Source organism: Zingiber officinale, chromosome 2B, assembly GCF_018446385.1.
Source record: "Zingiber officinale cultivar Zhangliang chromosome 2B, Zo_v1.1, whole genome shotgun sequence".
NCBI classification, from domain to species: domain Eukaryota; kingdom Viridiplantae; phylum Streptophyta; class Magnoliopsida; order Zingiberales; family Zingiberaceae; genus Zingiber; species Zingiber officinale.
Genome location: NC_055989.1, coordinates 11,944,728 through 12,016,527, shown reverse-complemented (window position 1 = coordinate 12,016,527; position 71,800 = coordinate 11,944,728). Strand labels below are relative to the sequence as shown.

At 37.3% G+C, this 71,800-nt stretch overlaps 5 protein-coding genes and 1 pseudogene across 7 annotated transcripts; 2 read left to right on the top strand and 4 right to left on the bottom strand.

The window, feature by feature from the left end:
* Positions 1-26,348: 26,348 nt before the first annotated feature.
* Positions 26,349-29,604, top strand: LOC122045306 (lipase-like PAD4). The gene is made up of 4 exons (XM_042605468.1): positions 26,349-26,507; positions 26,605-26,947; positions 27,779-28,522; positions 28,682-29,604. Exons 1-4 carry the CDS (start codon positions 26,476-26,478, stop codon positions 29,471-29,473), a joined length of 1,911 nt encoding a protein of 636 aa, XP_042461402.1. The 5' UTR covers positions 26,349-26,475; the 3' UTR covers positions 29,474-29,604.
* Positions 29,605-35,594: 5,990 nt separating this feature from the next.
* Positions 35,595-39,984, bottom strand: LOC122045305 (chaperone protein dnaJ 10-like). Of its 3 annotated transcripts, XM_042605466.1 has the most exons (11): positions 39,842-39,984; positions 39,641-39,748; positions 39,481-39,540; positions 39,280-39,362; positions 37,960-38,113; positions 37,334-37,463; positions 36,879-37,037; positions 36,615-36,793; positions 36,238-36,315; positions 35,962-36,114; positions 35,595-35,834 (listed from the first exon to the last, which is right to left on the bottom strand). In XM_042605466.1, exons 2-11 carry the CDS (start codon positions 39,725-39,727, stop codon positions 35,670-35,672), a joined length of 1,248 nt encoding a protein of 415 aa, XP_042461400.1. In that variant the 5' UTR covers positions 39,728-39,748; positions 39,842-39,984; the 3' UTR covers positions 35,595-35,669. The 3 variants fall into 3 exon arrangements, 2 of the variants coding, with proteins under 2 accessions (XP_042461400.1, XP_042461399.1); XM_042605465.1 differs by lacking the exon at positions 39,842-39,984 and having other exon boundaries at positions 39,641-39,781; XR_006129968.1 differs by lacking the exon at positions 39,842-39,984 and having other exon boundaries at positions 35,695-35,834; positions 35,962-36,148; positions 39,641-39,781.
* Positions 39,985-40,816: 832 nt separating this feature from the next.
* Positions 40,817-48,427, bottom strand: LOC122045304 (auxin response factor 7-like). The gene is made up of 16 exons (XM_042605464.1): positions 47,865-48,427; positions 47,464-47,751; positions 47,141-47,372; positions 46,431-46,546; positions 46,196-46,291; positions 46,026-46,082; positions 45,531-45,683; positions 45,303-45,387; positions 44,085-44,175; positions 43,817-43,981; positions 43,393-43,512; positions 43,245-43,320; positions 42,927-43,092; positions 41,641-42,128; positions 41,362-41,552; positions 40,817-41,271 (listed from the first exon to the last, which is right to left on the bottom strand). The coding sequence occupies exons 3-16, from the start codon at positions 47,175-47,177 to the stop codon at positions 41,076-41,078; spliced, it is 2,037 nt and encodes a 678-aa protein (XP_042461398.1). The 5' UTR covers positions 47,178-47,372; positions 47,464-47,751; positions 47,865-48,427; the 3' UTR covers positions 40,817-41,075.
* Positions 48,428-49,139: 712 nt separating this feature from the next.
* Positions 49,140-54,362, bottom strand: LOC122048990 (putative recombination initiation defects 3). The gene is made up of 11 exons (XM_042610494.1): positions 54,135-54,362; positions 53,904-54,054; positions 52,636-52,789; positions 52,265-52,399; positions 52,052-52,104; positions 51,779-51,970; positions 51,525-51,587; positions 51,382-51,440; positions 50,467-50,608; positions 50,155-50,236; positions 49,140-49,580 (listed from the first exon to the last, which is right to left on the bottom strand). Exons 1-11 carry the CDS (start codon positions 54,191-54,193, stop codon positions 49,477-49,479), a joined length of 1,194 nt encoding a protein of 397 aa, XP_042466428.1. The 5' UTR covers positions 54,194-54,362; the 3' UTR covers positions 49,140-49,476.
* A 12,412-nt stretch (positions 54,363-66,774) lies between these two features.
* On the bottom strand, positions 66,775-67,215 carry LOC122048149. The gene has a single exon (XM_042609749.1). It carries the CDS (start codon positions 67,213-67,215, stop codon positions 66,775-66,777), a length of 441 nt encoding a protein of 146 aa, XP_042465683.1.
* Positions 67,216-68,396: 1,181 nt separating this feature from the next.
* LOC122049967 lies at positions 68,397-68,468 on the top strand (annotated as a pseudogene).
* The last annotated feature ends 3,332 nt before the right edge of the window (positions 68,469-71,800 follow it).

The window sequence follows — 71,800 nt, the reverse complement described above, 5'->3', positions numbered from 1 at the left end:
ACTTCCACTACCTAGCTTCACTCACTAGGGCCCGACTTTACTCACTAGGACTTCCACCACCTAGCTTTACACACTAGGGTCCGACTTCACTTACCAGGACTTCCACTACCTAGCTTCACTCATTAGGGTCTGACTTTACTCATTAGGACTTCCCCTTGCCTAACCTTCAGTTAGGACTAATCACTCAGTAGACTTCTCACCCACCTATCCTTCTGTTAGGACTTATCCTTGCTGGTCATCTAGTCCTGACTAGACTTCTCTTTTCCAAACATCAAGTCCGTGCTTCACTCACTAGGGCCCGACTTTACTCACCAGGACTTCCCCATGCTTAACCTTCAGTTAGGACTAGTCACTCAGTATACTTCTCACCTATCTATCCTTCAGTTAGGACTTATCCTTATTAGTGATCTAGTCTTGACTAAACTTTTCTCTTCTAAACATCAAGTCTGTTTGGATCAACCCTTAGTTAAACTGACCAGACTTAGCTACATTGTCAAATATCGAAATCCTAGAGGTCGATTATACCAACAACTAAGACTTCCTTTGCTTGACATCTGTTTAACTTTAACTTGCCGAGACTTTTCGTTGCCTTGCATCTGGTCAACATTGACCTACCAGGATTTCCTCGTTTCCTAGCAGCCGATTAATCTTAATATGTCAGGACTTTATCATTGTTAAACATCTGATCAATTTTGACTTATCGTGACTTCACGTCTCATGTCAACTCCTTGTTGGACTTTTGACCGCCAAGTGTCTAGTTAACCGTGATCAACTTAGACTTTTCTCTTGCCAACTACCTGTTGGACTTCCGATTACCAAGTGTCCGTCAATCGTAACTAACTTGGACTTTTCATCTCATGTCAACTCCATATTGGATTTCTGACCACCAAATGTCTGAACCATAATCCACTTGAACTTTCATATCTTAATTTTGATCTACTTGGCTTTTTACTCAACCAACTTAATATATTGATCGACTGCCAAATAATCCATCAACATAAACCTACTTGATGTCATACTTAACCAACTAACATATTAATCAAATATCAAAATCTCAATTCAAATCAACTCAAACTTAATTTACCTGATCAATCTTAGGTTAATTGCACCAACATAAAAGTCTTTCAAATAAATGGAAACCCATTTTCATTTTTATGATTTATTTAAAATACTTCTTCTTCGCGGATAACTTATTTAATTATTGTATTATTTTAAGACCATTGATTCAATTAAACCATGAAAATTTAAAATAATCAACCCTTCAAGTTCAAATGGATTAGTAATTTACCACTTCCTATAAATTTAATTTTGACAATTTCATTGACAAAGAGGATTAAAATAAAAGGGTGAAGAACTAAGGCTTAGATTGATTACCTATAAACCATGCACTCATATATTTAAATTTAATATACGTAAAATGTCAAATAACCTTCTTCACTTTTATTTCTCATAGTCAATTTTTCATAGTCGAGGGAATGCTATTTGTATTTTCCTTTATTTCTTTAGAAAATATCTTAGTAACAGTTTGTTCAATTGTGTTTGAGAGTGAATGTCATAATCTTCATGCATTACAATATTACAAGGGTTATCTCGCTTGATTACATTCTATTCTACCCACAATTCTCAGCTAATCAATCTTAACAATAAGCTCAAATACACAACCTCTTCTACATCCAATTCTACGAGGTGTTTAGGCGATGTTGATGCTCAAGTAGGACGACAAAAAGATCATGTTGTCGCATACGATATGACCGTCGGAGGATGACATCCACAAGACTAGACGAAACACTAGACTCTAGGAGACGGTCGAGAGGAAGAGTACGTACTTAGGAAACATTTGATTAGTAGGACCCCGTCTAGCTAGCAAGCACACAAATGCTCCGAGAAGCATTAGACAAACAAAGTGATAGTGATTGGTTTGAGACTCACACAGTGATTAGATTGTTTTCTTTCTCTCTTGGCGCCACACAATCTTGCCTTTTAGTTCACTCATTTTATGTTCCAATTGAGTTCATTAAATCTTAATAGTTGATATTGACAATTAAGAAGAATGTCTGAGTGAATGATCCTTTAATAATGCAAGGTTGATGGGCCATCTATTTCTCGATTTATTCTGATGATGATTGATAATTTTTTTTTATTAGATTGAACTCATCGTAAGCTCTCAATTAACTTGGCTGAGTTGGTCACCATGCTCAGTTTTTTAGATTTAATCTCTCGATAAATAATGATTGAGGCGGCCGTGTGGATGCTCGGGGTCATGACCTTTTCTCAAATATTATGGTTTTATTTACTTATTACATGATTAAAAGATGGGTAATTTTGCATGCAGTCCCTATTGGCAAACAAATCTTTGCATGCAGTTCTCATTCATGAAAATCTTTGTTTTCACTCCCCAGTCAAACATCTTTACCTAATTGTCCATGATATTTTTAGGTACAAAAAGTCTAAAAATCAGTATAAATCCTCTTAAATTGAGTATATTAACTTAGAATCTAGTATATTTTCTATCAAATTGAGTACAATTCTTTTTTCACATCAAAATATACTCAATTTTAGTTTAATGTGCTGAATTTAATAGGAATTATACTAATTTTTAGACTATTTGTACCGAAAAATATGAGAATTAATTTCGATAGAAAATATACTCGATCCTAGTATAGAGTACTAGATTATAGTGTAAAGTGCTGAATTTAACATGAATTATACTTATTTTTAGATTTTTTATACCTAAAAAATAAGAGGGACAATTTTGATAGAAAATATACTCGATTTTTAATTTAAAGTACTGACTTTAAGAAGAATTATATTCTTTTTTGAACCTTTTGTACTCAATTTTAGAATTTTTGTACCTAAAAAATTTGAGGGGCAATTTAAGTATTAATATTTGCATGAGGAAGTTGAAACAAGTAATACTTTAAATGCAGGGAGTGAAAATAAAATTTTTTGGACATGAAGATTACATGCAAAGTTAACATTATGATTAAGAATTTCTCTCTAATTTACTGTTAAAAGATTGCTATATTATTCTGTTCCCACGGAGAAAGATTGATGAAAGGGGCAAGACGATCACATACAATTTGGAGTGGCTTGATAAATGAGTGCACAAGTTTTGTTCGTCTGCCGAAAAACAACAAGAATAAAAAAAATGCTAATATATTCAAAAGTATCAATTAATAATCAAATAAATTATACAAAGTTTTACTATGATAAAAGTGGATCCCCTGAGAATGGATTAAAATAGGAAAGACAGATTGATCAGGTGACGGTCAAAATAAAGAAGAAATTAAATATATCAATAATATTAGGGGTGCGTTTAAGTTGGCTATATGACCGATCTGTCGTGAGTGTTTGCCCAGGCCTCCTACTTGGACAGACCTCCTATCTCAACTCAGGTATTGAGTAACATGACGTACCGTCTCGGCCGAGCAAGGAAGGTGGCTGATCAACCACCTTTTCCAATGAGTAGATAAGGTTTCACTCGGCCTGCAGCCTATTCGATCGGATCTAAGGGCCGATCAGACATAAATATGGCTTCTCGATAGAATGAAGGGTCGAGTGAAGAACGAATAATTACCGCATTCTGTAAGGTCGAGCTAGCAATCCACTGGCCGATAGTCAGCCGGCTTAATGTTGACCGATGGGTCCACGGTGCCGTACTCTTTTGGAAGTTTGTGCTGCTAACAATAAAAAATATCCAGCAGGTAAATCGTACTTTAGAAGTTTCTAGTCTATCATATCACATAGATTTACGTGCTCGTTTAAGAAAAAGTATTAAAGATATTTTTCAACTTATCTTTTCTTAGGAAATTTTTGAAAAATGTGTATATACCTTGGGATGTGTGTATAAGTGCTACAGTTACACTAAAAAAAAGAGTCTCCATATACAAATAGAAAATATGTGATACTTCATTATTCTACGTGCTTTATGCTACAGTTCACTTCTATTATTCTCTCCTCCTAAATCGAGTATTGACTTGATTTCAGTTTGTAGAAGACATTTTGAATGCTGGTTTATTATGTTTAGTATTGTGTAGCAATTTTAAAGATTTAGAGGGATTTACATTTCCGTACTATTTAGCATCCTTAATTTAACGCGTTGAGCATGTTACTATATTAGCCATGCATTATGTATAATGGTTGAACATGCTTAGTTTTATACATTAAATTAAATATATTGATTTAAATATAAGCATGTGTAGTTTGGAATGATTAATCACGTTGAAAATTTTATTTTCATTAGGATATATATAATTTATATGAATAAGACTTGAATATACAATAGTTTAGATAATAGATTTATCAGTCAAGAATATTTTATTGAGGTTGAAGAGTTTATGAACTTCACTAAGTTTCATCTAAAATGATTGAATGGTACCGAATTAAAATGTCCATGTAATTAACATAGATATAGAAATATAGCTTTCCATGATGAGGATATAATGAAAACATATATATGTAGGTATGGATTTGTTCTAAATTATTACAACTGGTATTGTCATCAATAGCTGTATGCATTTGACCAAATTGGACCTTTCATTGCTTCGTCATCCTGCCCGATTACTCCAGAGAAATCATCAAGGTCTGTGAATGCAATGTAATTAATGGTTTATGACGTAATGAATGCATATGATCAATCGAATATAGAGGAAACACTTACGCCCGAAGTTCAAAAAATGTATGACATCTTAAAGGCTAGTGAAAGAGAATTGTGGAAATATATTCTTTCTAGTTATTTTCAACTATCAGCTACTGTAAGATTAATGAACATGAAGGCAGAACATCATTTCTCTGAACGATGTTATGATGACATATGTCAATTGATGTCAAAGTTACTCCCATATCTACATGACTGATAGCTTTTACAATACAAAGAAATTGATTAGAGATTTGAGTTTGTCAGTAGAGAAGATTCATTGTTGTATCAATAACTGCATGATCTTTTGGAATGAAGAAAACAAATTGATGGAATGCAGAATGAGTAATTACTCTTGTTATAAGCAGAGTAGTCGTGTGCTTAGGAAGAAGAAGAAAAATATTCCCTTAAAAGTTATATATTACTTCCTGTTAAGTATTGCTAGGCTCCAACGCTTGTATGCATCTGTCGCAACAGCAAGCCACATAAGGTGACATCAAAATTATGTACATGAAAGAGATATAATGTGTCATCCTTGTGACTCTCATGCATGGAAACATTTTGATACAACATTTTTCTTCTTTGAAATGAAACCACGTAACATGAGACTTCGACTTTCCATACATGAATTTCAGCCATTTGGAAGCTATGGACAACAATACTCATCTTGGCTAGTTATATTAACATCATATAACTTACCTCCATAGATATGTATAAATGACAAATTCATGTTTCTTACTGTGCTTATTTCAGGTCCTTAGAATCCAAAATGACAAATAGATATTTTTTTTACAACCTTTGATTATAGAGTTGAATCATTTATGCAATGCAAGGTTAGAGACTTATCACATTGCAAGTAAATTAAACTTTACAATGCATGCTGCTTTGTTATGAAAGATTAGTGATTTTTTAGCATACTCAATGTGTTGATGCAATTTGTACTAATGATCTAACTTAGGTTTTGATGAATGACAAGTGGATTAAATTTAGAGTATTTGTGATCTAATTGCTTTACCAAGTGTGCAGGAGTTGACGGGTCTAGAGGACTTGACACCAGACTGAAATCCAACTAGGTTCATGAGACCCGATAGCTAGTGCAAAGTCCAGATAGGTCCGCAAAACTTGATATATGGCAAGAAGTCCAGTTGGGTCCGCAATGTTGGGTCCCTTGGCGGCCGATTTGAGGGAGTGAATTGCCTATCAAAAATAAAAAGTAATATCTTCTCGATCTTTCAACTCAGATGAGTAGCACACTTATAAAAAAGAAATTGGACAAATAATTAAATAAGAGACACAAAGGAATTACTTGATTACAGCCTAGGTGGTTGTTAATCCAAAGCAAATGAAAGCGCTGAAATGATCTCCTTCGTGTAGGCGAAGAAGCCTATTACACTTGTTAAAAGCTCAAAAATATACTAGGAAATAAATACCATAGTTGATGTCTATTTTCTAGGTCCAGGAGTCTTTTTATAGCTCCTAGAAAATCTTATCCGTGGCTGGAAGATGCCTCCAACAGGCTAAAAGGCGCCTCCAGCGAGGCGCAAAAGGATAAAGCTTTATCCTTTGGCAATGACTAAACTCAGCCTAGTCGAAGGCGCCTTCCATAGGGCTAGAAAATCGCCCTATGGAAGGACGTAGAAGCTTGTATAGAAGTTGTGTTGAAGCTTGGTTGAGATGCCTATTTAAAGGGCGTGGAAGGCACCTTTTATAGCCTTAAAGGTGTCTCCAACGTATAAAATTTGATCCCAAACTCGTTGCTTCTTATCTGCGACAAAGTTTGAATTTTATCCTTTGGAAGACACCTTCCATAAATAGTAAAAAGGCGCCTTCCAATGCTTGAATACACCTCGGGTACTGTTCACCCTAGGCATTTTTGCTCATTTTGCCCTGCAAGTTATGTTCGTCTAATATGACAATGTCTAATCTACAAAATAAAGTTAGCACAACAATAATATAATTAATTTATGACTTACACTCTATCGTCCGGATCAGGATCTAGTCAGAGTTTTAATTTAGATTTCCGAAACGGACCTAAATTGGACCGACACCTACTGTCCCCACAACCGGGACGTGTTCTCACTTAGTCATTCTCCTCTAGTGACTTACCGTCACTTACCTACCAAACATCTGGTCCTCCAGAACTGTTTGAACTTTCTCTGGTGTTGCTTAGTATCAGACCAAGCTGATCTACTAAAACTTTTCTGCAACACTGAATTATCACAATAGATAAAATAGTAAAGTAAAATAGTGTTAACAAATTTCAGAATTCGCTGATTTGATCGACCACGCGCGATCGATCGAAAATCAGCCAGTCACATATAACTTAGAGTTACCTCCCCCTAGGGTTGCCTAGCTTCACTTGCCTAACTTTCAGTTAAGACTAATCATTCAGTAGACTTCTCACCTACCTATTCTTAGGTTAGGACTTCTCACCTACCTATTGCACCAACAGGCTAGTGAAAGAGAATTGTGGGAAGATATTCTTTCTAGTCATTTTCAACTATCAGCTACAGTAAGATTAATGAACATGAAGACAGAACATCATTTCTCTGAATGATGTTATGATGACATATGTTAATTGATGTCAGAGTTACTCCAATATCTTCATGACTGATATCTTTTACAATACAAAGAAATTGATTAGAGATTTGAGTTTGTCAGTAGAGAAGATTCATTATTGTATCAATAATTGCATGATCTTTTGGAATGAAGATAACGAAATGATGGAATACAGAATGAGTAATTACTCTTGTTATAACCAGAGTAGTCATGCGTTTAGGAAGAAGAAGAAAAATATTCTCTTAAAAGTCATATATTACTTCCTGTTAAGTACTACTAGGCCCCAACGCTTGTATGCATCTGCCGGAACAACAAGCGACATAATGTGGCATCAAAATTATGTACATGAAGGAGATATAATGTGTCATCCTTGTGACTCTCCTGCATGGAAACATCTTGATACAACATTTTCCTTCTTTGCAATGAAACCACGTAATGTGAGACTTCGACTTTCCACACATGGATTTCAGTCATTTGGAAGATATGGAAAACAATACTCATCTTGGCCAGTTATATTAACACTATATAACTTACCTCCATAGATATGTATAAATGACAAATTCATGTTTCTTACTGTGCTTATTTCAGGTCCTCAGAATCCAAAACAACAAATAGATTTTTTTTTTTTACAACCTTTGATTACAGAGTTGAATCATTTATGCAATGCAAGGTTAGAGACTTATCACATTGCAAGTAAATTAAACTTTACAATGCGTGCTACTTTGTTATGAAAGATTAGTAATTTTTCAGTATACTCAATGTATTGGTACAATTTGTACTAATGATCTAACACAGGTTTTGATAAATGACAAGTGTATTAAAGTTACAATATCTGTGATCTAATTACTTTACCAAGTGTGCAGGAGTTTACGAGTCTAAAGGACCTAACACTAGGCTGAAATCCAGCTAGGTTTGTGAGACTCGATAGCTAGTGTAAAGTCCACATAGGTCTGCAGGACTTGATATATGGCGGAAAGTCTAGTTGGGTCGGCAGTGTTGGGGCCCTTGGTGGCCGGTTGGAGGGAGTGAATTGCCTATCAAAAATAAAAAGTAATACTTTCTCGATCTTTCAACTCAGATTAGTAGCACACTTATAAAAAGAAATTGGATAAATAATTAAATAAGAGACACAAAGGAATTACTTGGTTACAGCCTAGGTGGTTGTTAATCCAGGCAAAAGAAAGTGCTGAAAAGATCTCCTTCGTGTAGGCGGAGAATCATATTACACTCATTAAAAGATCAGAAATGTGCTAGGAAATGAATATTAGAGTTGATATCTATTTCCTAGGTTCAAGAGTCTTTTTATAACCTTTAGAAAATCTTATCCATGGTTGGAAGGTGCCTCCAGTGAGGCGCCAAAGGATAAAGCTTTATCCTTTGGCAACGGCTAAACTCAGCTTAGTCGAAGGAGCCTTCCATAGGGCTGGAAGGTGCCTTCATACTATTCATCGAAGGCACCTTTCATCCATGGAAGGCACCTTCTACAGTGAAGCTGCGAAGGCACCTTCAACTCCCTTTGAAGGCACCTCCAGCAGTATTTTCAGCTTTCTTTTTGCTCTTCTGCTGCTCTGATCGCCTGGGTGATCGCGGCCATCCAGGATAAGGTTCACCCAAACCCATTTTTCGGCCTTCTCCTTGAGCAGACTTCTGCTCTGGCTTATCGTCCCTTGGAACATCGCGCACGTCCTTCTCGTCCACCAGTGTACTCTTCCGTAGTATCTCATCTCTCGGATGCACCGAGCCCTTCAGCTCCCTTCCCGTGCTATCATTCTCACTAGCTACGTCTTCTGCTCGACTTCTTATGTTCCTAAACTTCTGCACACTTAGACACAAGGATCAAACACAACAGGACCTAACTTAACCTGGTTGACCACATTAAAACTACCACGGGGTTCCATTATTCACTCCCTTTTTGATATGCATCAACCCAAGTTCAAGTTAGGGTAAAAACAGTGCAATAAATATTGAAGAAAAAAATTGCACAAATAACATTATAGAAACATTAAGTATAATGTTGCAAAATTCAAAAATTTTAAAATCTCCCCCTAAATTTGTACCTATACCTATTCCTCCCTCTTTGATCACATCAAAATAATAGGAAAATAACATAAAAAGTTAGAAAGTGTGAAATAAAAAAAGATTTTCATAAAGTCATACTTTGTATTTGACAAGAAAGTGTTTTAAAGAAAATATTTGTCAATTCTAAAAAATCAACTAATCCTTAAAGAATTTTAAAACTCGTTTAAATGATTATAACAGTAAATCATTTAACAGTTAGTCAATTAAATATTAAATTCAATAATTAGCTTCCAGGATGTGGTGAGTCACTAGACCTTCTTGGATATTCGAACAACAACCACTTTCTTAAACAAAACCTTTTAAAGAAATTAATATTTAACTTCCTTAGCTTTATAACATTTTAACCCTATTTTAAAACAAATTTTTAGTCTAAACATGACTTTGGAACCTAATATATGTTCCTATCTACTGGATTAATCAGAAATTTTGAAGGTATATAACTTCTGGGGATCTTTCTAATTTGACCCTTGTGAAATCGTAAATACCAGTTTAGCCTACCATAATTTCTAATTTTTGATTTTTGAACATTACTTAATTTAAAACATGCATGTTCTTTTTCCAAAGTTTCAATTTACATTTTCAATTTATTATTTTCTAGTTTTAAACTATCTAATTGTCTTTTTAAATCAATGTTTTCTTTTTCTAATTTTACCAAATCCTTGGAAAGAATCTTAATGAAATTAAATGATTGCTTGGGAGATAGTGCACGTACCTCACTTACCTCATATTCTGATGCTCCCCCTTCATCGCAGCTTTTCTGATGATTCTCTCCATTCATCGATGCTCATTTCTGAGCTACTTTCATCTTCTTCTTGGTGGTCGATCAGTAGGGCTAGTTCGGAGAAGGCCTCGATCTCGGACTCAGAGGATGATGATTCATCCCATGTGGCCTTCAAGTTCTTGTGCTTTGGTCTGTTGCTCTTGTCTTTCTCCTTCTTTTTTAGTTTAGGGCATTCATCTTTGATGTGTCTTTCCCCTTGGCAGTTATAACATCATACCTTTCTTTTACTCTGAAAATGTTTCTTTGCCTGTGACTTATTAAATTTATTGGATTTAATGTATTTGCTAAATTTTCTTATCATTAGAGCCGCTTTGTCTTCATCAATTGACTCTTTGGAGTCTGGATCGTCCGTTCTTGCCTTTAGGGCAATGTTCTGACTTGGTCTTTTTCTTTGTCCTACACACCAAGATTCGTGTAATTCGAAAGTGGAGAAAATATTTTCTAAAGTACTCACCTCGAGATCTTTGGAGATATAGTAGGAGTCTACTATAGATGTCCATTTCGGTGTTCTCGAGAATGCATTTAAAACATACCTTAGCGTGTCCCGATTGGTTACCATTTTTCCGAGGTTTGTTAGGCGGGTGATTAGCTCCTTGATTCTTCCGTATAGTTGAGCAACCGATTCACCTTCCTCCATTCGGAGATTGCTGATTTGATTCTGGAGTAGATCCTAATGTGAGTTTGGCTTCGGATGTACCTTCGTGTAGTTCCAGGAACTTCTCCCAAAGTTCCTTTGTTGATTCATAGACGCCAATTCTGTTGACTTCTTGTGGAGGTAGCATGCTCAGTAGATGAAATTTGGTTCATCCATTTGCCACGAAATCTGCTTGCTCATTTTTGGTCCATTGATACTCCTCTTTGTCTTTCGGTGCTATAAATCCATTTTTTAATATTAACAATAAATCAAAATCCGTTTTAAAAAATACCGTCATGCATTTTTTCCAAGACACAAATTCTCCCTCAAATTTTGGCGGATAGATTATTGATCCGACCATGGTTTTGGTGCTTTAGTCGGCGGTTAGTCCTTCTGAGGTAACTTGGCTCTGATACCACTTGTTAAAGCCCTTGCAGGACTTGGTGAAACACATGAGGAACTTGGTGTGGCCAAGCTTGGGTAGCTCATCCTAGGGCTCGGATCCTTGAGTCCGTGAAGGATGGTGGAAGATATCTGAGGGACCATCGGATGAGGAGCAACAGAGTAAAGATGAGGGAAACGAACTTTAAGGCAATGCGAAGGGTGCATGGAAAGGAGTCGCGGGCTCAGGTGCATCTGAGGGACGAAGACCGAGGAAGAGGGCTTCAAGGCTGAGTCCGGAAAGGATGAGTGTGAGTGAATGTAAGGTACCAGTCGACTGGTCCAAATTCACGAAGAGCACAGAAAGGTTCTGTTCTTGTCGGCTGGGAAGATCAGTTGACTGATGTTGACACCAGTCGACTGGTATATGACCGTTGGCAGAAAATGAGTTCTACAGAGAGCTGTTGGCTGTATCTAACGGCTACATCAGCCGACTAGTACATGGACCAGTCGACAAATGTCGAGTTGAGTTGATTTGTTGATCAACTCTCTCCACTTATAAAAGGAGAGCTTTGGGACATGAAGGAGGTTACTCATGCTTGTTGAATAACTCCTAAGTCTTTGCCCAAAGCTTCCAAGTCTTCTTTTCCTCTCCAAACCTAAGTTTCATCTTGTAAAGAGGAAGACACCATTGTGAGAGGTTTGCTCCACCGAGAAGGAGAAAGCTCTAGCCGGAGATTGTCGGGGACTAATCCATCGAAGTATTTGTTGGAACCCCAAGGTGTTTTGATGTGATTAGACAAGTTAAGTTAGGTCATGTTTGGTTTAACCCTTGTATCTAAGTGTGCAGGAGCATATGAGCACAGGAAGTCGAGCAGAAGACGCGACTAGCGAGAAGGAAGGCACGGGGAGAGAGCAGACGGGCTCGGTGCGTCTGAGGGATGAGGTGCCGCGGAAGAGTACACTGGTGGACGAGAAGAACGTATGTGACGTTCGAGGGACGAGAAACTAGGGAGGAAGACTGTTTGAGGAGAAGATCATAACTTGGGTTCGGGTGAGCCCTATTCCGGATGGCCGAGATCATCCAAGCTAGTGGAGCCGGAGCGGAAGACCCGGACCGAGACGAGCTAAACCAGAGCAGAGGGCCCAGACCAAAACAAAGTCAACTCTGTTGACTTTCTTGGTCCGGGCACCCGAAACCATTCCGGGCGCCCGGACCTAGATTCTATCCAGATCATGGTCAAACGCGATCTATGCAAAAAGGGATGAAGTTTTATCCCCTCCCAGGCGCCTGGAACCTTCCAGGCGCCCCGACCAAGGCTATAAATATAGCCTTGGTTCAAGAAGTGCAACAACAACTTGTAATCCATTTCTGTTTGCTCTATTTATCTTTGTGTATTGTTAACGCTGTAAGAGGCTACTCCGCCCGAAGGAGATCTTCAGATAGTGCGCTTTATTCTCCTTGGATTCACAATCTTCTGATTGCAAACCAAGTAACTCCTTTGTGTTTATTTCCTGCTTAAATTAGTCTCGTTATTTTTTAATTACAAGTATTCTTAATTTAGCTATAAGTCGGGAAAAGGTTAATTTATTTTTCAGGGCAATTCACCCCTCCCCTCTTGCCAACCTCCAAAGGGACTAACAAGTGGTATTAGAGCGAGAACGCTTCAGAAGGACTAACCACCGACCGAAGCAAAGCAACCAATGGTCAGACCAAGCATTGTTCCACCAAAATTCGAGGAAGACTTCGCACACTAAAAACGTTGTATGGAGGTATTTCTGAAAATAGATTTTGAAATTCGTTTAATAATAAAATATGGTTTTGTAGCTCCTACGAATCAAAATGGAGAGGAAAAAGAAGAAAGTCTTTGGATGAAGAAAGAACAAAACGATTCCGTAGCAAATAATCGGGCGGAATTAATATCACTTGCTGAGCGTGCTGCCGCCTCAAGAAGTCAACTGCATCGGAAGCTACTCGTTGGCCAAAGAACTCAGGGAAAAATTCCTAGAACTCCATGAAGGCACATCCGAAGCCAAACTTGCAAGGAGAGATATACTTCGGAACAAACTGATAAACATCCGTTTGGAAAAAGGTGAGAAGGTAGCCGATCTACACGCAAAGGTAAAAGAACTAATCACCGGACTTGAAAACCTCGGAGAAGCGGTAACCAACCAGGACACGATACAATACACACTCAATGTCTTTCCTAGGACTCCAGATTGGACCTCAATAATCGACGCCTACTATATTTCAAAGGACCTGGAGGTAAGTACCTTAGAGAAACTTTTTTCCACTCTTGAATTACATGAAACTAGATGTGCATGGACTACAAAAGAATCAAGTCAGATTATGGTGCTAACTGCAACCAAGAAGGATGAACTCGAGTCAGACTTTGAATAAGATCAAGAAGCTTATATGGCAAGAAATTTTAAAAAATTATTTAGATCTAACAAATTTAAAGAAATGCAGAATAAGAAAAATCCAAGAAATAGAAGAAGGGTTCGTTGTTACTAGTGTCAAAAGGAAGGATACTTAAAAGAGGATTACCCAGAACTCAAGAAGGATAAAGTCAAGATATCCAAGAAGCACAAGAATCTGAAAGCTACTTGGGACGACAGTTCATCATTTGAGTTCGAAATACAAGAATATGTCGGACTAGCACTGATGGTGAGCTATGAAGGACAAAGTACATCAGAAGCCAGCATCGATGAAGGGGGAGCGACTTCAGATGAATGCAGCGAAGCAGGGGGAGAGTTAGGTTTCAAATATGATATGGTAAGTGAGGTATGCCTCTTACCTCCTGATCAGCTTTATTATGGTATTAAATTTATGACAAAATCTATGTATAAATTAAAAATAAAAATAATAAATTAACGAATGAAAACATAGAAATAATTTTTTTTTAGCAAAATCATGTCTGATAGAAGATTTTGATAAAGTAAGAGTTGAAAATAATAAATTAAAAGAAGAAATAGAAAACTCAAGAAATTCTACTTATTCAAATATTTCTGTTTATAGAAACTATAGAGGATTAAATTGGTACTATAGGTTTCACAAAAGTTAGATCAAAAAAATATCAAAAGCTTATGTACCTACAAAATACCTGATTAACCTTGTAGGAAGGAATCTCTATTGGATTCCAAAATCATGTTTAAATTAAAAGAATAATTAAGACTAAGGGCTTTCAAGTAGAAAATTGAATATTTGAATTTATTAAAAGACTTTGTCTAGAAGTGGTTGATGATCCAATAACCAAGAAGGCCTAGTACCTCGTCACATGCAGAAAGCCGATTTTCTGAATTAAAATATTTAATTGACAAACTGATAAGCATAAAATAATTAATTACTTTCAATATTTGTCAATGGTTTAACACTTATTGAAATTTCTTCAAAAAATTTCACTAAGAAAAATTCAATATTTAATTTAATTCTGTTAAAAATATTTTTTAAGTTATTTATTCCGTTGCACAAAAATTTTATTTTTAACTTAGAAAATTAAATTGTTGTTACTTAGAAATTTTCTTAATTAGAAATTTTTTCCGCTTGAAAATTTTCTCACTTAAATTTTTTCTAACACTTAAAGTTTTTTTAACACAAAAATTTTATTTTTAGTTTAGAAAATTAAATTGTTCTTACTTAAAAATTTTCTTAATTAGAAATTTTTTCTGCTTGGAAATTTTCTCACTTAAATTTTTTCTAACACTTAAATTTTTTTTTAACACAAAAATTTTATTTTTAACTTAGAAAATTAAATTGTTCTTACTTAGAAATTTTCTTAGTTAAGAAATTTTTTATGCTTGAAATTTTCTTACTTAAATTTTTGTTAACACTTAAACTTTTTTACAATTTTTTTTAAGTGTTAAAGTGAACTTTAGACTTGTTAAGAAATCTCATTTTTTTATATGATCAAAGGGGGGGGGGGGGTAGATATATATTAAGTGTAGGGGGAGATATAATAATCTAATTTTTAAATTGAAAAATCTTTTTGTATTTATTTGCAAAATTAATTGTTTTTACGTTGCATTAGTTTACCCTAGCTTAACTTGGGTTGCTTACATCAAAAAGGGGGAGATTGTTGGAACCCCAAGGTGTTTTGATGTGATTAGACAAGTTAAGTTAGGTCCTGTTTGGTTTAACCCTTGTGTCTAAGTGTACAGGAGCTTAGGAACACAGGAAGTCGAGCGAAAGAGGCAGCTAGCGAGAAGGACTACACGGGAAGAGAGCCGACGGGTTCGGTGCGTCTGAGGGACGAGGTGCCGTGGAAGAGTACACCGGTGGGCGAGAAGAACGTACGCGACGTTCGAGAGACGAGAAACTGGGGAGGAAGGCTACTCGAGGAGAAGGCCGGAACTTGGGTTCGGGTGAGCCCTATTCCGGATGGCCGAGATCACCCAAGCTAGCGGAGCCGGAGCGAAAGATTCAGACCGAGGCGAGTTGAACCGGAGTAGAGGACCCGGACCAAAAAAAGTCAACTCTGTTGACTTTCTTGGTCCGGGCTCCTGGAATCATTCCGGGCGCCCGGATTAGGATTCTATCCAAATCATGGTCAAACACGATCTATGCGAAAAGGGATAAAGTTTTATCCCTCCCAGGCATTTAGAACCCTTCTAGGTGCCCCGACCAAGGCTATATCCCTCCCAGGCACTTAGAACCCTTCTAGGCGCCCCGACCAAGGCTATAAATATAGCCTTGGTCCAAGAAGCTGAACAATAACTTGTAATCCATTTCTGTTTGCTCTATTTCTCTTTGTGTGTTGTTAACGCTGTAAGAGGCTACTCCGCTCGAAGGAGATCTTCAGATAGTGTGCTTTATTCTCCTTGGATTAGCAATCTTTTGATTGCAAACCAAATAACTCCTTTGTGTCTATTTCCTATTTAAATTAGTCTCGTTATTTTTTAATTACACATATTCTTAATTTAGCTATAAGTCGAGAAAGGGTTAATTTATTTTTCAGGGCAATTCACCCCTCCTCTCTTGCCGACCTCCAAAGGGATCAATAGGATTAAGGGTTTGTCCATCTCAAGGACAAGCCGCGGAGTAGGAGCAAGCAATCTCTGAACCATGTAAAGGAATCGTGTTAGCGTTTGTGTTCTTTACTTATTGCTTTCATTGTTTTAGTTTCATTTCCACTTGCGCAAACTAACCTTGTAGAGAATAAATCAAATTGGGGGTGACCTAGCTATTCAACCCCCCTTTTAGTCGACCACTGATCCCCTACACAACCTAGGTGGTTGTTAATCCAAAGCAAAAGAAAGCGTTGGAAAGATCTCCTTCATGTAGGTGGAGAAGCCTATTACACTCGTTAAAAGCTCAGAAATGTGCTAGGAAATGAATACTAGAGTTGATATCTATTTCCTAGGTCCAGGGGTCTTTTTATAACTCCTGAAAAATCTTATCCGTGGCTGGAAGGCGCCAAAAGATAAAGCTTCATCATTTGACAACGGCTAAACTCAGCCTAGTTGAAGGCACCTTCCATAGGGCTGGAAGGCGCCTTCGTACTATTCATCGAAGGCGCCTTTCAGTCATGGAAGGCGCCTTCCACAGTGAAGGTGTAGAGGTGCGCGGAGGCGCCTTCAACTCCCTTTGAAGGTGCCTCCAGCAGTATTTCCAGCCTTCTTTTTGCTCTTCTGCTGCTCCGATCACCTGGGTGATCACGACCATCCAAGATAGGGCTCACTCGAATCCATTTTTCGGCCCTCTCCTCGATCAAGCTTCCGCTCTGGCTTCTCGTCCCTCGGAACGTCGCGTACGTCCATCTCGTCCACCGGTGTACTCTTCCACTGCACCTCGTCCTTCAGATGTACCGAGTCCGTCAGCTCCCTTCCCGTGCCATCCTTCTTGCTATTTGCATCTTTTGCTAAACTTCTTGCGTTCCTAAGCTCTTGCACACTTAGATACAAGAATCAAACACAACAAGATCTAACTTAACCTGGTTGATCTCATCAAAACTATCACGGGGTTCCAATATGCAAGACCTAACAACCGGCCGAAGTTCAGTTGGGTCTCCGGACCTGACAACTGGCGAGAAGACTTGCTGGGTCAAACACAAGTTAAGCGACTGTAGTTGGTAAGTAAAAGGTAAGCGACTAAAGGAAAGATCTAGTGAGGATGCGTTTCTAGTTAAGGGAATTATAGGCGTCGGTCCAGCTTAGATTCATTTAGGAAACCTAAGCTGAGACCATAACTAGATTCTAGTCTTGAGGAGACAGGATCTAATTACTACTACTATCTTAATGTGTTGTGCTAACTTTATTTTATAGGATAAACATATTTTTTATTACCTAGATTATTATTATTATTATTATTATTATTTTTGCAGGGAAGAGGTTGTTGAAAAAGAGTGTCCAAACGCTCGGAAGGGGTCTAGGCGCCCGGACTAGCTTCGCCTGGGCGACCAAGGTAGGCACCTAGGTGGTTTGGGTGCTTGGAGCTGGTCCAGGCGTTTGGGGACAGAAAAATCATCTAGAAGTTGAGTTGGAGTATGATGACTGGCCAAACTCACGTCAATGGTATGAGCGCCCGGAAGAGGATAAACTTGATGGATCAAGTTTCAACGAGAGATTGCCACGTCAGCAGCGGTAAGTGCCTGGAATGGGCCTATATAAAGGCCCTCGACCAACGGCTTCATAATAACAAGCACTATGACTTTCAATCCTTCGCGCTACTTCGAAAAGGCTCCGACGACACTGAAAGGCTGCTCCGAAGTTTTTTTTTTTTTTTGTTTATCGATAACTTTTATATTTCAGTTCTTGTGCAAATCTTTATAAATCATTTTTGAACTGATAGTAATTGGCCATCAAAAGCGCTCTCATGTGCAGGCCTTGGAGTAGGAGTTATCGAAGACTCCAAACCAAGTAAAAAATTACTTGTATTAGCGTTTAAATTTTTGTGTTTATTTTCCACTACGTACTTTCGATTTCTAAAAAGTGACGATCGCTATTCACCCCCTTCTAGCGTCTTTCGGATCTAACAAGTAGTATCAGCGCCAAGTTGGCTTTGAATTGGTGCAACCACTAATTAGGCAAGGGGGTGACTTTTAAACTTTCTCTTAATTTTTCCTTTCGATTTTGAGCTTTTCGATATAATCCAAATTTATACAATTATTTATTTGGATAATTTTTTTCGTTGCAAAATACTTTGAATTTGTGCAACACCAATCTAGTTTTTATATTTTTATTATGTCCCACGTTGCTAATTTAAAACTTAGTCTTGGGATTTCTTTCTTCCTTTTATTTATGTGCAAGGTTCCATTCTTAAATTGCCTAAAATGAAGGATACAACACCGTTTGCCCCCCCTCTCTTCAACGGGGATGACTTCCCATATTGGAAGAAGCAGATGGAAGTGTATCTAAAGATCGACATTGATCAATGGTTCACCATCCGACGAGGATACAGGGCGTCGGTAGACAAAACAACAAAAGTACCAGTCGACCTAGAAATATAGAATCTGGAAGACAAGAAAAATGCCAGATTGACTCGAAGGCAACGAATACAATCTAGTGCGAACTTACTAAAGAAGAACTGAGCTATGTCGGCCCATTCAAGAACGGCAAGGAGCTCTGGGACAAATTAATCGAACTGCACGAAGGCATGAGTGATGCAAAGGTAATAAAGCATAACTTATTATTAAATAATTGTTTAACATTACAATCCTGGATGAAGAAACAACTACTCGGCTACATGCAAGAATCAAGGATATTCTGAATGGACTTCACCTAATCGGTCACCAACTAGAGAACAGGGATATAATCAGGTATGCCTTGAACTTTTTTCCTCGAAATGCACTGTAGATATCTATAGTAGATGCTTATAAAGTTTTGAGGAATTTAAATAAATTAAAATGAGATAAATTATTTTGTGAACTTGAACTCCATGAATAGACTAACTCAAAATAGGTCGAGAAAGGTGTAGTTTTTTTTTGCAGGTCTATCAAAAGAAACAAGACTAGAGCTCGAGTCAAGCTTAAGTCAAAAGATGAATTTGACTCAGAAGCCAATAAAGAAGAACAACTCGTGAACATAGTCAGAAAAATATTCATAAGAAGGGAGAACAATTTCACAAAGGACTTACAAAAGGTGATCAAATCAAACGACGCGAAGGCGAAGATCACATGCTATGGGTGTAACAAGAAAAGACACTACAAGCACGAGTGCCCAAAAATAAAAGAGGATAAACCTAAGACAACTAGAAGAAAAAAGACACTCAAAGCGACTTGGAACGAGTCGTCTTCCGAAGAATCAGATGTTAAAGATCAGAAGCATCACAACTACCTCGTGGTGATAGCATCCAGACCGAAATCATAAAGTAAGACGGAACAAGATGACGAGTCCGAATATGAATCAAGCCACGAGTCTGTACTCATTTCTAAAGATTTGAATGAGGTATCTTCTATCTTAACTGTTAATTTTTTTAGAATAATTGCATGTCTTAATAAAAAAATTAATTAGATTTGAAAAATAAATTGAAATACTTCTTGAGGAAAATCAACACCCCAAAGAAAAAATTAATACTTAAATTGAAAATGGAAATCCAAATCAAGCCGTAAAACTTGAGGACGAAAATACAATTTTAAAAGGTAAAATTAATAAACTCAAAGGATTATTAGAAACTTTCATCACAAGATCAAAATATTTAGACCTAATTCTTAAACACAAAAAGCTATATACAATAAGTCCAGACTCGGATATAAGTCCAACTCTATAAATAAAATTTTCATCTATTTAATAAGTCTAAATTCAAAATAAATCAAAGATTGGGTTCCAAAAGCTTGTTTAACTAAGTAAATAGGACTCAATCAATTCTATGTACCTAAAACTGAAGTTCACTATCTTAAACCAAATCAAAATAAACTAACTAATTCAAACCCAAACCTAAAATATAAAATGAGATCAAACAAATCAAATTCAAATTAAAAAATTAAAATTAAATCAAATAATCACAAATTCAAACTAAACTCAAGTTACAATCAAGTTTATTATAACTATAAAAATAATTAACATAAACCTAAAACTTAAACCCAAATTTAATAATTCAGGGGAGACACCAAATTACTTGGCAACTCCAAAATAATAATTTACCTGGCTGGGTAATTAGAACTAGGTTAAAAAGGAATAAAAGTTTAACTTAAAAAATAGCACTGTTTACTTGTTTGGGGGGTGGGGGCATTAAGTATTTACTAAGATAAACAATTCATTAATCCAAATGCACCTCTCTAGTGCCATGTTTACTTGGGAGGATATTCCAAAAATTGAGAAAAGTTTTCCGCATGAAATTTTTTTCATTATTTATTTCATTAAAAACGATAGATTATTTATGTTTTTCATCATTACTTATTATAAAGTAGTAGATGGATAAATTTATGAATTCATTCGAGAATTAGTTTATGAAAATATTTTTATCCATTTAAAATGACACTTTCCTTCCTAGTCATGACTCTACCCTCAACCATAAAAGCTATAGATCATGAACCTGCTCTACCCGACCCTGCAAGATCGCTTCTCGCTTACCACGAGTCACGAGCGACCTTGCACAACCACCTTTTGCTCATTGCAATAAGGGGTCTCACACGACCAGGGGCGGATCTAGAGATAATTTTTAACGAGGGATAATATAAATTTTTTTGCAATAGTAAATATATTTAATAACAAAAAGTTCAATTCGACATCATAAAAATGATAAAATACTAAATTAATAAATTATAAAATTACTATTAGACTATTTCTTATTGAAATATTGGTTAACAATTGGTGACATATTATGTGGTCGTTGGATAAGAAAGAGGAGGCAATTGCATCATGCGACATTTCATCTTTTGAAAACACTACAATATTATTCATTTTCAATGGTTGAAAAGATATTCTTCTCGATGTATACGACTAGACTGCCATTCATCCACTTGTCGGTCATTCCGTTACATAAATCAGTCTTTATCATCTTCATTACGAAAAATACTCTTTCAATAGAAATAGTTGCAGCTAGTAAAAAACTAATATAATCTCAATCGGAAGATAAACCAATGGATAAGCTTGATTTTTTATAGTTTCAATAATTTTCTGAGCAAGACTTCCCAAATCTTCAATTCCATAAAAATTTGGATCCTATCATATATTATGAATGAAATTATGAACTTGTTGCTCAATAACTACATAATCATTTGTTTAGAAGTCCTCAGGATATAAATCACAAAGTTGAACTAATTTCTGAACATTGAATTTAGAAAAAGTATTTTTTGGATGAAGACATGCTATACAACTAAGTAATTCTATGCCAACTTCTGAAAAGCGAGTGATCCTGTCCGAATGAGGGAAGCTGGAAATTAAGCCGGGGATATGGTGACTATTGACGGGATGAAGACCTCACTTTTGCAAAACAAAACCAAACCAGGGAAGGGGTCTCTGGCGTTGGCCCTCCGACGCTCAAGTCAAAATCAGGGGTAGGAAGAGAAACTAAGTAATCGAAAAATAGATCAATCTTGCCTTTTCTCATACCTGACATACCCTTTTATACCTTTCTTAGTGACCGTTCATCTACCCCTATTAATGATGTTAATTGCCAAAGGAAGGTTTTTTTTTATCTTGACTTCCGTGCATTAATGATAGATGGAGTGTTCGTCTTTGTCTTGGCTTCTTCCTATTTAATGATAGGCAGAGTGCTCTTTTTTATTTTCTCATCCTCTCCTGTATAATGTCATTCCTTGCGTCGGATGGACGGTCCAAGCAGCTCTCTTTCCTACCGACCAGAACACCCGGCTACGGGTTTGTCCATTCGTTCGACCGACCCATGGTTAATCCAAGCCGGACGGGTGGTCCGCTAGACCACTCCCTTGCCGATCGGGATAACCAGATAGCCCCCCTGGGCTGAGGCTATTTACGTAAGCCCTAGCGTTGACCTTCTTGACTTTGACCAACACCGTGTTAATTGACTCATGATAGATGAGCTCTCCCTTATCGCTGCATCAGCGAGTATTCATCTGTATAACTAAATCAACAACCTAACATTGTAATTTGCAACAATAATAATTAATAAGTAAAGAAAATCATATTGATGAATATTACAATAATAAATATTTTTTTAGAAATAATACCTAATAGAAAATCTCTACACGATAATAATACAAATTGGTGATGATTTTCCTTCTACGCCTACTACGACCACCAATCAAACAATTGTTTTCCATATCCAGCACTAGGAATTCATTCAACTCACAAAATGTGTTGACTTTATCCATAATCGTATACCATCCTTCTTCCCTAAATATTTGAAATTGATTTTTCACACTTTCAATCAAACTTATGGCTTGGACAATATTTTGATCCTTTTGTTGTAAGACAAGTGACAACGCATGTGTCATTCCCAATATCATCTTCATCAAGTGCAACATGAAAATGAACTCATAATTCTCCATTTTCTGAATCAAACTTTTGACAACCACTCAACTATCAAAAGAACTAGAATCGTCATAAATATTCTCCAGCACTTGTATCACTGAAGGCCACATAGATAATAGACGAGCCGATGTCAAATAGTGTGATCCCTAACAGTATCCCCCGGCCTTACTAAATTTATTTCTTGATTTTTGCCAGTGCTCGTACTAATCTCTCTACCTCCAACACAACAATCCTATCATGTTCAATTTGCCTAAGTTGATCTCTCCTTTTACATGATGCTCCAGTCTTATTCATAATCATAGAGACATAGTAAAAAAAATCACTCGCATTGAGATTACTCTTGGCAACAACAACAATAACTAACTGTAATTGGTGAGAAAAAACAATGAATATACCTTGCATATGAATTTTCTTGCAAAATAAGAGATTTCAACCCATTGAATTCACCCCGCATATTTGAAGCTCCATTATATCCTTGACCTCTCAGTCTTGATAATGGTTATCCATATTTCACAAATAAGGCATATGTAGCATCCTTCAAAGAATAAGAGCTAGTGTTAGATAGATGCACAATTGCAAGGAATCGTTCAATCACTTGCCCTCTTTTGTTCACATATCTCAAAACAATTCTCATTTGCTCATTCATTGAAATGTCTCGAGACTAAACAACCATTAAGGAGAAAACACTGTTTCCAATATCTTTGATTATGGAAAGTGTGATCTCAGAGGCACAAACATGCATAAGATCTTCTTGAATTGTTTGAGAAATCATTTGATTGTTTCCAGGAGCATTTTGATTAACAACCTTGGAAACTTCCTCATTTCATTGATTGTACCATGGAAGTAATTCAAGAAAGTTTCCTCTATTTAAAGTACTGCTTGACTCATCATGTCCATAAAAAGACAGTCCCTGATTCAAAAGAAATCGAGTAACATTAAACATTGTTATTAAATGAGTATGATAAGAAACCTCTATATCTTGCCCTTGTGCTCATAATATATTCGAAACCCTATATCTTTGAAACTGTACTCTAACATGATTGTTACAACTATCCACAATACCATTATGCAAATTAAATCTTTCTAATGCATTTTTCCAATTAATGAATCTAGTTTTTACAAAGGCATCCTCTTTATATCTACCACCCTTATTTGATGGTTTAAAAAGATAACACCATAAGCAAAACATCGCATCTTTTGATATTCTATATTCTAGTTATGTATATATTTTATACCAATTATCTTGGAAATTCCTTTCTTGATTACCAAAAGATTATTTTGGATATATATGCCGAATTGGTTGACAATGTCCCTAGTCAAGTACTCTTTTCGGACTTGATCTCGAATAGAAATATCAAACTCTTCAATTATTTTTTGTAATCCCGGATCATTAACAATATTATTTAAATCAAATTCTACATAAGATTTATTTTCCACAACTTCACTAAAATTAGGATCATTGGAAAAACCCTCATGAAAATATTTTGGTTTAAAAAATTTCTCCATAATCTACATAAAGAAATAATTAAAAATAAAGTTGTGTACATTATGTAATTAAATCAACATTTACAATTAATTTAAATCCTAAAACTCCAAATTTAAATTGAAATAAAAAAATTTAAAAATTTAATAAGAATAATAAAAAAAATAACCTTGAATTATGAATGAACAATGGCCTTGAGTGGTGATGGCTAGGGCCTAGGGGTTGGGATCAATGGGTAGTGGACCGGTGGGTGGCGGATCGATGGGTGATGGGCAGTAGGCAGTCAGCAACTGGTGACGGGTAGCGGGCAGAGGGCAGTGGATAGCTGTGGCAAAGAAAAAAGAGAGTTGAGAGGTAGAGAGAAGAGACACAACAAACCAGGAAAGAAAAAGTCATAAATTAAATCTCATGACCTATTGTCTATTGGACTTGGGCTGCAAAGTGAAGCCTTTTTTTTATAAGGAGTTAATCATCAATTAACTCCTTTATAAAATATGAATTATAAAGTAGAGAAAAATCTCTAATACAACTTAAATTTTACATGCAATCCTCACTCATAACAAACTTTATTTCCACTCCCTGCATGCAAAACTCCCTCATACAAATATTGTTATCTAATTGTCCCTCAGATTTTTTAGGTACAAAAGATCCAAAAATGAGTATAATTCCTTTTAAAATCAGCATTTTACACTAGAATCGAGTATATTTTCTATTAAATTGAGCATGATTTTTTTCCTATTTTAATATAATTCCTCCTAAATTCAATACTATTTAAAGAAAATCTAGTATATTTTCTATCCAATTAAGTATCATTTAAAGAAAATCTAGTATATTTTCTATCCAATTGAGTATCATTTAAAGAAAATCTAGTATATTCGAGTATATTTTCTATTAAAATTGTCCTTCATATTTTTTAGGTATAAATAGTCTAAAAATGAGTATAATTCCTATTATATTCAGCACTTTAAACTAGAATCGAGTATATTTTCTATTAAATTGAGTATGACTTTTTTCCTACTTAATATAATTCCTTCTAAATTCAACACCATTTTAAAAAAATCTAGTATATTTTTCATCTAATTAAATACCATTTAAAGAAAATCTAATATATTTTTCATCTAATTGAGGTGGAAAAAGAATCGTGCTCAATTTTATTAAAAATATACTAGATTCTAGTTTAATGTACTGAATTTAAGAGGAATTATACTCATTTTTAGACTTTTTATACTTAAAATATCAGGGGTAATTAGGTAAGTATATTTGACTAGAGAGTGGAAATAAAGATTTATTCCATGAGAGACTGCATGCAAAATTATATTTGCCAATGAAGACTACATGCAAATTTTCTCGGACCTGTTCTTCCCTGTTTCTATCCATCTTTCATACGCCTAATACCTCATGCTTGGATGGCTGGATAGGTTCCTCCTTGACACCTTCTCATGTAGATCTTAGTGAGAGCTTCAGCCCACTCTAATCCTCACCTAAATCCGCCCTTCATCCGACTACCCATTACTTGTGGATTTTGTTTTCATCTTTCCTGTCTTTATTTTTTTATTTTTCTTTCATTCCCAAAGGATTTTTCTCCCTCCATCAATGGCTACGAGTAAACGTAACCTAAGGGGCATGTTGGTTTTCTTTTTACTAAAATTTATAGATTTTTTTATGATAAAAACAATATTAAATTTAAAAAATTTACTAAAAACATCCTAATTTATCATTTATGTATTGATTAGAAGATATATCTCTAGATATAATTACAATATTTTAAACGAAATTAAAATAATTTAATTCTAATTATGTCTTTTTCCCCTCCAATTAATACTTTCACGATGGTGAAAGATGGTGCTCCTACCAATCTATCCAGGATCAACACGAAAAAAGTAAATCATGTCCCCAGTGACCCCGCCAGTAAATTACGGACGGATATTAATTTTTGGAATAATGATTAACACATAAGGAAGATATTTACCTTAGCTTTATCGAAATTCGAACTCCAAATCTCACGATGACAACATCTCATACGCTAACCACTATATCATTTCGAAAGGATCAATCCATGCGTTCACACTAACTAATGAAAAAGTCAATAACTATCAATATAAATTAAAAAATATTTATTATCGATAGTCAAAAATTCAATATCTTTTGTATCCTTCATTTAGAAAAAAAAATAAAAATTCCGTGCTATAGTAGATCAAATAATAAATGTTTAGATAACAATTAGAATCATACGACTGTATCATAGCTCAAGGATAATGATTGATCTAAGAATAAGAATATTATGTTGATGATATAAATACTTTTAAATTTATATTTACCGATGAAAAATCTCTACGGGACGGGTATTTTCGTGATTAATCAGCATAAATGGATACATGATGCCGGTGCCGATTGAAAATTTAATTAAAAAAAAAATGTCAATAACAGTGTCGAAAGTGTTTGTGCCGATGAAGCCCGAACCATAATTCTTCCTCCTTCCGCGACTTCTCCTCTTCCTCCTACTCGCTGCTGAATTCGAGATTCGAGCTACGGCAATGGATTCCAGGACGGAGGTGGAGGGTTCCATGTAAGTTTCTGCTGCTCGATTCCATCATCCCTCTCTCTCTCACTCTCACTCTCACTCTCACTCTCACTCTTGATTTGGCTACCTTTGCCTCCCAAAGGTTCGAGACGAGCCATGTCCTTGGTGCTCTCCTTGCATCTTCCCCTCTGCTGGCGCAAGCCTGGACCCGCTGCCTGCGTGCCAATGCAGGCAGCGCCAGCTTCGTCATCGACAGGAGCGACGACGCGGTCTTCGTCGCCTTCTCCGGGGCGCAAGCCGCCGCTTCGCCGTCTGGCCTCGCAGGAGGGTTCTTCGAGCCTGTTCCCCTATGCAGCAGCACGCACGAGCTCTTCGCGCCGCTGGGAAGAGGCGAAGAGGACGACGGCGGGAAGCCGCAGCCCGTGCTCCTCCAGGCCGGCGCCCTCCGCTTGTTTATGAGCTTGTACCACACCTCCGAGTTCCAGGTCCGCGCTGGATCTTTTTTTTTCCCCTTCGATTAGGGTTTCCTCTGCTTCAGATTCAATCAAATTAGGGTCGTTTTTTAAAAAAAAAATAATTCACCAAATCGTCTCAATCGTATCGTTAATTGAATATGGTGGTCGTTTTCCATGAGATTTGTTACTCTCGTTTTTCTTAATGACTTCTTAGATCAGAGAAGAACATGAAAACATAACGTCTGTTTCGCATATAAGCAAGTTTCTTCTGCAGGATCTATAGCAGACTGCAAAAGCATCAGGATTTTAGCCATGGCATCCTTGTTTATTGTTGTTTCTGTTCATGTCTATAGAACTACAGTAGAGTCAGAGGTGCATATTTCTACATTATATGCTCCAAGAAGACTGCCCATTTTCTAACAAAGAGAGTCAACAAGTTTCAGTCAAAATAGGCTAATTTTTCCATGCCTGGAGAAGGCAGCAGAATCTTTGATGTCCAAGTCAGTCTTACATTAGGAAGATTATGAAAAGATGACAAATGATCCAAGTTTGATCTACTTTCCACCATAAAATTAGCATGTGACCTCTTCTATACTCCTTTTGTTGTTTAGTCAGTATTAAGATAAGAAGTTCTGATTTTAATTCATTAATCATGGTCCTGTATACCATTCACCAGCTCTCCTGATTTTTAAAAAACTAAAATTTTAATAAGATGTGCATCTAATTGGATTTTCTTTAAGGTAATAATGTGATCCTATGTTTCTCAAGGGCATAAGTTGATGTCTATTAATATCGTAATAACATGTTATCTTGTCTGGGTAGATTTGTGACTGTTTCTTTTATTGCTATTGTTATTGTTAGCTGCTGATATCAGAGACCCAAAACAAGTCGGTAGTACTGACTGGCCACTCTGTGGGAGGTTGTGTGGCCTCTCTTTTGGGCCTTTATTTCCTATGCTCGTCGTCTGTTCAGCCAAACGCTCCAATGCCTGCTTCCCTTCTGTGCATCACATTTGGGAGCCCATTGATAGGGAATGAGACACTCTCCCGAGTAATCCTTAGAGAACGATGGGGTGGAAGGTTCTGCAATGTTGTCACGCAGCATGACATCATGCCAAGGCTACTCTTTTGCCCTCTCGACTCCATGCCTAATCAGTTTACTTCCTTGATTCACAATCTCATGCAGTCAAGGTACATCTCAATGCATAATCCTCAGTGCTCAAAATCCAAATCGCACTTGCCGGATGACCAGAAAGTAGAGCTGTGTCAATATATATCTGCGCATATCAGTGAAGCTGCAGTGGCAGAGCAAAAGCAACACATGGGCCCTTATCGACCATTCGGAAACTATGCTTTTTGCTCCACAGAAGGTGTGGTATGCATGAGTGATCCGCTTACTGTTTTGAAGATGCTCCACTTGACATTCATAACAAGTGATGCAAGCAGAAGCATTGAAGAACAGCATGTTTCTTATGGGGATCTCATATCGAAGATATCAGAAAACCTACAATTCAAGAAGAGACTCGACTTTGGAGAGTATGAAACCAAGTCTAACTATAGCATGGGGGTCTCACTGGCCCTGGAGGCATCAGGCATTGGAGTCCAGGTAGGCTTTTGAAATATACAATTTAAATGCTGGAAAGCAGTGTGCTAAACTGAGATGAGTATAAAGGTTTAGTATAATTTTATAAGTTTGCTCGTACGTCTTTGCATTCTAGATTTCGAAACCTTGAACCAATGACCTACCAGTTGAACAATATAACAGGACACGGGTGCCATGGAGGCGCGAGAGTGGCTTGAATTGAGCATGTGTCAACGCCCGAAGCAAAACAGTGCAAGCCTAGCAATAAAGCTAGCCAAGGTGACTCCACGCCGTGCTCAGATCGAGTGGTACAAGGCCTTGTGTGATGACGACATGGGCTACTATGATTGTTTCAAGCTCCGGAAGGCCAAGCGCGATGGCAAGGTCAATTTGAACCGCATCAAGCTGGGGCAATTCTGGAACGAGCTACTCTCTATGCTGCAGGACAATAAGCTGCCGCACGACTTCCTGAAGCGCGACAAGTGGGTCAATGCTGCTCAGTTCTACAAGCTCCTAGTCGAGCCCCTGGACATTGCCGAGTACTACCGGTGCCAACTCCACAAGACCAGGGGCCACTACCTGAGCCATGGCAGAGAGAGGAGGTACACGGTGTTTGACAAATGGTGGAATGAGGACAAGGAGTCATCTAAGAAGGCTGCCGACAGGAAGAGGAGCAAGTTTGCTGGCCTGACTCAGGACTCATGCTTATGGGCCAAGGTAGAAGAGGCAAGAGAGTGTCTCAAGAATGCTTGTGATGAAAAGAATCCCACTAAGTTGGTGGAGCTTTGGCAGAACATCAATGGCTTTGAGAGCTACGTGAATGGGTTGATAGAGAGAAAGGAGGTGTCGATCGATGTGTTAGCCCCGCGGTCAAGCTACAGCTTGTGGGTGAATGAGCTGAAGGAGATGAAGCTGAAGCAGGCACGCAGTCTACCTTCTTCCTCTGTTCTTGTTGGAGTAACTGGAGGCATGTAGTCTGCAGAACCATGAAGAGTAACTGGAGGTATGTAATTATATTTTGAAATTAGCAGTAGCAGTGCACTTTATACTTTGAAAAATTAGCATTAATGTTCTTAATCAATGATAAATTATCATTAGATAAATCATAGAATGGGGTTTTATAACTGTATCCCTGATCTGATTACAACGTCCAGTCGAATAATTGTTTGTGTAATGATTGATGAAATTTAGTTATGCCAAAGCTAATTGTCAATGTTAATTTCTTATATTCATTTTTATACTATGGTAGTAGCTATAACTCATAGTAGCTATGAGCATAGTTGTTGCGGTAGTGTGTCTAGATTGGACAAGAGTCAATCCTTAGGATGTCACTGTCTGTGCTAGTGCCCGCTATGCGTCTTTCACCTGTATCTGAATTTATGAATAAGTTGTAGAAAAATTACTTCAACTCAATTAAACTTATAACAAATTGAGCATAAGCATTATTATATTAAAATCTCTTTATCTAGTTAAAATTATTTAAAGTTAATTAAAACTATTTCAACTCGATCAAAATCAATTTAATACTATTGTAATAGCTATGCCTATGACTATAGCTGCTACAGCTTGGACCATAAATGTTGCAAAAATATTAAAGTGATTTTAATTAAGTTTGAATAATTTTAATAAATTGATAAAAAAAATATTTTTATTATAATAATATTTCATGTTTATAATTTTAATTAACTTTGACTAATTTAGAATAATTTTGCTTTATATTATAATATCTATGGTCATAATTGCTACAATAATATTGGGATTCAAGTATTTTTAAGAAGAAAAATATGATGGTTTTAATGTCATTGTAATTTTATAGATAGCTTAGTCCTATTTGATGGTTGTCACCTAGGAGATCATAAGCTTAAATTTCACTCATGCCAAATTCATTTGTATGAATTTAAAATATTAAGTTAGCAATTGATGTTGTTTGCTTACATGTTCATATTTTTGTGAAAAGTTACATGCATTTTTTTAAAATTAACTTTCATAAGAAGTTGTAGAAGAAAAAAAAATTATTAATTATTCAAAGGATTTCAAATGTATTCAATAGTATAGTTATTTTCATATGTCATGCAATAATTAATGATGTTTGTATAAAGATGATAATTTAATTCGTCATGATTGAAACTTGTTAACTCACTTCGGTTGAGTCAGTATCTTCCCGTTGCCTTTCATACACGTTATAGGGACATGAAATAAAGATATCCCTCTTTCTTTGCGTCGACATTAATGCGAATTTAATTAAACCTAGGACAACAGTAAATTAATTTACGTTGATTACACGTAAATAAATAGTCAAAAGTCCTAAATGAATAGCCAATTAATTAATTGACAAGTCATTTATGCCTTTTCGTTTAACATATCCTTCTCTCCCATTGTTGTCCCTGAGACTATGATATCACGATAGAATATTTAGATTATCATTTAGGTACTTACAATTTGATCCATAGTTATGACGTATTTATAGGAATTTTTCTTCTAAATGGGGGGCACAATCAAAGGATGCTGGGTTTCTGGGTTGGCCGCCGCATGTGCTTCCTGATATATCCTGGTAGCTGGTGAAAAATTTTCGTTGGGTCGGGCCGGTTATCCTAGGGATAGTCAATAAGGTTAACTGAGATTATATGCGAATGAAGAAGAGGTGGAAGAGGAAAGAAGCTTCATTATGAATGAGACTTTAGTCCCACATTGGGAGTTTCAAGGCATATTAGTTGATTTATATTGATTCACATGTATTGATAATATGAACAAATTCATGGAAAGAGGTTTTCTCTCACAATGCTGGATCTGCGAATAATGATCGCTCATATATAATGAGGTTGCGATCATTAGCAGAGAAGGCTACGCACACAAAAAGTAGAAGCTCTCCACCTACATTTCCCTCCTTCTCTGTCGTGCATCTCTTGCTCTGCTCTACTCGTTGTATCCTTAGAAAATAGAGAACCCGAATTCGCTTGGCCGCTCTGCTCGCTTATCCTCTTATCCGCTCTGCTCACTCATTTGCTCGACGTTCTTTCTGCTATGCGTGGAGTTAAAGCTTGACGCAGTGGCGGATCTAGTATAGGACTAGGGGCACGACCCCCCCAAGGTGGGGGAAAAGTAAAGTTTGGGCTATCTCTCGCCCGACCGACTCATGATATAATTCGTCAAAAACGGATGTGGAACGCCTGGAATGGCATGAGCCGTGTCAAATTTCTTGTATATAACGTTCTAGACCTCACGGCAGCATCTTGTCCGGCGGAAGATCACGGCGGCGGCAGTAACTTTTCCAGTGATATATCATGGCGGAGAGGCAGTGAGGGTGGGGAGGTGAAAAGCTGAGAAGGAACTAAGGAAGGAAGTGGTTTGGACTTTGGTGGCAATGACCAAGACGTGCAAAAAGGGAAGACGGCGTAAGAAAAAAAACATAGGGTAATTAATTGGGAGTTCATTAGTTTAGGTTAGATTTTGATTAATTCTCAATTTAAATAACTTAATTAAATTTTAACATAAATTATCTTCTAAAATATTATAGAAAATCTATTTTAAATTCTAAAAATTCCTAAATAAATTTTATATATTTAAATTTATTTATTCTGCAAGTCCTTAACTAATTATTATTATTATTATTAATTATTTAATTATTAAATTCATTCTAATAAAAAATTTATACAATAAATTTTATTTATTTATTTTATAAATCCATGTTATGATCGTGTTCTGTGAAACAATATTGAAATTGGAACGGCAGAGTTTGAGATGACACCAAGATTGTTCTTGCAAACAATGGATCACGCTCTGCAATGACACTTTCATGGAGCAAATCATCGCACAGTTAGGAGATGCATCAACCCGACCCCCAACCCTAAAATCCCCAAGGTGAAGAAAGAGTTTAGGCTGTCGGTCGCTGACCATCCAATCACGCTGGCCTATGACGATGCTTTTGAGCAAGTCATCACATAGCCAGGAGACGTATTCATTCGGCCCCCTCAAACCTAAAATCCTGGGTCCGCCCCTGGCTACATGCTCTACCTGCTTAGCCACTGCACAGTTTACACTCAGCACTTGGCAAAAATTAGTCTCAGCTAATAGTCTGAGATTATCTACTCAGATCATCTTGATAGATAAATTGAATTTAATTTATTATAATTTAAATTCAGTTAATTCTCTAAATCTTCGAGATTATTTTTCAACGTAATCTTTGTTTTTCTTTCTATCGTACCCTCTCATGAAAATATAATAATTACCTTTAAGAGTGTGATGCAATGGTAAAATATTCACAGACAAGAGCATCGGGATTTGAATCCTATTAGATTGGAGTAAAATATGATAACATTAAGACAGTCTAGTATTATTAGTTCCTGGTTAAATATAGATAGATAAATTATGAAAGATTTTTTGCCCTAGTACATTGACCTCAGACACTTAATAGAGTATTTTGCACCCATTGAGAATTGATCCAGATATATTAGAGCAACCACCCATGTAGTTATCAACTATGTCAACTCGTGAGGATAAATTTTTGAATCTCACTAGAGACTAATACTCTGGAGCATGATTTGCTGAATCGTGATCCGGCGATCCAGAAATATCATTTGGAACATGATCATTGGGATCAGTACGATCCTACGTTACAAATGATTACGTATTTTGTGAACTAAGAAAATATTCTTGAGGTTGAATACAATTATTATTATTGTGTTAGTAGAATGATAGCTAAATTATTAAGTGCTAATGTACTAGAATAATAGTTAAATTATTAGTTAATTTATACTTATATAGATAATAATGTTATATGTGATGTCGACATGTACTAAAATGGTAGTTAAATTATTGTTAATTTAAACTTATATAGATAGTTGATATGAAACTTTGTGAGTGACGCCAAAGGTATTATGTGGTCAATAGTCAAGACGATGTGATAATCAAAGTTAAGATGAGATGATAGTCAAAGTAAGGTGTACATATCCAAACGAACCACTTTCAACGGGGCTCATTTCTCCACTCCTCGTGGCAATGACTCCCAGCATAAAATTAATCGGGCCAGATCTAGTCAGATCTCCAGGGCTCCTCACTTCTTATAGACATAGCTCCTAGCATAAATCCGATCAGTCCTAGATCCTGTCGGATCTCTGGAGCTCAGCTCCCCACTTCTTTCAAATCATTCATCTATTCAGTTTTTAGATGGGATCAATAGTAATGTTATAATCGAATGTCGATGAATATACGTATATATAAAATTATTATTTTATTTATATGTAAATGAATCAAGTTTTTAAATTATTAATAATAATAATAATAATAATAATAATAATAATAATAATAATAATATTATTATTATTATTATTATTATTATTATTATTATTATTATTATTATTATGTAATCATAAAATTTCAGAAAATTTTAATAGGATTTACATTCTACTATCGATTTAATCCTACCGAATTAATGATATAATCCCACCGAATTAATGATATAATCCCAATTATGAATCTTACATATGATTATATGAGATATATAGTAAAAGATGATTCTCTTACTCTCAGTGCCGCTGTTAACCTTTCCTTAAACAGTATGGAGAAGATAAATCATGGATGACTACTAGCCATTAGTGTAAGTGATTAAGGCATAGGAGAGAGCATACTTGAATACGTCGAATTTTGACCTTAAAATTTTATGTGACAACCCTCTATACCTCAACTATAATCAAGTATCGGTAAGTGAATTAGGAGAACAAACCATCTATTTTTTTGAATTAGTCAGGCGAATTATCAAAATTAAATAAATTACTAAGTTAGTATACCTTTCTTTTCTCTAATCTTTGGCACTAACTACTAACGTGGATTCTTCTTGGAGACTACAAGTACTCTAATCTTCGAAAATAAATTTGTTGGAAGGTGTCGGTTAAAATTAAATAAATTTTTATAATTTATTTTCTGAAAAATATGTGGGCCATCTTGAAAGAGCCGTTAAGATGACTTCATCCTTTACTACGAGATCTTAACAACTTTGAATGAAAATTTATTTACAAAAGATAGGATGAAAGGACCTCCTTCACCTACTACCTACTACACTACAAGATAATGCGCTATCTTAAGAGTGCTAATTCAATTCACCTCGTGGCAATCGTATAAATCATATATTAATATTAAAATATATAAATTAATCTAAAATTGATTACAGTTTTTTTTAGAAAAAAAAAACTTTAATGTTAAAAGTTTTCTAAAGTCGATTTGTATTATATTATTTTTAATTTTCATGTCTATTTTTTCTCAGGGTGATAAAAGATGAATAATATATTTACGGACAACTATTAATTTTTAGAATAGTGACTAGCACATAAGAAAGGTATTTATCTTGATTTTATCGAGATTTGAATCTCAAATCTTTTGATGACAATATTTCATGCGCTAATCGCTAAATCATCTCAAAGAGACATGTTTATTTCTTCTCATGAATAAAAGATTATGTAATAAATAATATTACTCGCCCTACCTACTTAATGAGACTAAAAATGACACTATCATTTGGTTTTGTTGAACTAATCTCTCTTTAATTATTGAGTTGCTCGCCTCCTCCCTTCCCTCCATTAGTTCAGATATGGAGGAGTTCAGCTTCCCTGCCATTGCCGTCGACCAAACCTGCTCCTCCCCTCTCTGGTTCCAGCTGCCACCAAAGGCCACCGGCGGTCTTCGAAGGAGGAGGAGCTTGACGATGGCCACCGAGGAAGATCACAAAACCGGCGTCGCCACAAGCACCGACCATGAGTACGAGGAGAGGATGGGCATGCTGTGGGAGGACTTCAACGAGGAGCTGCACCGTTTGTCGCACGAGCAGGTCAGCCAGGGGAGGTGCTGCATGGCGGTCGTCGATCGCCGGAGGACGTCAACGAGGCTGGTGTCGATCCTCAAGGCCATGCTGAAGAGGCTGCTCATGCTGCACAGAGAGCGATCCTCCTCGACTGGGAGTTGCTATAGGATCAGCGTCTCCGACTAATTGCAGTATTAATTGTAATGCTCCATAATCTGATTGAGCGTGATGCAATCTTATAGGTAAAAATTAACATGTTGCAAGAGATGTTAATTCATAGATCTGTTCGATTTACACATTGGAAATTTAAATCAAACCATGAAGACTATTTAAGTGTTTAAACTGCATTTGCACACAAATGGTGCTAAATTTTACTGATCTCTATACACGACGACGACTGAACTTCGCCGCATCCACCTTCGATTCTTCGAGCTCTGAAGTCGTCGGAATCAGCATAGAACTCACCTCAGCATCACTTGGTGGCTCATGATCACCATCCACATCATATGCAGGGTTACAAATGCATCTAAAGAATCTTCCAATGCCCTGAAACCACAAAGAGGTTAGCTTTTGCGGGTTGTGTTTATTCTCGGATAGACCGAGGACAATATTTGACAAAGAACTAAGGCCATCTTCTTGTAGGTTATCTTCATTTGATTTAAATGAGACCTACCTGAATAAGAAATGGCGTTCGATATGGAAGCCGCCTCGGAGAATCCTCAACTGAACTAGTTGAGTCGGAATTAGTGTCATCATCATCTTGAACTATTTTTTCTTTTGTGGCAGGAGCAGGCAAGGCATACTTTTCCTTCTTCAAAGGGCAACCCTGAACACCACACAAAAAGGAAACAATTCCGCTCCTTAACAAGCGGAGACAGTAACCCAAGGAATACTAATTTTAGATTGCAAATGCATCGAAAAGCGACAGTAAGCTAGAGTGGTTATTCACCTGGAAAATCTTTCCAAGAATCTTTAAAGCTACCATGCGAGACTTTGATTCCTCCTTGACATTGATTTCTTGCAAAACCTACAAATATTTCAACCAATGTAAGATAAAAGTCTTTGAGCAGTGAGACACGAGGGACAATACAGAACTATGTTCAGAGTTGATGATTTATTTGAGAAGATTTGCGGCTGTATTCGATGGTAGTGTAAAATCAAATGAATTTTTTTGACAGCATGGTAAACAGACACTCAAGAATGTTTTTTTTTGCTACAATACAGACAATGGATTTTGTCCATTGCGGATAAACTATACAATAGTTTAAATGTGACCTGGAGCTTAGCACACATTCCTGTAATAGCTATCCATAATCTGTAACATACCATTTGGCACACATGTACAAGTGTCATTTCGATATCGACAACATTAAGTTTCCACAATGAATCTACCATAAGATCCTTGTTTATCCTCGTATGATATTCGACATCTTTGTCTGTAATTGTACCATCTTTGTTGAGTTGCCTGCATAGATCTTCTTGAATTTGCAGCAACTGAAAAGCACCTATTCCAGTGTTTAATGGTCAAGTTACTTGTATGAATGAAGTGTCTTCAAAATGAACAACGATGAGAGAAGAACAACTCGAGACCTTTAGCTGCCGATATTTGTGATTTCCACAAATGCCCCTTGTGTCTCACCCATTCAGCCAAAAATGGCACGCCGAGATACATGATCTTCTTGCCTAACTCTTTGGCAGCCTGTCTTCTATATACATAACCAATTGTCTGTAGAATCTCTACTCCAAAGGCTGCAATTGGATATTATGATGAAAAAGGTAGAATATCAAGAAACATATATATGATGAATTCAAGCTACATGATCTAGAGGAAAGAGAATTTTGGCTCTTGAAAGGTAGATAGCAACCATCCTCCCAAATCTGAGAAGTTTAGTTACACTTTCATCTACAAATATTCACGAAATGTGCTTCCAACTAAAGGATGTTTCATGCAAGGTGTATCATTGATGCAATGAGCCAGAGATGCAATTTGCCAAATTTTAGCACATCAAGTTATAGATCTATCAAAACAGTAGGCAGACACTAACCTGTGTTGGTAAGCCTCTTCGCTTCAGACTCTGCACGATGGAAGAATCCTTCTTGATCACCAGAAACATATTGATTGAGAAAATCTTTCAAGAACCTAGCGAGTTTCTCCTCTCTTTCTCTTTGCACAGCCTGCATGATAATAAAGAGGAAAACCACAGTTGTGAATATAACAAAGATCTGTAAAAGAATTATCAGTAATGAGCACACGGAATGCCTTAATATCATTCAAAATCAAAACAGTTCTTTACAAAAACACGAAGAATGTTGGAGAACGTTTTACAAAATGAATCAAATGGGCAGTTTTTGCATAGGCCGTCCTTTTAGAAGGGATCAAGCCTCGAAAAATTTCTCAGGAAAAAAAGGCAACAGAGTAAGTTAATAGCGCCTCAACAGTAAGAGCACGTACTGACGTCTCCTTCTGCCTTCTCCGAAAAGAAATCAGTTTCTACAATTGAGATTATACTTTTCCAACTTAATTCGGCATAATAAAATATGTATTCTTCATTCATCTAATATGTTGCAAAGATCAGATGCTATGAAACATAAACAAATGTGATAAGCACGGAAATCAGAATTTAGTCATCATGACTATAAACAGATGAAATAATTCTCCTTTTGCACGTACCTTCAATCTATCTTGAAGTTTCTCTGGACTGTCATTTTCACTGGTTAATTCAGATGATGCCATTGAGGCCACAGCAAGGTGTCCTATGTAATTTTCAAAAAGTTCACTTCCAAAAAGAAGGGTAAATATGGCAGTGCCATCTAAAATATTTTCCCTGAAAGTTTGATTAGGAGAAAAAACTATCAAAATGAAGAGATCATAACATAAATGATTTGGAGGTTTATAGAAAAATAATTAATATTAAAATAACAGATAAGCCATTAGTCAACAACTACTGAATAAGAGAGAAAAACATTAGTGTCCCTCAGTATTTCTCGTAAAACTAAAAGAGTATATAGAGTAGAGGAAACTGTGGAAAATACCAGCACTAAAATAGAAATCCGGCTATGACAGTCATCTCTGACAAGAACATTACAACAACAACAATCAAACTTTATCTCACTAGGTGGTGTCGGCTATATTGATCATTTTATATCATTAGACTCTATCCCCTATTATATCACCATCAATACTTAAATAAATTTTATCTTATTTTATTATTACTAACCAAGTCTTTTTTTTTGTCTTCCTCTTCCTCATTTGATATGTGTGTTTGTCATAATTTCACATTGTCTGTGTCTATCGGAGTTTTCTCTCAATAAATATAACTCCGACTTTCTTTCTAATGCTCTTATTTTTTATTCTGTCCATTCTCGTATGTTTAGACATCCATCTTAACATCCTCATCTCTGTAACTTTCAATTTCTGCTCATATGCTCAAGTCATAGCCCAACATTCAGCTCCATATAACATGACACGCCTAACTACAATTTTGTAGATTTTCCTTTAAGTTTTAGATCTCTAACAAGAACATTAAATTAGAAAATTAATACTCGTGCAATATTAAATCTGAGAAAAAGAATTTTGCAGGGATAATATCTGACTGAGAACATATTCAAAGTAATGTAGCAGATATCCATAAGCAATTTGAGAATTTTTTGGTATAGTGGCACATCCATTAGGGGAACCAAAAGAATTCAGCTACCAAGGCATAGTTAGACTTTCAGACTGATTAATCACAAAGTTTAGAGTCTACACTCTGACATTTTATTTGATTGATTCCACCAGAACAGTGCTTGAGACCTTCAAATCCATGGCAAGCACTTTGTCAATATGAGTACTAACCAATCTTCTAGATGTGGATTTTAATGAAGGTTCTGAAAATTAAATTTTGCTATGGTTTCTGCTTGAGAAAAACATCTTAACCTTCTCCAGTTGTGTGACATGACTATTTCTAAAACTTAAAAAGGCTATGGATCTGTGAAGAATAAAATTGCTCACCTGGAAACACTTTCTTTACCAAAACCATCATAAGCTTTTCTCTGCACTGGATCACTCAGCACCTGGTAGGCTTCCCCAAGTGTCTGTCCAAAATATAGAATCAACAACTCAACAAGCTTCCAATACCATTACTAAAGTTGAAAAAAAATCACCTAAATTAATTTCTCTATGATACCACAAAACAAAACGAGCCGAACTCGCCTGAAATTTTTCTGAGGCTTTCGGATCATTTGGATTCTTGTCGGGATGAACTTGCCTTGCCTGAATCAATTAAAGCCAGGAAACTCATAGAATTGACTTCACGCTGTGCAAACTGCAATATTAACACAATGACAAAAAAAAACATGATTAAAAGAACCACCTTCAGATAGTAAGCTTTGCGGATCTCCTCCTCCGAAGCTGCCGGACTGACACCGAGAATGTCATAGTACTCGGTTTCCTCCAGCATCCCTGCCTAGTGCTTCTCTCTCTGCAAAACGACTACGTCTTGGTAATGGGGCGAACAGGAGGGAGATGGAGCATCACATGGCCACCTTTCCAGTTCCGCAGACATTAATCTTACTTTTTAGTAGTTGGTGGTGGAGCTGTGGCTCTGCGATTGTTTAGTGACCTCCTTGAAGGGATGATTAAGGTTGCGTGGGCGGCGCTGTGACTGACTGCATTTTATATTGTGGACGGCGGGTGCTTTTGGCTTCCTCGTAGGCTACAGACTTGCACGCCAAACCTCTATTTACCTGGAGATGAACTGTGAAAAAGATCGACAGCCATGAGCTTGAGCTTGAGCTTGCTTGAGCTTGTGAGTACCTCCAACACCAACAACAGGATCCTCGAGGGCATCCCCGTCTCCTTCTTCCCTCGTCTTCCTTGCCTTCCCCCAAATCCATAATCCCTCCTCCCTTCCAAGGATCTCGATCTGCCGGGCGATCGCCTCCTTTCCATTCCGAGACCCTCCGATGAGCTCCCAATGGTGTTGGAGGCCGAAATCCCTTCCGCCGGGCAACATTCCACTCCGAGATCCATCGACGGTGCTCCCAATGGCAATGGATCCAAAATCCCCTCCGCCGGGAAATATCGTCTTCTTTGGCATCTCCAAGGGCAACGACCTCGTCCGCTCCTACAGCGGCGGCAGCCAGGACTTTCAAGCACTCGCCCTCCATTGGCTCCCCTTGGCCAAATGCCGCCACTTCTGGCACTCCCACACTGAGGCCAACAAGACGGTCGGTTTTCTCAAGCGCGACGGCTGCACCTTCCTCGCCATCGACGACGGATCCAGCGCTGGCAGTTTCGAGATGCTCGCCTTCCTCGTCCGCCTTCGCTCGAGCTCAAAGCTAGTGGAGCAGCACAGGCCAGCTTCTTTCTTCCTGCATTCTTGCCTCGCAAATGAGAAAAAGATACGATTTTTAATCAGCCACTGAAGCAGATAAACTGAAACGTCTTTTTGTATAAACTTTATCATTCATAAACAATTGCCAGAAGATGAATACAATTCAGTAGTCATGATCAAACGTTAAGCATTTCATCAATCATCTATTCCAGATAAAGAAAGACGTTCCATTTATTAAGGTGACAAAAAAAAACTCCACAACCTGACAAGCTTATCACTCGATCCTAGTCCATGACAAACATGGCTCAGGCATTTAATACACTTCGCCTTCACATCTAACACAAAGAAGGAAACAACCAAAAATAGAAACTATTACCACATTGATTGCACCTACTAGCGACCGCATTCAACCAAAAAACAAACAAAAACAGCTTGGGAGAATGTTTCTATTTGGTGAGTAGAGTCATCAATTCTAAGCAGCAACACCGGCGTTGCCCTCGTCTGCACCCTCATCTGCAAGGTAGTTCTGATCGGCATCTGTGTCAGTGCCAAGCAAAGAAGCATGCTTCACTACTGCAAGAACAGGGTGTTTCCTCTTGGGAGAGAGTCGTTGCTTGGCCTCTTCGTGCGTGTAGATGTACATCTTCCTCACCATCCTGCAGAACTCACTGCAAGTAGATGTTGGTTGATAAGTGCACCTATAATGAATATATTTTAGATATGATTCTTAAAAGATTGTGAGGATTGGGGAGCCTTACGGCCATGGGTCGTTGCCGACTGTCATCATGTTCTCCTCATCATCTGTGTAGAGAACCACCCACTTCGTGAGTGCAGTAGTAAGCTCTTCTTTGATATTAAACATGTCTTCTAGCTTCTGGAGAAGCTCAAGATATCCGCATAATCTGGTTAAGTCCACTGCCCTCCCAACTGCCATTCCTTGCATGTGAACCTACACAGAAAAGTAATCCATCAGACGGAAAATTTGTAATAGATCAAGATAAGACATGAATTGAAAAGGAGGAACAACATTCCGTTACCTTGGTGCAGCTCCTGAGTTGCTGGTTTCGCCGCTCCCGAGATAACCTCAAACAGGGCTTTTCAGCCTCATTGGTGGCAGTTGGTTGTGATTGTTGCTCTGAATACACTTCCAAAGAGGTCACTGGTCGGTCCACACCAATTCCTCTAATAGTAGGAACAGACAGTGTGTCTTGTACTTGGCGGTGACCTTCAGTAAGCTGAATTCCAAATAGCCTGCAGCCTTTGCTAGCTTCATGCCTTTTATCACATGATTCTTTGTTGATGCTCACTGAAAGGGCTTCATTTTGGGTTTCTGGTGTGACTGGCCAGCCCACTTGGCAGTCGGCAACAGGTGGAGGAGAAATTTTTGTTGTGAATTCAATAGAACAAGCATTGGATGCTGCTGAGAGTACAGAAAGTGGTTTAGGCGGCATAATGTGCTCGGGAACTCTTTGAGATCCAGAGAAAGAGAACATTTGGGTTGTTTGCGATGGAGATTTCCAAGCACCTGCGTGTAACCATGATCATGACAGCTAAAAAATATCTGAAAGAACAGGTTTAAGTAACTACCTAATGATTTTAACAGGGAATCGGACAAGCATAACTATATAACTTGTATCATTCAGCCGAGAATTGTTGTATTATTAACTATAGAACTAAAATCGGACAAGCATAACTATATAACTTGTATCATTCAGCCGAGAATTGTTGTATTATTAACTATAGAACTCGAACGAATACTCTAATCACTAGCAGTACTTGATCCGTAAGTACGATCCCTATAGTCAAAACAAATACATACCAAGCATCCTCACCCAAGCAACATATCATCTGGCCATCTAGCATAACTGAATTTCGAAATATTGAGAAGAAATACTCAAGGACCCAAGATCATAGAAGAGATCAGAATAAACAATACAATTCATTCTCAAGATGTCACAACACTGTTCTAGCCTAGTTCAATTTCAAAGCTTTTAAGAATGAATAGATGACTCAGTCCTTCAGTCGAGGTCAAAATAAATAATATAAAATCTTTCTCGAGCTGAGAGAATTATATGTGTAGCCTAATGAAATTTCAAACATTCAGAATATCCATGCGGACTTCAGACCCTGCTTACAGTTCAGAATAAATAATATAAAATCATTCTCAATAAGATAGAATACTGAGAAACAAAATTGGAATTCAAAGCATTCAGAGAGATATCCATCAGAGATCTCTCACGCATAATAATACAAAATAAGGCAACAACAAATATTTGACTCAGTTTAACAAAGGGACCAAGGTATAGATATATATAATTCATACCAGAGGCAGAAGAAAGGTCTGGGGAGATAACAGGTGAACATGGTGGCCGTGGCCGTTTTATTCTCTGGATGGGTTGGGAGGTTGGAGTAGGGGCTACAAGTGGCTCCAATTCCCAAGGACAAACCCTGTTTGGAAGAGTAACAGTTGAAGGCTCATCCCATTGCACCTAGTCAGAAAATTTAAACATCATATTATTTTACTTGAATTTTAACCATTTAAAGGATCATAGTGCAACTCATAAAGTAAGATGTTTTGCACTTCAGAAAAATTTAAGTTGGCATTATGCTTCTATCATTCAGACTCGGCAGGAAATTTTACCTTCAAGGATCTCCACTCTGAATCTTCCCATTGAGAAGATGCCTTCTCAGTTACACCAACAATAGTTCCACTGACTCTGCATCAACATCCAGTTATGATTAGTTGAAGGAGAAAACTGAAATTTCAGTTACAAATACTTCTAGAGTACCTTCTGTCCGGAGCCTCATCACCTTCAAATCTCATCTTGAACCTCATTCCAGTAGTCATTTTGCGATTCATAACCTCAAGATACTTGTTCAGGCTTATAACAAATTCAGAACGGCTTGCTCTGAAGCATTATACTCATCTTTATTAGCCATTGTAACAATGGACGTTTATGATAAGTGGGTCAGCTCAAATGCATTAGAAATTAACAGAAAAACGCATAACAAGCTAGAGGCTGTGGAATATTAAAGAAAAAGACTCCACGCAATAAGTTCAAACTTAACAAGAATGATCATTGGTGAATTTCAAACATTTGTTACACTGGCATATCGTGATCGAGTGTTCACTCCAAAATAGTGAGATATGGCATGACAACAGCATCAAACTAGCAATGTTTTTCGGAAAACGAAAACAAACAAGTAATTTACCTTGGCCTGTAGAATACAGAAAAAAGGGTTCCAGTAGTAATGGCATGGGATGCAGTAGCAAGAACTCCAAGATGCATGCTATGGCTGGATATGACAGATGATGGCATGTTGTTTAGATGTCTCATTAGCCTTCTCACGCCTACACGCAGTTCATTATTTTCCCCTCTGGCATGAATGTGTAAAATGATAATTCATCTAGGAAAATCAAAATACTAAATTTTGTCATAAAAGAAATAAACATAACCAATTGACCTCACAATTTACCAACCTTAAAAATATAAAAGCATCGCCAGCTACCAATCGCTTTGAGCTGACAAATACACTCCAACCTGTTGTGAGTAAGTGGCGCCTAGGCTGACCTGGAAGAGAAGGAAATACATGCTAAGAACTTCAGTGCACAAATTAGGAAATCAAGAACCTCATTGCAAAGCAAAACCCAAAAAAAAGGGGGAAATTCCCAAAAGGCACCCAGGCTCCAGAGCTGACCATTCCACCAATCCCCAGAGCTCTCCCTACACGAAGTTGAGATGCCTCGTGCAGAACCACAATGATGAGAATCAGTAAGGTATCAACAATTTCAAAATTCAAATTTCATGGAGCAAAAGGATCACCAATTTGTCGACATTTCTTCTTCTTCCTCAATCAGCAGCAATGATGCCCATAGTTCACGCAAGGACATAGCATTGGTGACAGCAAAGGTGATGCTATTGATGGATGGCTCCCAGGGCACACAAGGCCAGTAACAGCTGCAGACGCTCTGGGGAACGACTCTATGCATTTTGTCATGTGCGATGTAAATGAGATAAAGTTGAATGAGTTTGTGCTGACGGTGAGAGCCAACAAGTGGATTTGTGTGGGACAACCTACTTTGTCCTTCCACAATTGATGCTTAGGCATTGGCTGAGCGTTGACCTCAAAGGAAGAGCAAGACACTGGGGATGCTGATCGTGTTCCCAGAGGCAAAAGATGACAAGGCAAGGAGGTGAGAAGGGGAGACGATGGTGTGTGGGAAAGGCTCAACCAAGATCTAACTGCCATTCCAAAGTAGATGAATGAGTCAAATGCAGTCTCATTTTTTTGCTATTGGTGAGGAAGCTAGAGTTAGATTGCGTTGGAGATGGTAATTTGGATGGTTTAAATTGGAGACGTTAGTAAAAGCAGAGAGAATGAGAGGAGGAAGATAAAAGGGTATTTGAGGTATTTTCTTTGAGTATGAGCATCTTTTGGGTAATTAGAAAGTATGGTGCCCATTGAAGAAAAAGAAACTCAAGGGCACCTTCCCCTTCGGGAATTTTCTTAAAAAAGAGAACCAATCATATCATTGGATTTCATTAAAGCAAAATTAGTTCATTCATTTAAATTTTCTTGGCAGGCAAAGTGGTCTAATTTATTAAAAAAATAACCCGAAAATCATAGTATGTATTTTTTTTACAATAAAGAAAAAACAGGACTTATAAGTGTAGAATTTATAAAAGAAAAAGTAAACCTCGAAAGATGTGACGAAATTTCCACTCATTTCCATGAAGATCTTTAGCAACTAGTTCTTGCCAAGGTGGATCCTGAGACATATCCTATGAAACGGAAGAAGGATTTAGCGAAAAGGTTATAATTATCTGACAATAAGCTTGCTAGTTAATCAATCTGCCTGACAGTTGACATTCTATCTTATTTGACTAGACAAAAGGCATACGAGTAAGATGTAATAGCAACCAACCAGTGGAGGAAGGCATTCATCTGCATGCCTTCTGAGAACTGAGAAACCTCCATGGGTGCTTGTGTCAGAGGCAGTTAATGTCTTACAGAAGGAGTGAACTTTGCAGCTTTCAGGCTCAGGTATAGGAGGATCTGGAGTAGTGACCTCACCAGGCTGAAAGATAAACAGGAGTTGGACATTAACAAAAGAAATACCATTAAGGAAAGTATATTGATATTAGTAACAAAGAATAATCAAATTGCAAGAAGAAAAAAATCTTAGGAAACATAATCTTCTCTTGCTCAAGGTAGAAACATTAGAATAGGGAAAAACAAGTTAGTATAGAAATATCAAAATTTTTCACTGGGTTGCACAATGCTCATGGATTCACCACAAAGAAACTAAAGCTTTAGTTATAGCTTCAAAACCTCTTTCTTTATGTACAAAAAGAGCATATTGTTGCTTTTTAGTTGAATGGATGATCCATATAATTAAACTCAATTGAGAAAAACTCACATTTGACTCGGGAAAAAGGGTAATCTGTGCAAAAACTTCATCTGTATCTTGTTCAGCCTATATTGCAAAATTGTGCAAATGAAGCATCGTTAGAATTGCTAAAAAAAATTACTAAGAGCATCAACATAATTTAGCATGGACAAATATTTATTAAACAAGAGAAAACTTACTTGAAGAACAACATTGACCACCTTACATAAGATCTTTGAGGGTAAATTGAACACAGGCACATGCTGATCTAGCTCTTGGTTTGTTGATGCCTCCAGCTATAACAAAGGAAACAATCACTTGAGGCCGAAATGCTTATCAACAACCTTTTTACTTAAAAGTATCATATCACTTGCAGCAAGAAATGTCAAATTCAAAAGCCAAGTACAACAGAAGAATTAAAATCATAGCATGAACCTGTTCCATGTGACCTTGAGGAAAGTAATAAGCCCGTTCCCCTTCACGAGGCAAGGTAGCCAAGGGCCCAGCACATGCATGCCATAATTCCTTATATAATACATCACCAGAAGCCCCTGAAGAATAAAAAAGAACGTACAAAGTCATTGCAGCCCAGAGATTATAGTACTCGTAAAACCACTCCATGAGTCCAATACAACCAATTATCGGTTTTCTTATAAAGAACAAAGCATTTATAAGGAAAAGAAATACTTCCTGTGGCCACGGTACATGAAAGGACAAGTTTGATCAAAAGAACTGCATGAATCTTGGAGCCTTAACAGTATAGCATCTAAGAAATGCAACTGAGAACAAGTAAACACCCTATCCTAAGAAAGTTAAAAAAACCTAGAACAAAGGTAAGTGTAAAGACTATCAGATCCAACTCAAGTATCCACATCAAAAGGCATGGAGATTTTAGCTTCATCAAGCAAGAAAGTTAGCAAACACCAATTTCATGATAAATCATATCACAGAACCCTGGGAAAAAATAATACAAATACAAAAAAAAAGAGGAAAAATGAAATAAAACAAGCTAGCCGAATTATAAGAACTGAAAAAAACAAGCACGGAGGATTTTGATCTTAGTTTTTGAGGGTAATCATTGTATTTTATAAGATATTACAAAAAAATTAGAAGAAGAAAAAATGAACAAGCTGCTGAAAACTAACCGAAACCTGATGATATATTCGCATGCACCACCGCCATGAGGGCACGCCAAACCCTCTCCCCAACAGCACTAGCAGATAAGATATGAACTTCAAATAAATGCACCAAAAACCACTGCTCCCGGTTTCACTACCCCATCACTGTAAAAGCTTTCCCCACCAAGGAACGAATTGTAATGGAAGAAGAACCACGAAGATAGGATCTCTTCTTCTGTCAAGCCTTCACTATTCAAGACTGCATAAATACTCATAAAAGCACATTCATCAGAACATTAATTCCAGTTCAGCATCTAGCCTACCTAAAAATCTTTAGCAAAGTAGCCTACTTCGAAATTCGAAGCCTATCTCGGCCACCGCCTTCAGAAACCAAAAGAAACCATCTTTTGTGTGTGTGCGCGCGCGTGCGGCCTTCAATGTGAGCCTTCGCCCGGGTCAAGAAAAGCAACGCCTTTTGGTGCTAGTAGCTCTTGAATATTATAGATCTGGAGCGTCTTGGACGGACATGTCTGGAATTCTTCGAACTTACCAACCTGCTTAGCTTATTTTGCTCTAAGCGCCAAAATTACGACAGTCAACCATAGATTCAGACCGACGTTTAAGTTCCACCCAGAATCCTTCAAAAAGAGAATGAAAAAAGAACGAACCGACTGAGACAGAAATAAATTCAACCACCAAAAACGCCGAAAAATTTGAAGAACACACGGGCAAAGAAATCGATGGACTCAACCTCAACAGATCGGTCGTGATCATTCGACAAGAAATTTTCCTCTCGACGCTTGCGAAGTACTGGAGGAAGTACGAGCTCCACGACACGCGAAGAAGACGCCTTAGCCCTTGTTAGACGACCCTCAAAAACACTCCTTACTTTCCAGTAAAATCAATCCGACAGCAGAGATTTCCTCTCCGTGCTTGTGAAGTACTGGAAGAAGCACGAGCTCACCGGCACGCGGAGAAGACGCCTTAGCCGTTGAAAGACGAACCTCAGAAGAGGAAAAACAATTCCTAGATTTCCAGCAAAATCAATCCGATCCGCTGTTTACCCCCGCAGCAGCAGCAGCAGCAGCAGAACTCCGATCAAAGAGCCCTTAAAACCAGAGAGAAATCGATTTGATCCGTAAACCGAAACCAGAGAAGGCCAACGAGGAGCAGGTAGTGGAAACGGGCGGCTCTGAGGAAGAAAGATAGGGTTTTTTTTTTAATTACTTCCTCACGTGTAATGGTGCTGCCGCTGCGAGACCCTACACGGCCCCCTCCGGCAACATTGTCTCCTACTGGAACAAGACTTCCTACCCGAACCAGCACAAACCACAGTTTAAAATTAATCTCAGCACACGCCACGATTGCTTCCGTCCCCGCCTACATCATCGAGGCGGCAACGACCTATTCGCATTGTAAGATGCGGGTGCCTCACTGCACCAGCGGAAGCCTCTGCCGTAACCGGATCCGATTCGACGTACGGACCCCGTCTCTTACTTCGATGCATGTGACGCGGGGATTGACCCGGGGTCGGTTTAATTACGATGTGCCGAAGGAACATCGCACCGGATGGAGCGGATGAGACCGAGAAATCAGATAAAAGTACCTAAATAACCCGTGACACGTGTGTGACGCACAGGCAGCCGGGTGGCAAGGGGTGTCGTGTGGAAGTGTGCTTGCTTCAGTTGGAGCCGCCCTCAGACACGCGGGCACGTGAGTCACGTTACGGTGGGCCCCGATTGGAAACCATCTTCCTACACTTTCATGGCGACAAACCAATCCCGTTGGATTCTTTCTAATTCAAAGCTTTACATTTTTCCTCAAGAATTTATAAAATTAAGTGGAGCTAAACAAATCAAGTATTCAATTGAATAAATAAAGTTTAATAATTTATTAAATTAAATAAAGAAACTTGGGCAAGTAAGGTATTGAGTAAAATGATTTTTTTTTCCTTATTAACTATTTGTTTTGGAACATTATAATTAAAATTTCAAGTCAGTAGAGATTAAAAAGTATGGCTATTTGATGATGAAAAGGTAAAACATTGAATGGAATCTAAAATGAATTACAAGTATACATCTATTTCTGTGGACAATAATGTTTGTCTTTAGAATATAGATATGCTGTTTGACTATAGAAGGCTTTGAAGAAGTGCCAAAAAATTTTCACCAAACTTGGACCACAATATTGAGAGATGACTTTAGCTAATAGGAAGAGTATTTGCAAGATCAGTGCTACGTAAGAAAGTATTCTAATTGATTCCTCATTTAACGTTCTATTGCAACACAAATTTACAATACTTTATTTGAGATCTCTATGGTTAGAGCACCTTGATTCCAAAAGCATGGACATGCTTCCTTACCTCAATCTACAGTTATTAAATTCTGTGTTCTTCTTCTCTTCCTTGCTTTCCTTAGAATTCTTAGAGTCTCTATATGAACATCCTTCCCAAAATCACATTCCTTAACTGAAATAGATCAGAAGTTTTCTATTGAATCATTTTGCTTTCCAAGGGTTGAAATACTGATAAAGATAAAGCAATTATAAGAAATGATTTCAGTCTAACTATAACAAAATATCTAAATTTTACAAGACGGAAGCTATAGCATATGCATGCCCTTGTATGTGGTTAGCTTTAATATGAACATCCTTTATAATATGTATGAGCAATCCAGCTAGCTGCATATGTGTATGCTTAGGCATTTGTGGCAGGGAACTGAATTGCTCAGAATATATGTTCTCCCCTATAAGCTGTTAGGCTTTTTAAACAAGATGCTTTGGTTCAGCGATCATGGTGATGAGAAAATGTATCTCATTATTTGTCTTCTTTGCCAACCAACACAAAAGATATTGGTTCAAGATATTGATTGCATAGCAAAGAAAAGATTGATGTAATTGTGTGCAAGAGCCTAAAACCTTAGAAAACAAAACATTAAAAGTTCTCTCGAACTGGTTTTAGCCAATATGAAGAAAGAAAGGTCAAATTTCTCATTCACATATCGTGCATATGTTTTGTAGAAGATTTGGAAGCCACAAATTACCTGTTTTTTTCTCTGGCATAAGGCAAGAAAGACCCACATCACTCTCGTCATCTGAGTCAATGATTATTCTTGGATTTTCATTCTGCATCAACATGCAAATGCTGTTACTAAGGTAATGATTAACTGAGAGTTTCCATACATTGATTATTACTTTTCACTTAAGAACCATGCAAGTTGCAACTTTGGATGTCTGTGTACATATCTAGGAGTAGAGACAAAACAATGAACTCATGATTTCAGCCTGGGCTACAGCACGCATGTGTACAGAGATATGTTTTAGTTTATGCAAAAGAAAGCAAGTACTGAAACCACCTTTTGTCTATGATGGATTTCATGTCTATGTGAAAGAAGATGCTTTGGTTCAGCTATCTTGAACTTAACCAAGTTTGGTTTGCCTTCTTCACTCTTCACAAGTGGAGACTTCGGCTTTGTACTCATTGATGGTGTGACAGTACTGGTATCAGTAAAAGTTGTGTTAACATTATATATGTATATGATCACGTGAACATTCAAAAAAATTTTAGGAATTACAGTACGAAAATATAATTGAAATTGTAATAAGTTCTTTCAGAACATTCCAAATGGTATAAAGTTAGAGACAATTGAACAACGATTGTTGGACCAGAGAGTATATCTGCTAAGCCAAATTATTTGCAAGTATTTTCAACTCCAGCAAAAAATAGCAACTCTTCAGAATTTGACTCTTTTGCAGCAGGTGTTCTGAAATGATTTCATTTAAAAACATTTGAAATATTACAAAGGAGGTAAGACGGGGAGAGAATTACCTAGGTATCAACTAGCATCCGAAGAGAAACTAACCAAGAAGCAATACAGAAAGTGTTCCAATAAATCGCAAAAGGAAGCTAATAAATGGTTCTGTTTGAAAGACAATCGTGTTACTCAGATACCAGACACCATACATAGGTCATAACTAGTCTAAGAGAATCGATTCTTTCTTTGCTGATGAAACTGATGTCACCACACTTGTTGAAAACCTCAGAATTTGACTTCTTAAAATGCATGAAATCTGAAGAACTAGAAATACCATTTCTATGGGGTTTTACAGAACTCACGATGGGCCAACTCAAAATCTTATATGAAACTGAGATTGACGCCATCAAAAATGTATCCATTTCTATCAGAATTGCTCATGTTTCTTACTAATAAAATTTAGACTCATAACAGTAAATTAAATGGGATATAAGCATGATAGGATGACTGGCATACATTTGTTTGATTGTTAAATTGCTCTTCAAAGACTGCTTTCTATCCAAATGATCTCTACTCTGCACAAGAGATACTAAATCAAATGGCAGACACAAGGTAGTAAATTCTTTGTTCATGAATAATAGTTTCAAAAGAAAACAAACCCCAGGTGAGCGGACTATAATTGAATCCTGGATGTCTGAAGAATTAGTACCATTCTCTCTAACCTACATGGTATTTAAGAAAAAATACAACACAAACATGAGTATGCAATCATGAAAACAGTTAAAATTTTCATCTTGTAACTAGAAAGTGAAGAATTTCCACAAAAAGATGTGGGCTGGCATCCAGATTGAACTCATATCCATACAGCAAAAGCATCATTATGTAAGTGAAATAAGAGATGAAAAATAACTACCTTCTTTATTGAAAAGGACAGAGAAACTTCATGCTCAAGTTTTTCCAAACGTGCACCAATCTGTTCGTGCAAAGCTGTAACTGCTGTAGCAATCTCATTTATTTTGCTGGGATTGGAGTTGTTAGCAAGCTGATCTGAAATGGATTTGAGACTTCCACCAATTAAAGCTTTGATACCGTCTTCCCACTTCGGCTGTCAAGTGTTTCAGGCTAGCTTATTGATTAAGTAGCCCCAGGAAGAGCAACTAAACACAACATGGCCTTCTCAACTTACCAGTTGTTGCATGGAGTTTTCTAGAAGGCCAATCTTTTGCCTTATGCCTCCCACTGAAGAGAACAATGCTAATACAGTTATTGTGTTCATGATACAAAAACCTTTATGAAGCTGGTGTCATGAGGATTTTTTCTTTTTATTTTACCACAATGCTAAGCAGAACAACTGTTCTATATGTCTTAGAGATTATAAACAATTTACTAAGATGCTTACTGTCTAGTGACAACTCTTTTACAGCTCTGTTTACTTGCATAACATCACTTTGGACAGAGTCCACAATCATTCCAACCCTGCTTATTGAGCTTTCAATGAGCCGCAGTTTGTGTTCAAGTTCTTCAGTAACCTGAACTGTTGAGAAATAAGACTTAAGATATTCTTGTGTAGTTACCTGAGATGGACATAATATAAGGAAAAGAAATCCTGAGGGCTAATATTATATGATATAATCCAGCTACTACTTTATAGAACTGATGATTTCTTATCTCCAGCTGGCTCAATTGCCCAAGTTATTTTGATTTTGCATGGATATCTAGAAGAAAGAGAAATAAAAGGAAATCCCTCGACTATTGATAAATCTTACATACATTTACTATCTGCCAAAGAGGAAGCAGTCCATGATCGTGGCAAAACGTTCCTAGATGCACTTGCGATCTGTAGCTGAGATTCATCCCTCATAGATGCAATTGGAGCCAATGTGGAGATCCTCAATGATTTATCTTTCTCTTGTGAACCAAATCTCTATCACATGTATCAAAAATTTAATATTAGGTCTTTATCTTAAGACAAGAGTATATGAATTATATAACAAGGCTCACGGAGGAGAATATGTATGAGAGATGGTGAATCAAAAGGCTAGACCAAAAAATTTCAAACTACAAAAGTTCTACTTATTGATGATAGAGATACTAGTTCTACTGTCAAGTGGTTGAATTAATTTCATTGGAATCATATTTATGTCCTTATTCAAAAACATTGAACCATCGATAGAATACGCAAAATCTCAGCATGGACACTTCAAAGATCTTTACTTTGTCATAACTAAATTCTGAGTCCTAAAGAAAAAAAAAAATCACTAGAAGTACACAATGGACAACAAGGAATACAATGTCCCTTGAGATATCAACTTTTGTTCTTGGATAACTCGATGAGGTTTCAACTAAAGCTAGCCAAAGTAAAGATATACAGGTTATATGTCGAATGTCATATTTCCTAATATTTTACAGATAACAATTTATGTGTAATGTATCAATATATGCTAGAACAGAATTATGTCCACTTTCAACAGGTTTTATACTGGCTTATTTGGCAATATAGGAAACCAATTATATGATTAATTAACGTGCCGAGTTCAGAATTATGCAACCTAAATGTAGTTATCATTAGATGGAAAGCGCAAGTACTTTTTCTCTGTATATCACCCGTAATATTAGTCATACCTGTTAACTTGCCTTTCGAACTCCCAAAAATCCCGTAACGCTACTCATTAAATGTTAGCTATGGACCTAATTTCATGCCTATTCCATGTCTGAAGCAAGAAGTATGATATGATTTCTTTGCTTCAAATAATCTACAATGTTCACCAAACCAAATAAAAACTGAATAACCCTTTCGAAATCCAGAAATTGGAAGCGAACTCACATCACGCTACTACATTGATAAGAAACTGCTAGGGTATCAAAACATAATGGAGATCTAAACTTATAAATATATAACTACCACAAGTTTCTCACCTCAATTACCAAAAACTAGTAAGTTTGGTCGTTCTAACCTAACCGCGAACCAAAGGAGTAACGAGGTATTACAATCCAGGGCAAAATCGATTACGTTTTGAAGCAGAAATGTATGCCAATACCGAATCGGTGATTAGGGCTTCCTCGAGCGAGCTCTGGGAAAGCTGAGACAGAGATAGGCCCTGGGAGAACGATTGCTGCGATTGGGATCGGATCTGGGACGGCTGGTTCATCCCAAGTCCGTCGCCTACGGAGCTCATTCCCCACGATCTCCTGTCAAACATCGACGAAGAGTTCAAAAAGAACAATGAAATCGAGATGAGGAATGAATAAAGAGAAAAAGGCCTGCAAACCTGGGAGGAAGCACGGAGATGGAGCTCAAATCGCAGGCTTTGTTGATCTTTAGCTTCATCTAGTTGCTCTTGGCGTGATCCAAGTTGCAGTGAGCGTCGATCGCAGATCCGATCTACTGGAGGCGAGGAAGAGAACGACGAGAAGGAGGAACGATGGCAGAAAGGGGAGGGGCGAGGTTTTATTTATAGCACCGACATTTGAAATTTTTCTCGAGACACCTGCTGTCTAATGGTGGACGAGACGTCCCAACTCCAAACGGTAATGCCTTCTTTAAATAATATTTTAATAAATAAAATAGATTAAAAATATATAAATTTTTTATTATTTAATTTATAGATAGAAAATTAATAAGAAATACCTCCATAAATTGAATGCTACTTATTAATATTTATAGAGTTTGGTTACCTCTGCAACTAACAAAAAATTAATTCCATTTAATTAAATTTTAAATCCTAAATCCTTTAAAAAATAATAATAATAATAACATTATGTGCTCATTTATTAGCCATCAATGAATATGTAAAGTAATATTATATATATAATTTTATTATCCTACACATTTATTTATAGATAATCCATGTATATATAATGTTACCTCGCATATTTATCTATGGACAACCCATGAGCATATGTTATTTTTTGTAGAGTTTAAGTTAAAGGGAATGAAAATTTAAAAAACCATTAAATGATCAAGGATTGCCTATAGATAAGTGTGTAGGATAACAAAACTACATATATATGTTGTGGGTCGTGTGAACAAGACTGTACAGACTGGGCCATATGGACCGGGCTATACGGACTGGGCAGTGTGGACATGCATTACAGACCAGAGAGTCAGGGTGCCATGAAGTGGTCCAAGCACCCCAACTCCAACTCACTCGGGGCACCCCGATCACTTCCAAGCACCCCGACTCACTCAGGTCTATAGCACAGGCACGGAAGTCCAATCCACAACCTATACATGCCTAGCATAACATGAGTTTCTTTTATTTTTTTCAAGTTCATGATTATGTCGTCTTTAGAGTTTAAGGGTTGGATTATAGTATTAAGCACACAAAAATTTCAAAACTATTTTTTAAAATTTTTTAAGGTATTCACAGGGGGTACGACATAAAATATGGGGCATATCAAAATTATATATATATAGAGCACCTGACTCACTTCCTAACGTGGGTGGCATCCGACGTGGGAGATATAACGCGACCAAAACCTAATTGTTTTAACATCTCTTTCATCTGCATGCAACAACTTTTCTCTCTTTTCTCTCTCATTGCATATAAAAATTTTTCACTCTTTCCTTTAAAATTCTCTCTTATCTCTCCTTTGACTATATGCAACAATCACTATAGTATTGGTTTTTAAAATCCAACACCAAGGTGGTGTAGCTGCTACAAACATGTAGCATTTAGTAGCTACTACAATATGTAGCAGTTATTGTGTAGTAGCTGTTACATGTTGTAACAACTAATACACAGTAGCCAGCAGCTACGAAACCATAACTGCTACAATATGTGTAGCTACTACAATTGTATAGCAAACTTTCAAAAACTATAACTTTTTAACTCGGATATCATAATAAAATGATCTTTGTTTTAATCAAACCTCGTTCAGATATCTATAATTAAAAAAAAAACATCTTATTTTGATATCCAAGTCTAAAGTTATAACCTTCAGAAATATACTACACAGTTATAGTAGCTACAAGTTTATAGTAGTTGTAGCAGCTACACAACCATAACTACTACAATATGAAAATAATTGCAGTTATAGCAACTACGAAACTGTAGCTACTACAATTATATAGGAGGTAAGTTAAAAGAGAGAGACAATGCATATTGTACTGAAGGGATATACGTGTGATGTTTAAAATTCTGACGGGATCACTTCTGAGCACCCCGAGTTCACTCAGTTTTTTTTATATCTTGCACACCTTATCTTGAACATCCCATGCACACCCTAAATTTTTGTTCGATTTGAAAAGTTTGTTATGTTTAATACTATAACACAACCCCTAAACCCAAAAGGCAAAAGCTTATTGGTATAACTGGAAGTTTAAAAAGAACAACATTTTGGCAAATGCGAGAGGCACTCACTGTTGCCACTCACGGCTCTCTCTCTCTCTCTCTCTCTCTTATATATATATATATATATATATATATATATATATATATATATATAAACATTTTGTCCCCTCGGATGGGTCTAGTGGCTAGCACATGAGTGTTGCCACCAATGAGGTCTAAGGTTCGAATCTCGGCAAAGCCGAGGTAAATGCCTCCCTTATGTGCTAGTCACTATTCCAAAGGCTAGTAGCCGCCCGTGATTTACCTCCTCCGTGTTGACCCTGGGACGGGTTGGCGGGGGCGCTGGGGGCGAGCATATTCGTCTTTTGCCACCAATATATATAACCTTGAACATCTTTATATGAGTTGTGATGGGCAGCATCCGACATGGACAATCCGACGCAACCAAAATCTAAATTTTTTAATCTCTCTCTTATCTGCATGTACAACTCTCTTCTCTCTCTTCTCGTATGCAAGATGGTGTTGGTTTATAAAAACCAACACCAAGATGGTGTTGATTTATAGCCTTGGTGCACCATTTAATGCTAGTTTCTACTAATCAACATCACCTTGGTGTTAATTTGTAGCCTTGGTGCACCAAGGTGGTCAAATGCTAGTTTGTAATCTTGGTGCACCACTTAGTGCTGATTTTTACAAACTAATACCAATGCTGGCTTGTAGTCTTGGTGCATCACTTAGTGTTGATTTCTATAAACCAATACTAAGATGGTGCTAATTTGTAGTCTTGGTGCACCACTTGGTGCTGGTGTCTATAAACCAGCATCGTCTTAGTATTTTACTGATTTCTACAAACTGGCGCCAAGGTTACAAACCAACACCACCTTAATACTGTTTTATAGAAATCAACACCAAGGTGGTGTCGATTTCTACAAACCAGCATCATTTTACATGCAGAGAGAAGAGAGTTGTTGTGCATGTAAATGAAAGAGAGATTAAAAAAATTTAGATTTTGACTATGTAAAATTGGCCACATCGGATGTCACTGACTGACTGAATATGTGTGTGCGTGTGTGTATATATATATATATAGCCGACTTTTAAATTATTCATCTCCTGGATTTGGACATGATTGGCGCAATTCTGAAAAAAAAATTGATAGATCAATACAAGTTTCATAAGGTATCAAGGATATTCTATCAACACTCTCCTCATGCAATTGTACATTCCATAGGCCAAAAACATTTACAACTAAAGAATAAGAAACAAATATCCTGGATTTGTTTTAATGATCTTATTTGCTGGTTTTGTTTTGTGCCGGGTTGAGCTTCACACTTTGTCCAAACAACGAAAGGCAGCTGCTGGTCTTTTTCGATCTAACTCGAACTCCTTGTTCGACCTGTGACAAATAAGAAATTGGCCGAGATTGGTGTTTGATTCCAACGTCAATGAAGTATGAAATATTTGCAACTACTATTCTAATCAATACCTTTTGTCATTGTTTTTTGGGGTTTTCCAACAGAGGAGCCCGTTGCATCTGGGTCTTGATTCGTAATCCCTGCAACATAATCAAGTAGTTTTAGAACTCCAATCAAGGACAATGAAGCAAGCGAATTCAAAAGAATTTTGAAAGCCAAGGACACATTTGATGACAATTGCGGTATCAAACTGAATCACATAGTGAGGACACTAAACAAACAGGGGTTGGATGAAATATTTTGGATCAAATCCATATATTTAGGAGTTAAGCGTTCAATCTATCTTTTGAAAGCTAGAAACAATCGATGAGTAGGTTTTAAGAGTACAACATATTCCTTCATTATCACAATAGATTAACTTACTGATTCTTGTGCAATAGACTTGGAGAAAAGGCATATTGATCAGCACCCGTTGTTTGTTCCTTATCGCAGTCCTCAGCATCACATATTTTTAAAGTGTGGATTTCATAATCTTGTTCTTTGATCCCATTTTTTGATGTCACGTCCAGTGCAATAAGAGCCGGGATATTATTCTGACAAGGGACACTATTCTGTGGCTGAATTTGGTTCTTCTCTGGCTTCAAGTGACCTATAAATTCAGGTGTGCACTTTTCTGCAGCATGAAGCCAAGCACTTTCTAATCTTTGCTCATCGGTGATTGCTTTCTGAGACCTTTGTTCTGATCCATAATTTCCTTCTGATGGTACTCGGAAGCCCTCTGCAGTTTCAGGTTTTTCTGCTGCTTGCTGCATTACATTTGAGTGTTCTATAGTGTTTGCTGACGAGTAGGATGTTCCTATGAGCCTACCTTTAGGACCCCTTAAAGTACCTAATTCTACTTTGTTGCTGTTACCGTTTTGTGTTGAATTGTGTGTGGGAGATTCTGAAAAAGCTTCATCAATATTCTTTGGTAGAAGACCCATCCTAACCTCGACATTTTTAGCCAAGACTATCTCGAATGTGTTTGTGATACAGCTCAAAAATCTCTCTGCTCTAGTCTTTATTCTATTGTCCTCAAATGATATGAGAACAACCAAGGTTCCTGAAGAAATGTTAAGATTAAGATCACTGTCAAGAAAACCAAATTGGATTAGTAACAAAGTCAATTATTTATCTTTCCCAAAGAAGACAGCTATGGTATTTACCTGTTAAAGAAAGATGATAGCGAGTGAATCATTAAACAAGTAGATAGGTATCTTTCTTGTCATTTGCACTAAAATAATTTAAATAAAATCTATAGAAGAGGGATAAAGAACAGGGTTATATTTGAGATCACATCAACAATTAAAATATCTTCATTAATATCGAGCTGTGTTTGTCCCAACACTGCTTTTTTAGGGATATCATAAGTTAATATCTTTAACAAAATTTACTGACACATTGGGTTATCATATAGAAGTCTATAATTATATCACTAAAATTCATTGAGAACGATGTAGAACAAACAGGGAGAAAGGGAGGAGAAGACAACTAACAAAGTATTATCTATATATAGTAGATACCATATCTGTATATATAGGTTACCATAATATAGGTATATATATTAGTTAATATATATCTATCAATTAGTCTAATTATAATTTCCTAAAATATATCCATAGTTTGTATATAAATATGTCTCACTATTCAATAAAGTGGCTGAATACTTTTTATCTCAACATGGTATCAAAGCATTAGAAATTAGAAATTAGGGTTTGTCTCCGCCATTGCTATTTTCCCCCCAAATCCACGTACAACAAAGCCTCTCGCCACCCCTTCTTCTTCGTCAACACATCACATGTCCCCCCCCCAATTCGCTTACCCCGATTCCCCCTCAAGAAAGCGCGTGAGGAGGATAATTTGTTGATGTATTCTGTCACATCCTCTGCACCCGTCCCGAAATCGGCTCCTATGAAGCCACCTATCATTCAAGTCTATTCCAAGCGTCAACCTCCTAATTCATGTCCTGCACCTACTATTTCGTCATCAGATCCAATCTCGATGATCTTCCTATTACATTATGCAAAGGTAAATGTCAGTGTACTTATCCTACTTCTTCTTTTGTTTCTTATAAAGACTTGTCATCTTCTTCTTGTTCTTTTATTGCTTCACTTGACTTTATATCTATTCCTAAAATCGTCCGTGATGTCATATCTCATTCTGGTTGGAAAGATGCAATGATAGAGGAGATGAATTCTTTGAATGGCAATGGCACTTGGGACTTGGTCGATCTACCTCTAGGGAAATGAGCTATTGGATGCAAATGGGTATTCACAGTTAAGTCAATCCAGATGGGTCAGTTAGTTGCCAGATTAAAAGTTCATCTTGTCGCTAAAGGCTATGCTCAGAGCTATGGGATAGATTATTCTAACCCTTTTTCTCCTATTACAAAGATGACATCTATTCGATTGTTTATTTCAATGGTTGCTACTCATCATTGGCCTTTACATCAACTTGATATAAAGAATGCTTTTCTTCATGGTGATCTTCAAGAGGAAGTGTATATGAAGCAACCTCTTGTTGATTAGGGGGGAGTCAGGGCAAGTTTGTCGTCTTTGAAAATCATTGTATGGTTTGAAATAGAGTGCTCGTGTTTGGTTTGGAAAATTTAGTCAGGTTGTTAAAAAGTTTGGTATGATGAAAAGTAAGTTTGATCATTCTATGTTCTACAAGTAGTCAGGAGCTGGTATCATTTTATTAGTTGTCTATGTGGATGATATTATTATCACTGGAAGTGTATTATGGGAATCTCATCTCTTAAATCTTTTATTCATACTCAGCTAAAGTATTTCTTCGATGTTGAAGTTACAAGGAGTAAAAAAAGTAAATTTCTATCTCAGGGAAAATATGTCCTCAACTTATTAACTGAGATAGGAAAATTGGAGGCAAAACCTTATAGTGCTCCAATGACTCAGAACATGCAGCTCACAAGAGATGGGGAACTATTTGAACATCCTGAGAGATATTAAAGGTTGGTTGGGAAGTTGAATTATCTTACCGTGACTCTTCTAGATATTATATATTCGGTTAGTGTTATCAGTCAGTTATGTCATCTCCAATCACTTGGATGGGGTATCACATATGAAAATGATGAGCACACTCATATTGAATGTTTTTTAGATGCAAATGGGGCAGGTTCTAAAATGGATAGAAGATCTACTTCAAGTTATTATATCTTTATTGGAGGAAATTTAGTCTCATAGAAGAGTAAGAAGTAAAACGTTGTATCACGATCTAGTGCTGAGTCAAAATATAGGGTATTGGCACATTCTTGTGCGAGATAATGTCGATATATCAACTTTTGACTGAAGTAAGACTTAAAATTTCAATACCAGCTAAATTGTGGTGTGATAACCAAGCTGCTCTCCATATTGCATCGAATCCTGTATTTCATGAGCGAACTAAGCACGTTGAAATTGATTGTCATTTTATTCATGAGAAAATTTAACAAAGCTTGATTTCTACAGGATATGAAACTGGAGAATAACTCGGAGCCATCTTCACAAAAGCTTTAAATAGGGTTTGGGTTGATTATCTTTGTAATAAGTTAGGTATGATTAATATCTATGCTCCAATTTGAGGAGGAGTATTATATATATATATATATATATATATATATATATATATATATATATATATGTGTGTGTGTGTTGAGAATGATTAATATCTATGATTAACTGAGCTTCAGTCACTGCACATTTGAAGGTTAAATAATGAAAGTCAGTTCACAGTGCCATGAATTCCTTCTAAACATAAAAAAATTTAATAAACTTTTTGCTGCATGAATGCAGTTTACTCTCTTATGCACAATTTTTTTTTTAAAAAAAAGAGATAAAATGAATTTTAAAACAGCAATAATAAGTTTTCTCGTGTGAACCAGAAAACACAATTTACATAATCACAATAATGAGGAAACACAAACCCAATTAATTCTGCCATTTGGAACAGTCCTTACTTAAAAATCAGATAAATTGAACATTGATGAATTTCAAGGCAGAAAGCCAAGCAATTCTCAGTTTTATGGACGGTGTGGGCACCAATTCCATTGTTGTGAAATCAAAAACTAAATCATGACTACTTAAAAGGACAGTCCAGTGCACAAAGCTCCCATTCGGAGAAGGATTCATTGTACGCAGCCTTACCTTATTTTTGTAAGAGACAAAAGCAAAATTTCTAATTTGACCATCAAGTTCTCTTGAATTTGCATTCTCGGTCATTATAGTTTTGTTGGTTATTATTTCAAAAGTTTTAGGTTATTTCGTCTAATTAGTTTCATGACCTCACCAAAATTTCAGCCATTGACGTGAATTAAGCAAATATGATTGCAAAAGTTAAAATCTAAGTCATTCATCCCCAGTTATTCAAAATCCTATGAATAGCTCAAATGGAGCAAAATTCAGAAAACACTTGATCAAGATTAATTCAAAAAAGTATCAGAAAAAGTAATTGAGCTAAAGTGTAGTAAATGGAATAAAAGAGAAGAGGATGAATCAAAAAACATAAAACAAAATGATGAGTCTTAGTTAGCCAACATTGATAAACAAAAAAGTTCATGGAATCGAGATTTTCCTTCCTATTTTCCTATGGCATCAGATCTCTCCTTGATGCAAAAAACTTAGGGGTGGGAACTATTAAAAAAATTAAAATTCAATAATTATAGTGTTGAAGATTCTATTGCATTGTACAAATATTACCTTTATTTTCAATTTATATTATATTTGCATTAAGTTGATCTTTTGTTATCTTTAGTTATGGATGGTTAACTTATGATAATAGAATTTTATTTTTGTTGCATTAAGCAAGTTTAGTTATGAATAAGAAAGTATAAGAGAAAGTGAAGGAAAAACGAATAGCTTATAAGCAATTATACATTTGTAAGAACGAAGAAAACTTTAAAAAATATACAATAGCGAAGAAAGAAACTAAAAGAGTAGTGAACAAAGCAAAGAATGAAACTTTTGAATGATTATATAAAAAATTGGATATAAAATAAGGGGAAAGAGACATTTATAGAATAGCTAAAGTGAGAGAAAGGGAGACAAGAGATCTTATCCAAATAAAATATATTAAAGATGAATGTAATAAGTTACAAGTAAACGATGGAGAAATAAAAGAGCGGTGGAAGAGATATTTTATCAACTTTTTAATGAAGGTTTAAGTGACCAACTTAACTTAGGTAATTTAAGTAGGTCAAATAAGTATAGAAATTTAAATTTTTATCATACAATTTAAACTTCAAAAGTAGAACAAATTTTAAATGGGATGCACAGTGAAAAAAATCGTTGGACTAGATGATATTTCGATAGAAGTATGAAAATGCTAGGGAAATAAGGTATTGAATGACTTACAAAATTATTTAACATGATATTTAAAATGAAAAAACTATCTGATCAATAAAGCATAAGTACTATAGTTCCCTTACATAAGAACAAGGGAGACATACATAAATTGTGCAAACTATAGGAGTATTAAACTAATGAGTCATATCATGAAACTTTAGGAAAAAGTAATAGAAAAAAGATTAAGGAAGGAGACCACAATGACCGAAAATCAATTTGGGTTCATGCCTAAAAGGTCGACAATAGAAGCTATACATCTTAAATAATTAATTGAAAAATATCAAGAGCAAAATAAAATCTACACATGGTATACATTGACTTAGAAAAAACTTATGATAGAGTCCGAAATTATATGGAGAATTCTAGAAAAGAGAGGTGTTAACGTAATATATATTGAACTAATTAAGGATATGTACGAGGATGTAACGACTAGAGTAAAGACTTCAACGGAGTAATTGAAGCATTTTCAATAAAGATAGGGTTATTTCAAGTATCAGCTCTAAGTCCCTATCTTTTTACACTAATTATGGACGAACTGATGCACACATTCAAGACACAGTACAGTGGTGCAAGTTGTTTGTAGATATTATTTTGGTAGATGAAACACGTGAAGAAGCAAATACTAAACTAGAATCTGGGCGGGAAACACTAGAAGGGAAAGGTTTTAGGCTTAGTATAATAAAGACAAAATATATGGAATTTAAGTTTAACAATATTAGACATTGATCCTGTCCGAACCGCTGAACCAAAGGACGCTGGGCACGTGGCGCGCTCCTAGTCGATGGAGTGGATCTCCGGCTGGTCAAACAAAGCTCCGGCGATCCTGCACCAAAGTCGAGCCGGGAAGGGATTCCCGGCGGCGACCCTCCGACGCTCAAGTCAGGTAAGTGGTGGAAAAAGTGGCTGCCAAGCTTGTATCATGCGTACCTTTGGCGGAGTAATAGGCTCTTTATATAGGACGGAGAAGGAACTAATGGACGTCCACCGAGGTGCATACGTGTCAGCAACCCATACCCCGGTATGCACCTGTCAGAGAGCTTACCTGACACCATACTGCTACAGTCCGAGCATGTTCTTCGATGGGACAACAGGACCCCCCGTTGTCAGACTAGGAGTATGGCGTAGCCATACGACTTGACGGCTGTCAGAAGATGTTCCCGTCTTTTACCCACCGCCTGACCGGAACGTCCGACCGGCCGGGCGGGCGAAGAACGTCGTCCGGACGGCCTTAATTCCTTGCGCCGACCGGGAGGCACGTCCTTCCGCTCGGTCATTATGTACTGCTTCATTTGAGCGTCGGAACCCTGGTCCCTACCAGGGTGCCTTTTACTATCAGATTTCCCTTTCTTCCGAGTCCGGTCGGCTCGTCCCTTTCCGGCGAGCCACTGGACCCTTTGACCTCCCCGTGGCGTTGACCCCTCCTTATGAGGTTCCGAATTCTTACCGCCGGATCAGACATAATGAGACAATTGTTAAGATAGGATATGACGAATTGTCCGGAACTAAGAGCTTTAGATATTTAGGATAATTTTTGTAAAATGATGGAGGAATTGAGAGAGATGTCTTATATACAATACAAACAGGATGGTTGAAATAGAGAAGAACATCGAGTGTTTTATATGACCGTAAAATACTTCTAAAACTTAAAGAAAAAAATCTATAAAACCACAGATAGACCTGTTATGTTATATAGAGTTGAATGTTGGGCTATGACTCGAGCACATGAGCAAAAGATGAGAGTTATAGAGATGAGGATATTAAGGTGGATGCGTCGACATAAGAAAATGGACAAAATAAGAAATAAGAGTATTAGAGAGAAAGTCGGAGTTGCATCTATTGAGGGAAAACTTCGAGAGACACATTTAAGATGGTAAGTGCACTACCAATAAATGCTCCAGTTAAACGATATGAATCTTTGACAAAAACACATATCAAATGAGGAAGAGGAAGACCAAAAAAGACTTGGTTAACAATAATAAAGCAAGATAAAATTTATTTAAGTATAGATGATGATATAGTAGGAGATATAGCTCAATGACGTAAAAGGATCCATATAGTCGATCCCACCTAGTGGGATAAAGCTTGGTTGATCCCACCTAGTGAGATAAGGTTTGGTTGTTATTGTTGTTGATCAGCAATTGCTTTGATGGTGATCTAAAATTTGATAACTGATCAGGTTGGGTCAAATTTACCATATTAGGTTTGGGATACACACTCGAGCTATTTTTTTATGAGATTTCTATATGTAAGATTGGTGAGATATTTATGCCCATGTAGCATCAATTTCAATATGGAAGCTCTATGTGAGCTTTGTTCAATTTTAGTGTTACAGCACCTTCAATATACAAAACCTCAGCCTTTCTATGAGGAAATAATGCTCATAACAAATCCCCATTTAATAGATAAGCAGTCTGATGTATTACACTTCAACAATAATAGAAGCAATAACTGAAATAGGAGACAATTATTAACTTGAGCTTAACAATATAAAGATGAATTGCTTTACTCACAATCGTGCTTCCTAAGATCTGTGTCATGAATTTACAAGTTGGTTAACTCATAAGTACCAGCAATGATGTCCATTATAAGACCAGCTAGTTGAGACATCAAAGCAATTGGATCAACACCAGAATCCAACAGCTCTCTAGATCTTTTAACTGTTTCGACATTGTATGATGACATAGCTATCTCCAGAAGATCTAGTAACTTATCATCAGAAACAACTCCAACCTACAAATTTTCAACTAAGAAAGAGCCAGCAGGTAAAAGAAACATGCTCTTGTATAGGTAAATGCCGCTTGAACTATACTAGTTTATTACTAATGCCAAACATAAGACAAACTAAGGGCGCATTTGATATGCAGGAAGCAATCCAAGAACTGAATGATTTTTTCCAGATCCAATTCATTGCATTGTTTGGTTCATCTCTTTTAAGTCAAAATGGAATTAATCATTCCCCCAATAATCAGAAACAAAATCCCATATTCAATAAGCCTGATTTAATAATTCAAACAAGTATTTCCCTTCCTAAGACCCACATTTTACCTCACAACTTCACCGCATGAACACTCTCCTGTCCTGTAACATGAGATGATCTTGCCTGCTGCTAATCTCGCCCGCCAACCTCATCCGCCATCAACTCTTTGGTTCCTAGTTCTTTCACCACTGGCTCTTCAGCTGCAGGCTCTTCTGCTGCTGAGTTTTTCACTGTCGAACAGCTCTTCAAAGTGAATCAGGTGTTCTTGTTTCCATCTAGATTCTCCGCTTTCTCCACCTAATCACTACTGCTATCCCTCTTTATGTTGTTTTTGAATTTTTCAGATGATTTCTTCCTATTTTTTGGTTGTTTAAAGATAATCAACCATGGTTGCATTTAAAGTTAATAAACTTAAATGCAACTGAATGATGTATTATCAGAATATTTTGGTGATACCCCTTTTATACTGTTTTTTAGTCTCTTCCTCAGTGTCATAGAGAGAAATTCCCTTGATTGAATTATGGTGAAATTGATTAGAGAGTTCGCCAGTGTAGAAAGTAGGTGTTGCATCGCACTATCTAAATCAAATGTTGGATGCATTAGTTCAAAATATTTTCATATCCATGTCCTACTTTAATTTTCTCTCATGTATATTAATCTCCACTTCATCTGTTCTTATTACATCTTGTACCTAGAAGGTGATGCTTATAGAGGATAACACCATTACTATGAAACTTATCACTACCATTACTATGCCCAATGTACTTCTTATCGTTCGCTGGAGGGGAACTCTCATGAAAGTTGCACTCCTCGACTTTGCGTGCGTTCATCCTGCTAGAGTTTTCCTAAGAAAAGGAGACGCAGTTAGAAGAGTTGGATAAATCAAATTCAATCTTTTCCTTGTCGATCTCCAAGGATAACTTGTAACTCTTCACGTCGATGAGGGCTCCAGCTGTGGCAAAGAATGGTCTTCCAAGGATGATTGATATCTTGGGGTCCTCCTCTATATCCAGAATGATAAAGTCTGTAGGAATGACACATCCACCCACTTCTACTGGCATGTCTTCCACTATTCTCATTGGGTATCTACATGAATGGTCAGCTAACTGCAGTGTCATAGTAGTCAGTTTAATGTTCTGGAGGCCCAGCTTTTTGCATAAAGAGTATGGGAGTAGGCTGACACTAGCTCCCAAATCGCAGAAAGCTCTCTGTATGAGTTCAGAACCAATCTTGCACGGTATGGAGAAACTCCCTAGATCTTGAAGTTTTGGTGGAGCATTCGCCATAAGCAGAGCACTGTAATTCTATGTCAATGCTACGGTCTCGAAGTCGCCCTTTTGTCTCCTGTTGGATAGAATTCCCTTCAAAAATTTTATGAACTTCGGCATTTGGTGCAGTGCATCTATCAAGGGTACTTCTATACAAATTTCCTTAATCTTTTTCAGAAATCGGTGGAACTCTTCATCCTTTTTGGGATGCTATCAACTTCTGGGGAAAAGGGATTGTCTTACTTTGTGGAGGAGTTTGAAAAGTTCCTTTAGCCCTCTTGGTGATCTCCTTTCTATCCCTATCCTGGATCTGGTTAGGCTCCTCCTCTGAGTTATGTCCTTTCTGAGTGGTGATTTGAGGATCTCCTAACGTTCGTCCGCTCCTCAGTTCGATACAATTACAGTGTTCCACCGGGTTTATGTCAGGTTTCCCTGGGAAAGCTCCCTGTGTTCTTGCAATGGACTAAGCGATCTGGGCTATCTGGCTGTCTTGCATCTTTTGATGCTTCTCAGAATTTTCCAGCCTTTGAGTCAGTTGCTTGATCTCACTCTTCATCTCTTTTTGTTTTGAGAGAGCTTCCTCAAGCATCTTTTCAATCCTGGACAGCTGTGAAGGTTACTGCTGTTGATAAGTCTGATGTTCAGATGAGTAACTCTGTTGCCCAGGTTGGTAGCTTTGATGTGCTGGCCCTTGGTCCTAATTATTCCTGTATGAAAAATTGGGGTGGTTCCTTCATCTAGGGTTATATGTGTTGGAGTACGGATTATTTTGCTTCTGATTATAACTGGCTATTGCATCACATTGCTTAAGTTGATTTATCTGTGCTTGCATTGACCCAAGGGGGCAAGTGTCTTGAGCGTGGTCCGTACTTCCGCAAATGTCGCAAACGCATGCTATTGCAATAGCTATGTTGCTACTCATGGCTTCAAATTTCTTAGTTAGAGCATCCAGCTTTGCAGACATGAGTGTGAATGCATCTATATCGAATTTTCCTGACGCCTTCATCTGATTCCCTGAGAAAGCACCACTAGATCTTTCAGATGCCCACTGATGGTGGTTCTGTGTCACATTCTCTATGATCTCTTCAGCTTCATCAAGGCTCTCATTCATCAGTGCTCCTCCTGCTACAGAATCTAGATATACCTTCGTGTGATAGTTAATTCCATTTTAGAAGGTGTGTAGAACCATCCATTTTTCAAGGCCATGATGAGGGCACTGTCTCAGCATGATTTTGAATCTGTCCCAGGCTTCAAATAATTATTTTGAGTCTATCTGTTTGAAGCTAGCGATCAGGTTCCTCATGTGGGCAGTCTTGCTCGGTGGGTAGAACTTATCCAGGAACTTCTGCTCACACTGCTCCCAAGACGATATGTTGTTCACTGGAAAAGAGTTTAGCCACTGCTTGGCTCTGTCTTTCAGGGAAAAATCGAAGAGAAGTAATCTGACTGATTCTGGAGGGGCCCCATTCACTTTCATGGTGCCACAAATTTCATAGAACAATTCCAAATGATGATTTGGGTCTTCGTGCGGTCCTCCTCCGAATTGATTCTGCTGGACCATGTGAATTACTACAGGCTTGATTTCAAAGTTGTTGGCTTTGATAGGAGGCCGAGTGATGCTGGACCGAACCCCTCGTGCATATGGTATTGCGTAATCCTTCAACAGTTTGTCGGCCATTTCTGAAGAGTCTTGTGCTGCTTGAAAGGCTTTCTGTAGATTCCTTCTTTTGAGAAAAGTCCTATCGATCTCTGGATCGAACGGCAGCAACTGTCTTGAAAAGTTAGCCCTTCGCATGCAAAAGGAAAGAGAACAAGATAGAAAATATAACAGCAAAAAATAAAATGAAATGCAGTAAGGAAAAAAAAGTTAACATTTTTATATATTTTTTATGAGTGCAGAAAATAAAGAAAAGAAACAAAGCCTAGTCTAATCCAATATGATTTCGCTAATGTTATAGATGTAATCCCCGGCAACGGTGCCAAAAACTTGTTACGAACTACAAGTGCACAGATTCGTCATCAGTAATAAAAATATCGATCCCACAGGGACTGGCTATAAACACTAGTAATGGTTCACTTAGGGTTAGCTAGACTACCAATGTTTGTAATTAATCTAAGAAAGAAGATCGGGAAGGGAAAACGAGAGCTAGTAAAAGGAGATCTTGGTTATGAGGAGTTAGAGGACTTTGGTTTCGTTGTTGTGGTATTGATGTGTCACGTTCTATCTTACATTCATTGTCCTTCAACATGCATTCGTCGGAAGTTAAAATAACTATTCCCAAGTATCAAAATAGAGATAGTTCATAAGAAGTCCTATTACGATTTACCCCTGTCACTAGGGCGCCTCGGTAAATCATAAGAACCTAACTCTACTTGGTGTATCTGAGAATAGAGATAAAGAGCTACGCTTGGCCTCTCGCTTCCTTGAGGAGAAGTTGTCTCTCCTTTCAAAGAAGTATCCTAGATGTCCATGAACGGGTTATCCCTATTACTAGGGCCCCTGGGGTGTATGATCTAGAGGTATTTCCTCTACGAGGTTAGCAGATTTCTATACAATCAATTAATAAGCAATTGAAACTAAGCAACCAAATCATCCAAAAAACATAAATATAAATACGAGTCTACATCAAATCGATCCACAACTATTCCCTAATCCTAGAACAATGAATCTACTCCATGGATGCTAGAGTGATATCCGAAGACATAGTGTATACAAACATACAATTCTCAAACAAGAGAGGGAAAGAGGATGTATGCTTATCAATGATGACGAGTGACCTTCGGGTCTGATCTTCTACTTCTGGAGTAGATGCGGTGATGGAAGATCGCTGGACGGATCTATGAGACAGCTTGGAATGACACCAAGATGATCCTCCAAATGACGACTCACTCCTCTTCCAGCCTCCCCAAGAAAAAAGGTTAAAAACACTTATATAGCTTAGGGTTCAGCCGCGGCGGTACGACCGTGTAAGGATGGCATGGCCGTGCCTTCTCCGACCCCTGGCTGCGCTGCACGGCCGTGCCGATTGGCACAGCCGTGTGATGTCTGGATTCGGCGTCCTGGGGCACGGCTGTGCAGAGATGCACGACCATGCATCGCTATGCTTTGGTTGTGGAGGCACGACCGTGCAGGGTTGCATGGTCGTGCATTGATATGCCTCGGTCTTGGCCGCACGCCCGTGCAAGAGTTGCACAACTGTGCACTGCTCTCCTTCTGCCTGGCCACACGGTCATGCAGGGTTGCATGACCATGTTGTCTGGCCTGTTACGGTGCATCGATAATCTCTGTTTAAGCTCTAAAAGTTGTCTCTGTCAACACAAAACCAAACAAAGAGCAAATATCCGAACAAAATAATAAATATGATGAGTACAAGATAAAAGAGGCAATCATGCAAAGAATATATATGCATATAGTAAGTAAATGTGCGCTAAAATATGCGTAAATGATCATAATATTTACGCACATCACATATCAAAACTATACTTAATTGTTAGTAAAATATTAAAATCAGTTTTAAAGTATACCTCCATTCGACGTCTCCAAAATGTGATTTCTCTCTCGAACATTGGTGGATAGATGCTAGCTCCCACCATTTCTTTTGCTTCGGTTGGCGGTTAGTCCTTCTAAAATAACTTTGCTCTGATACCAATTGTATGACCCCTAGCAGTTGGCTAGAGGGGGGTGAATAGCCCTGCAATCAAAAAGCAAAACACCTTTCTTGACTTATAGCTTAATTGACATTATACACTTGCAAAAAAAGAAACTAACTAATTAAGGAAAGAAGAGGCGACCAATTTTACTTGGTTTGCAATCAGGGGATTGCTAATCCAAGACTTTAAAGCGCACTATCAAATCTCCTTCCAGCGGAGAAACCTCTTACAGCAGTTAAAGCACTCAAAAACAAAGTTAAACTAAGAATGGAACTGACTACAAGTGTTGTTCTCTCTATTTTCAGTGTTGTTTAGCTTCTAGGATTAGGATTGCATTTAAATCCCTGATTAGGGCACCTGAAAGGATTCTAGGCACTTAGACGTGGATAGAATTTTATCCCCGACGCACCAGATCGCACCACATCGTAATTTTGATAAAATTCTTATACGAGCACCCGGAGGGGTTCCGGGCGCCCGGATTTCGAGCGCCCCGAACTTGGTCCAGGCGTCCAGACCAAAAAGTCAACATTTTGTTGACTTTTAGTCCCAGTGTTTTGCTCTAGTTCCGCTCGCATTGGTCCGGGTCTTCCACTTTAGCTCCACTCGCTTGGGTGATTTTGGCCATCCGGAACAGGGCTCACCCAAATCTATCTTTTGGCCTTCTTGAGTAACCTTCCGCTCCTGCTTCTCATCCATCGGAACTACCACGTGCTTTCTTCTTATCCGCCAGCATACTCTTTTGTAGCGCCTCGTCTCTCGGATGCACCGAGTCCGTCGGCTCTCTCCCGTGTCATCCTTCTCACTAGCTGCGTCTTTTGCTCGTCTCCTCGAGCAATTTTCCTCTCCGGCTTCTCGTCCCTCAGAAACACCGCACGCTCCCTTCTTGTCCGCTCGCATACTCTTCCACAACACCTTGTCCCTTGGATGCACCTATCCCATCGGCTCTTTCTCA

Coding starts and splice junctions, on each gene's coding strand:
- LOC122048149 (XM_042609749.1), bottom strand. CDS start 67,215: ATGGCGAATGCTCCACCAAAACTTCAAGATCTAGGGAGTTTCTCCATA.
- LOC122045304 (XM_042605464.1), bottom strand. CDS start 47,177: ATGGCGGTGGTGCATGCGAATATATCATCAGGTTTCG. Junction 46,547..47,140: donor GAATATATCATCAGGTTTCG/GTTAGTTTTCAG, acceptor TTTATTCTTCAG/GGGCTTCTGGTGATGTATTA. Junction 44,176..45,302: donor ATTTCGTCACATCTTTCGAG/GTTTACTTTTTC, acceptor CTTCTCTTCCAG/GTCAGCCTAGGCGCCACTTA.
- LOC122045305 (XM_042605466.1), bottom strand. CDS start 39,727: ATGCTGGAGGAAACCGAGTACTATGACATTCTCGGTGTCAGTCCGGCA. Junction 38,114..39,279: donor GGTAAAGAAAGTGTTTCCAG/GTGAGCAATTTT, acceptor TCAAACTTTCAG/GGAAAATATTTTAGATGGCA. Junction 36,316..36,614: donor TTGTACATGTGTGCCAAATG/GTATGTTACAGA, acceptor AAATATTTGTAG/GTTTTGCAAGAAATCAATGT.
- LOC122045306 (XM_042605468.1), top strand. CDS start 26,476: ATGGATTCCAGGACGGAGGTGGAGGGTTCCAT. Junction 26,508..26,604: donor ACGGAGGTGGAGGGTTCCAT/GTAAGTTTCTGC, acceptor TGCCTCCCAAAG/GTTCGAGACGAGCCATGTCC. Junction 26,948..27,778: donor ACCACACCTCCGAGTTCCAG/GTCCGCGCTGGA, acceptor TGTTATTGTTAG/CTGCTGATATCAGAGACCCA.
- LOC122048990 (XM_042610494.1), bottom strand. CDS start 54,193: ATGAAGCTAAAGATCAACAAAGCCTGCGATTTGAGCTCCATCTCCGTG. Junction 52,790..53,903: donor AAGCCCTAATCACCGATTCG/GTATTGGCATAC, acceptor TACATGTGATAG/AGATTTGGTTCACAAGAGAA. Junction 52,400..52,635: donor CTCTTTGGCAGATAGTAAAT/GTATGTAAGATT, acceptor ATTTCTCAACAG/TTCAGGTTACTGAAGAACTT.